This window comes from Trichomonas vaginalis, chromosome II (genome assembly GCF_026262505.1).
Source record: "Trichomonas vaginalis G3 chromosome II, whole genome shotgun sequence".
Taxonomy (NCBI): Eukaryota; Parabasalia; order Trichomonadida; family Trichomonadidae; genus Trichomonas; species Trichomonas vaginalis.
In genome coordinates, this window is record NC_067204.1 from 1,472,281 (window position 1) to 1,539,813 (window position 67,533).

General features: G+C 29.2%; 11 protein-coding genes across 11 annotated transcripts, besides 12 other annotated features; all 11 read right to left on the reverse strand.

The window, feature by feature from the left end:
• Positions 1-1,758: 1,758 nt before the first annotated feature.
• On the reverse strand, positions 1,759-2,415 carry TVAGG3_0466430 (uncharacterized protein; the record flags this gene model as incomplete). The annotated part of the gene is made up of 1 exon (XM_051235290.1): positions 1,759-2,415. The coding sequence occupies one exon, from the start codon at positions 2,413-2,415 to the stop codon at positions 1,759-1,761; it is 657 nt and encodes a 218-aa protein (XP_051093114.1).
• A 414-nt stretch (positions 2,416-2,829) lies between these two features.
• Positions 2,830-4,798: a mobile genetic element.
• Positions 4,799-6,854: 2,056 nt separating this feature from the next.
• TVAGG3_0466450 (uncharacterized protein) lies at positions 6,855-7,511 on the reverse strand (the record flags this gene model as incomplete). The annotated part of the gene is made up of 1 exon (XM_051235291.1): positions 6,855-7,511. The coding sequence occupies one exon, from the start codon at positions 7,509-7,511 to the stop codon at positions 6,855-6,857; it is 657 nt and encodes a 218-aa protein (XP_051093115.1).
• Positions 7,512-7,925: 414 nt separating this feature from the next.
• Positions 7,926-9,898: a mobile genetic element.
• A 2,059-nt stretch (positions 9,899-11,957) lies between these two features.
• TVAGG3_0466470 (uncharacterized protein) lies at positions 11,958-12,614 on the reverse strand (the record flags this gene model as incomplete). The annotated part of the gene is made up of 1 exon (XM_051235292.1): positions 11,958-12,614. One exon carries the CDS (start codon positions 12,612-12,614, stop codon positions 11,958-11,960), a length of 657 nt encoding a protein of 218 aa, XP_051093116.1.
• Positions 12,615-13,028: 414 nt separating this feature from the next.
• Positions 13,029-15,000: a mobile genetic element.
• A 2,056-nt stretch (positions 15,001-17,056) lies between these two features.
• TVAGG3_0466490 (uncharacterized protein) lies at positions 17,057-17,713 on the reverse strand (the record flags this gene model as incomplete). The annotated part of the gene is made up of 1 exon (XM_051235293.1): positions 17,057-17,713. One exon carries the CDS (start codon positions 17,711-17,713, stop codon positions 17,057-17,059), a length of 657 nt encoding a protein of 218 aa, XP_051093117.1.
• Positions 17,714-20,094: 2,381 nt separating this feature from the next.
• On the reverse strand, positions 20,095-20,751 carry TVAGG3_0466500 (uncharacterized protein; the record flags this gene model as incomplete). The annotated part of the gene is made up of 1 exon (XM_051235294.1): positions 20,095-20,751. The coding sequence occupies one exon, from the start codon at positions 20,749-20,751 to the stop codon at positions 20,095-20,097; it is 657 nt and encodes a 218-aa protein (XP_051093118.1).
• Positions 20,752-23,141: 2,390 nt separating this feature from the next.
• TVAGG3_0466510 (uncharacterized protein) lies at positions 23,142-23,798 on the reverse strand (the record flags this gene model as incomplete). The annotated part of the gene is made up of 1 exon (XM_051235295.1): positions 23,142-23,798. One exon carries the CDS (start codon positions 23,796-23,798, stop codon positions 23,142-23,144), a length of 657 nt encoding a protein of 218 aa, XP_051093119.1.
• Positions 23,799-32,243: 8,445 nt separating this feature from the next.
• Positions 32,244-32,900, reverse strand: TVAGG3_0466520 (uncharacterized protein; the record flags this gene model as incomplete). The annotated part of the gene is made up of 1 exon (XM_051235296.1): positions 32,244-32,900. One exon carries the CDS (start codon positions 32,898-32,900, stop codon positions 32,244-32,246), a length of 657 nt encoding a protein of 218 aa, XP_051093120.1.
• Positions 32,901-35,282: 2,382 nt separating this feature from the next.
• Positions 35,283-35,939, reverse strand: TVAGG3_0466530 (uncharacterized protein; the record flags this gene model as incomplete). Its single annotated transcript, XM_051235297.1, has 1 exon — positions 35,283-35,939. The coding sequence occupies one exon, from the start codon at positions 35,937-35,939 to the stop codon at positions 35,283-35,285; it is 657 nt and encodes a 218-aa protein (XP_051093121.1).
• Positions 35,940-38,319: 2,380 nt separating this feature from the next.
• TVAGG3_0466540 (uncharacterized protein) lies at positions 38,320-38,976 on the reverse strand (the record flags this gene model as incomplete). The annotated part of the gene is made up of 1 exon (XM_051235298.1): positions 38,320-38,976. The coding sequence occupies one exon, from the start codon at positions 38,974-38,976 to the stop codon at positions 38,320-38,322; it is 657 nt and encodes a 218-aa protein (XP_051093122.1).
• Positions 38,977-42,427: 3,451 nt separating this feature from the next.
• Positions 42,428-44,397: a mobile genetic element.
• Positions 44,398-46,730: 2,333 nt separating this feature from the next.
• Positions 46,731-46,767: a mobile genetic element.
• A 1,176-nt stretch (positions 46,768-47,943) lies between these two features.
• Positions 47,944-47,981: a mobile genetic element.
• Positions 47,982-48,781: 800 nt separating this feature from the next.
• Positions 48,782-50,754: a mobile genetic element.
• A 2,055-nt stretch (positions 50,755-52,809) lies between these two features.
• TVAGG3_0466590 (uncharacterized protein) lies at positions 52,810-53,466 on the reverse strand (the record flags this gene model as incomplete). Its single annotated transcript, XM_051235299.1, has 1 exon — positions 52,810-53,466. One exon carries the CDS (start codon positions 53,464-53,466, stop codon positions 52,810-52,812), a length of 657 nt encoding a protein of 218 aa, XP_051093123.1.
• A 414-nt stretch (positions 53,467-53,880) lies between these two features.
• Positions 53,881-55,853: a mobile genetic element.
• A 2,332-nt stretch (positions 55,854-58,185) lies between these two features.
• Positions 58,186-58,222: a mobile genetic element.
• A 1,177-nt stretch (positions 58,223-59,399) lies between these two features.
• Positions 59,400-59,437: a mobile genetic element.
• Positions 59,438-60,238: 801 nt separating this feature from the next.
• Positions 60,239-62,211: a mobile genetic element.
• Positions 62,212-64,264: 2,053 nt separating this feature from the next.
• Positions 64,265-64,921, reverse strand: TVAGG3_0466640 (uncharacterized protein; the record flags this gene model as incomplete). The annotated part of the gene is made up of 1 exon (XM_051235300.1): positions 64,265-64,921. The coding sequence occupies one exon, from the start codon at positions 64,919-64,921 to the stop codon at positions 64,265-64,267; it is 657 nt and encodes a 218-aa protein (XP_051093124.1).
• Positions 64,922-65,335: 414 nt separating this feature from the next.
• Positions 65,336-67,308: a mobile genetic element.
• Positions 67,309-67,533: the final 225 nt, after the last annotated feature.

A 67,533-nucleotide genomic window follows, 5' to 3' on the forward strand; every position in this document is an offset into this window, starting at 1 on the left:
AATTGAAAGCTAGATCGTTCGATTCGGATAGAAATTCTATGGAATCGCAGTAATTTGGAAAAGAAACTACACAAAATCTTACTTTATAATTATAATACGTGTTTGTTGATTTAAAATTAAAAGTTGGCTCTGTGATTTTCCATATTTTGCTTGTGCATGATTCATAGTTAATACGCAAGTAATCGCTCATATATGTATCTTGTAGAATAAAATAATAACTAAATGATTTGTTATCTGCAAATGAAAAAGTAATATCTTGACCATATGAACCAATGTCAATTAAATAATCTCCTGTTCTGTTAATTATACCATTGGTGATTGTATAGTAAAACCAGGACATTCACAATGATTTTAATTTGAAAGCGGATCTATTCAGAATGAATTTTGAATATTTTACACAGTCAGATTGTCAAATCATTTTAGTTTATTGGATAATCCTTTTAATGTATATAATTTTAAAAATTAAAAATAAAATATCAGTGGAATATCTTCAAAGAACAAAAATGAATCGTAATTGCCTTATGCATCTAAGCTACTATCCAAAAAAGAGAAATTGGATTAGAAAAGGATTATGAGTGATTGAAATTAATACGTGTGCGAATAACCATGGATTTGTAAAAATTAATGCTTCAGAAATACAACATTTTGCTATTGAGAATTCCTTGTAAAGTCCAAATCTCAAAATACATAATTTTATATTTAGTTTGTTTGATGTTGAAACTATATTACCACCAAGAAGAGACAATATTATCTTAGTAAACATGTTTCAATTAATTTGATGTTCTTGGATATAAACTGCGAGTCAAAAGGCGTACCTACCTTCAACTTTTTGAGAGAAGTCATACAATTAATTATATGAGTTTCTCTCAAAAAGTCGATTTCTGCCAGGTACACCTTTTGGACCGCACAAGCTATTTGCTCTAATTCGATATAACAACAAAGGATCATAAAACAGATATAAATATAGGATGAACTGATACGATTTTTTCGGGTCTAACTTCAAAATTTAAGATTTCGAAATTTAATACAAGCTTCAAACCAGAAATTTAAGCATAAATAGAAGTTGATTTGCTACCTATTGCACGTGAAGCTTATTTGAGCTCTAATATTTAATAATTTTCTCTCGCTCTCAGTGAAGGCACCGTTAGCATTAGAAATGTAAACTATTCAAAAATTGATAGGTCCGCCTTTTGATTCGCAGTTTAAAGCATAAATTTTGTCAATTAAATTTTAATTACAGAATAAAAAGAAAAGTCAATAAAAGCATATGAAAGCTGACACGAATTATTCATAAGGATTATCGAATAATGATTTCGATTTTTGTGAATAATTTGGTATTTCTTTTGTTTCGATTAAATATGGATTTATTTGAACCTCTTCTAAAGGTAATGGTTCGGATTTATTAGATACTTCTTCTAATAGACAACTTCTATTATCAATGAAATGTTCATGAATTATTGATTGTGTTTCCTCTCTTTTTTCTTTTTTTTTAAGACATAAAAGAGGAATTGCAATGCTTGATGGTAATGATAGTCTTATTGTTATCAATTAAAATTATCTCCCATCCTATATAATAAAATTTGATTCAATATTACTAAATACTTTATGTTTCTTAATAATTGAGATGCCTAAAATGTTGATAATGTTGTTATAAACTTATTTTCACACGCTCAATCTTATGGGAGTAATAAGAATTGTAATAAAAAAAACATTATAAATCTTTAAAGATTCGTTCATAAACAATATATAAAAAAATAGTTATTCATAAGGATTCTCGAAATAAGTATTTGATTGTTCTTGCTTTGGATTATATGCTGGTGCTTTATATTCATTAGGATATGGATTGCTGTTCGTTTCTTCTAAAGGTAAATCTTTTTCGGTTTTATCAACAAGGCTTTGATTAATTGGATTTTCAGCTCTGAATTTTCTGTGTCTATAACATAAGTAAGCAGCGACAGCAATGAGACCTGCTCCAACTGCTGCTCCAATAATAATTTCCAAAACAGCACCTTCACTTAGTCCTTCATCACTATCATCATCAGAATAATTATGATCATCTGATTTTTGTTCAACTGGTTCTGATGAATTTATTTCATGATACGAATTATCAAAAATGATAAGAGATCTATGAGTTGAATTATTTCCTTTGATTAAATATGATGTATTATATTTGTCGCCAGCATGATAAAAAAATAAGTAATCGTGTTTAGAATTAGTTATTGTTAGAAAAGGTTTTTCAACAATAATATTAGCTCTATTTATTTTTCCATAGACATCATAAATATCACCATCTTCGAAATGAACTGTTCCATTTGTGAAAGCAGTAACAACACATGTATGAGCTGTGTCCTGAGAAGTGAATTTGTAATTAGACCTTACATTTGTGATAATCGAAGTGCAATCATAATAATTCAAATTAAAAACAACAAAATTACATGGAATAGGTTCGTCACTGGAGGATTCTAATGTAATTGTACCTGTGTGAGCGAAATAAATTGCTGAATATTGTGTATTTCCAAGAATTTCTAAAGATACTTCTGAAGTTCTTGCTTCTCCGGAAATGTTGCGATAATCAGTAAATACTACGTATTGTTCCTTATAAAAATTAAGTTTTGTTTGATTTCTGCCAATTAATAACTTTTGAATTCCGAATATTTTGTATTTTGGCTGGGATCCAAAAGAAATTGATTGGTTGCAAAGATATTCGAGCTTGTCCTTATCATAAGCACTGTATGTATCATAAGAAAAACTTTGTGAAATTTTGATTGTTGCAACTGTATTCGGAGATTTACTTCTGAACAAAATGTATAATGTCGGTGAGAAATAAAGGAAACAATAAGAATTACCGAAAAAGTGACAAAACATCAAAAACAGGGAGGGGGTCTCAATTTTTATTACTTATATTATTTTACAATATTTATATAAATACTCTTTATAATATATTTTACTATAAAATTATACCTCAAATTCAAATATTTATAATATTATTTACATAATTATCTCAAAATTATATTTTTATATATTATTTTTCATATGTATAAATCATATAATCTATATCTATGCAAATCTCATCTAAAATTTTTTGAAGCAAACCGCTACCATTTTATAATGGTCCATCTTAAATTCATCATAAATTCTGGTACATGTTAGTACCAGAGTCTTCAAATCTCAAACACTCTGGTACCAACATGTACCAGACGCGAGTTTCCAATGCCCTCGTACGATTTTCTATTAAGATCTTCTTGAATGAGAAGGTCTTCATAGAAACTCGTACGAGGGCTTCTCTTTTAAATACTCTGGTACCTGCTGGTATCGGAGTCGACTTTACAGCCCTTTCCCCAATTTTGAAGCTGGGGAAAGTTTTCAAGCAATGAAAGGGAAGCTCTCGCTATGAGGTGAAAATCTAGAATTTTTACCTCATAGCGAGTAATCCTTTGTTAATTGCTTGAAAACTTTCTTCAAATTATCAAAATTTCGAGGAAAGTTTCCTTGCTTCAAAGTAGAGATGGAGCCCTTTGAGCCACTGCATATAGGTCAGTGACTCAAAATACTCCATCTCTACTAGAAATCGCCAAAATTTGGGTCGCAATCTTTGAAATGCGACGCAAGTTTGGGCAATTTCGCGAGGGACTTGCTCCATTTGGTGCATAGATTCACACTCTATGCACCAGATGGAACAATTCTTTCGCTGACAGCGGGAAACTTTGTCTGAATAGTTTAACATTCAGACAAAGTTTCCCGCTGTCAGAGAGGGAATGGAAGGGTAAGAGGTATATATTCATAATGTATACCTCTTACTCTTCCATTCCCTCAAGAAAGTTCAAAAACTTGGGTGCAATCAGTTCTGATTGCACCCAAGTTTTTGAACTTTATATAGGGAATTGTTGGCTATGTTGTACTGATCATGAATCAGTACATCATAGCCAACAATTCCTTCGCAAACAGTGGGAAACTTTGTCTGAATAGTTTAACATTCAGACAAAGTTTCCCGCTGTCAGGGAGGGAATTAGAGGTGGAGATATATAGATAGACTATAAATCTCTCACCCTTTAATTCCCTCAAGAAAGTTCAAAAACTTGGGTGCAATCAGAACTGATTGCACCAAAGTTTTTGAATTTTGTATAAGGAATTGTTGGCTATGATGTGGATAGCCGCTGCCAGACCAAATGAATTAACCGTTGTGAATAACGTTTCTGAATCTTTATTTAAAAAGATAAAATATCACGATTTTGGCTGCGTTAAAAATCAAAGAATTGATGTTTTTGTCAAAAATCTTTTAGAAGAAGTTGCACCCAATTACTTTTATCGTATTAAAAACGATTTACTTCAAACAGGTTTTATTCCTTCAATTAGAATTCGCGAGCCTCGATTGACAGATTATAAAACAAAATTGAAAAGAGAAGTTCAATCACGTTTATACCAAGTATTAAATTTTGTTCAGAATCAAGAAGCCAATTTGAATCCATTAAGATTTTTATTGGAAAATGCTGAAGAAAAACTTTCTCAAATAAATGAGAAGATACAAAATTCAATTACATATTTAAGATCGTTTGAAATTCCAAATGAATTGTTAGATACGTATATGTTAGAAATTAATGAATTTTGTTATAATTCTCCAGATTATATTTTAGAACATTTCGAAGAATTTTTGGAGGATTTCAAAGAAAAGAATAATTTAATAGACTAAAAAATTTATTATTTTATTTATTGTGAATTTTAAATTGTCACTTTTTAACTGTTACTCCCTATTGAAAGTGTCACTTTTTGGGTGTCACTTTTCGGAAATTCTTATATACTCTAAGAAAAACTTTGTGAAATTTTGATTGTTGCAACTGTATTCGGAGATTTACTTCTGAACAAAATGTATAATGTCGGTGAGAAATAAAGATGGTCTGTTGTGTAATTTATAACTTTGTATTGAAATGTTGGTTGATAATAAGAATAATTAAAATCGTAATCATCCGAAGATGTGCTTATGTTCAATCTAACATCTGTTGGATCTAAGTAAACTGAGCAGTAATTCTTATTGATTTCATATTTTTTATTTGAATAATTGAAAGCTAGATCGTTCGATTCGGATAGAAATTCTATGGAATCGCAGTAATTTGGAAAAGAAACTACACAAAATCTTACTTTATAATTATAATACGTGTTTGTTGATTTAAAATTAAAAGTTGGCTCTGTGATTTTCCATATTTTGCTTGTGCATGATTCATAGTTAATACGCAAGTAATCGCTCATATATGTATCTTGTAGAATAAAATAATAACTAAATGATTTGTTATCTGCAAATGAAAAAGTAATATCTTGACCATATGAACCAATGTCAATTAAATAATCTCCTGTTCTGTTAATTATACCATTGGTGATTGTATAGTAAAACCAGGACATTCACAATGATTTTAATTTGAAAGCGGATCTATTCAGAATGAATTTTGAATATTTTACACAGTCAGATTGTCAAATCATTTTAGTTTATTGGATAATCCTTTTAATGTATTATTTTTAAAATTTTAAAAATAAAATAAAAGTGGATCCAAAATTTTTGTATCAGAATGGGTCAATATTTCATGAATCAGTCCTCAAGAACAAAAATGAAGAAGGTCGTAATTGCCTTATGCATCTAAGCTACTATCCAAAAAAGAGAAATTGGATTAGAAAAGGATTATGAGTGATTGAAATTAATACGTGTGCGAATAACCATGGATTTGTAAAAATTAATGCTTCAGAAATACAACATTTTGCTATTGAGAATTCCTTGTAAAGTCCAAATCTCAAAATACATAATTTTATATTTAGTTTGTTTGATGTTGAAACTATATTACCACCAAGAAGAGACAATATTATCTTAGTAAACATGTTTCAATTAATTTGATGTTCTTGGATATAAACTGCGAGTCAAAAGGCGTACCTACCTTCAACTTTTTGAGAGAAGTCATACAATTAATTATATGAGTTTCTCTCAAAAAGTCGATTTCTGCCAGGTACACCTTTTGGACCGCACAAGCTATTTGCTCTAATTCGATATAACAACAAAGGATCATAAAACAGATATAAATATAGGATGAACTGATACGATTTTTTCGGGTCTAACTTCAAAATTTAAGATTTCGAAATTTAATACAAGCTTCAAACCAGAAATTTAAGCATAAATAGAAGTTGATTTGCTACCTATTGCACGTGAAGCTTATTTGAGCTCTAATATTTAATAATTTTCTCTCGCTCTCAGTGAAGGCACCGTTAGCATTAGAAATGTAAACTATTCAAAAATTGATAGGTCCGCCTTTTGATTCGCAGTTTAAAGCATAAATTTTGTCAATTAAATTTTAATTACAGAATAAAAAGAAAAGTCAATAAAAGCATATGAAAGCTGACACGAATTATTCATAAGGATTATCGAATAATGATTTCGATTTTTGTGAATAATTTGGTATTTCTTTTGTTTCGATTAAATATGGATTTATTTGAACCTCTTCTAAAGGTAATGGTTCGGATTTATTAGATACTTCTTCTAATAGACAACTTCTATTATCAATGAAATGTTCATGAATTATTGATTGTGTTTCCTCTCTTTTTTCTTTTTTTTTAAGACATAAAAGAGGAATTGCAATGCTTGATGGTAATGATAGTCTTATTGTTATCAATTAAAATTATCTCCCATCCTATATAATAAAATTTGATTCAATATTACTAAATACTTTATGTTTCTTAATAATTGAGATGCCTAAAATGTTGATAATGTTGTTATAAACTTATTTTCACACGCTCAATCTTATGGGAGTAATAAGAATTGTAATAAAAAAAACATTATAAATCTTTAAAGATTCGTTCATAAACAATATATAAAAAAATAGTTATTCATAAGGATTCTCGAAATAAGTATTTGATTGTTCTTGCTTTGGATTATATGCTGGTGCTTTATATTCATTAGGATATGGATTGCTGTTCGTTTCTTCTAAAGGTAAATCTTTTTCGGTTTTATCAACAAGGCTTTGATTAATTGGATTTTCAGCTCTGAATTTTCTGTGTCTATAACATAAGTAAGCAGCGACAGCAATGAGACCTGCTCCAACTGCTGCTCCAATAATAATTTCCAAAACAGCACCTTCACTTAGTCCTTCATCACTATCATCATCAGAATAATTATGATCATCTGATTTTTGTTCAACTGGTTCTGATGAATTTATTTCATGATACGAATTATCAAAAATGATAAGAGATCTATGAGTTGAATTATTTCCTTTGATTAAATATGATGTATTATATTTGTCGCCAGCATGATAAAAAAATAAGTAATCGTGTTTAGAATTAGTTATTGTTAGAAAAGGTTTTTCAACAATAATATTAGCTCTATTTATTTTTCCATAGACATCATAAATATCACCATCTTCGAAATGAACTGTTCCATTTGTGAAAGCAGTAACAACACATGTATGAGCTGTGTCCTGAGAAGTGAATTTGTAATTAGACCTTACATTTGTGATAATCGAAGTGCAATCATAATAATTCAAATTAAAAACAACAAAATTACATGGAATAGGTTCGTCACTGGAGGATTCTAATGTAATTGTACCTGTGTGAGCGAAATAAATTGCTGAATATTGTGTATTTCCAAGAATTTCTAAAGATACTTCTGAAGTTCTTGCTTCTCCGGAAATGTTGCGATAATCAGTAAATACTACGTATTGTTCCTTATAAAAATTAAGTTTTGTTTGATTTCTGCCAATTAATAACTTTTGAATTCCGAATATTTTGTATTTTGGCTGGGATCCAAAAGAAATTGATTGGTTGCAAAGATATTCGAGCTTGTCCTTATCATAAGCACTGTATGTATCATAAGAAAAACTTTGTGAAATTTTGATTGTTGCAACTGTATTCGGAGATTTACTTCTGAACAAAATGTATAATGTCGGTGAGAAATAAAGGAAACAATAAGAATTACCGAAAAAGTGACAAAACATCAAAAACAGGGAGGGGGTCTCAATTTTTATTACTTATATTATTTTACAATATTTATATAAATACTCTTTATAATATATTTTACTATAAAATTATACCTCAAATTCAAATATTTATAATATTATTTACATAATTATCTCAAAATTATATTTTTATATATTATTTTTCATATGTATAAATCATATAATCTATATCTATGCAAATCTCATCTAAAATTTTTTGAAGCAAACCGCTACCATTTTATAATGGTCCATCTTAAATTCATCATAAATTCTGGTACATGTTAGTACCAGAGTCTTCAAATCTCAAACACTCTGGTACCAACATGTACCAGACGCGAGTTTCCAATGCCCTCGTACGATTTTCTATTAAGATCTTCTTGAATGAGAAGGTCTTCATAGAAACTCGTACGAGGGCTTCTCTTTTAAATACTCTGGTACCTGCTGGTATCGGAGTCGACTTTACAGCCCTTTCCCCAATTTTGAAGCTGGGGAAAGTTTTCAAGCAATGAAAGGGAAGCTCTCGCTATGAGGTGAAAATCTAGAATTTTTACCTCATAGCGAGTAATCCTTTGTTAATTGCTTGAAAACTTTCTTCAAATTATCAAAATTTCGAGGAAAGTTTCCTTGCTTCAAAGTAGAGATGGAGCCCTTTGAGCCACTGCATATAGGTCAGTGACTCAAAATACTCCATCTCTACTAGAAATCGCCAAAATTTGGGTCGCAATCTTTGAAATGCGACGCAAGTTTGGGCAATTTCGCGAGGGACTTGCTCCATTTGGTGCATAGATTCACACTCTATGCACCAGATGGAACAATTCTTTCGCTGACAGCGGGAAACTTTGTCTGAATAGTTTAACATTCAGACAAAGTTTCCCGCTGTCAGAGAGGGAATGGAAGGGTAAGAGGTATATATTCATAATGTATACCTCTTACTCTTCCATTCCCTCAAGAAAGTTCAAAAACTTGGGTGCAATCAGTTCTGATTGCACCCAAGTTTTTGAACTTTATATAGGGAATTGTTGGCTATGTTGTACTGATCATGAATCAGTACATCATAGCCAACAATTCCTTCGCAAACAGTGGGAAACTTTGTCTGAATAGTTTAACATTCAGACAAAGTTTCCCGCTGTCAGGGAGGGAATTAGAGGGTGGGAGATATATAGATAGACTATAAATCTCTCACCCTTTAATTCCCTCAAGAAAGTTCAAAAACTTGGGTGCAATCAGAACTGATTGCACCAAAGTTTTTGAATTTTGTATAAGGAATTGTTGGCTATGATGTGGATAGCCGCTGCCAGACCAAATGAATTAACCGTTGTGAATAACGTTTCTGAATCTTTATTTAAAAAGATAAAATATCACGATTTTGGCTGCGTTAAAAATCAAAGAATTGATGTTTTTGTCAAAAATCTTTTAGAAGAAGTTGCACCCAATTACTTTTATCGTATTAAAAACGATTTACTTCAAACAGGTTTTATTCCTTCAATTAGAATTCGCGAGCCTCGATTGACAGATTATAAAACAAAATTGAAAAGAGAAGTTCAATCACGTTTATACCAAGTATTAAATTTTGTTCAGAATCAAGAAGCCAATTTGAATCCATTAAGATTTTTATTGGAAAATGCTGAAGAAAAACTTTCTCAAATAAATGAGAAGATACAAAATTCAATTACATATTTAAGATCGTTTGAAATTCCAAATGAATTGTTAGATACGTATATGTTAGAAATTAATGAATTTTGTTATAATTCTCCAGATTATATTTTAGAACATTTCGAAGAATTTTTGGAGGATTTCAAAGAAAAGAATAATTTAATAGACTAAAAAATTTATTATTTTTATTTATTGTGAATTTTAAATTGTCACTTTTTAACTGTTACTCCCTATTGAAAGTGTCACTTTTTGGGTGTCACTTTTTCGGAAATTCTTATATACTCTAAGAAAAACTTTGTGAAATTTTGATTGTTGCAACTGTATTCGGAGATTTACTTCTGAACAAAATGTATAATGTCGGTGAGAAATAAAGATGGTCTGTTGTGTAATTTATAACTTTGTATTGAAATGTTGGTTGATAATAAGAATAATTAAAATCGTAATCATCCGAAGATGTGCTTATGTTCAATCTAACATCTGTTGGATCTAAGTAAACTGAGCAGTAATTCTTATTGATTTCATATTTTTTATTTGAATAATTGAAAGCTAGATCGTTCGATTCGGATAGAAATTCTATGGAATCGCAGTAATTTGGAAAAGAAACTACACAAAATCTTACTTTATAATTATAATACGTGTTTGTTGATTTAAAATTAAAAGTTGGCTCTGTGATTTTCCATATTTTGCTTGTGCATGATTCATAGTTAATACGCAAGTAATCGCTCATATATGTATCTTGTAGAATAAAATAATAACTAAATGATTTGTTATCTGCAAATGAAAAAGTAATATCTTGACCATATGAACCAATGTCAATTAAATAATCTCCTGTTCTGTTAATTATACCATTGGTGATTGTATAGTAAAACCAGGACATTCACAATGATTTTAATTTGAAAGCGGATCTATTCAGAATGAATTTTGAATATTTTACACAGTCAGATTGTCAAATCATTTTAGTTTATTGGATAATCCTTTTAATGTATTATTTTTAAAATTTTAAAAATAAAATAAAAGTGGATCCAAAATTTTTGTATCAGAATGGGTCAATATTTCATGAATCAGTCCTCAAGAACAAAAATGAAGAAGGTCGTAATTGCCTTATGCATCTAAGCTACTATCCAAAAAAGAGAAATTGGATTAGAAAAGGATTATGAGTGATTGAAATTAATACGTGTGCGAATAACCATGGATTTGTAAAAATTAATGCTTCAGAAATACAACATTTTGCTATTGAGAATTCCTTGTAAAGTCCAAATCTCAAAATACATAATTTTATATTTAGTTTGTTTGATGTTGAAACTATATTACCACCAAGAAGAGACAATATTATCTTAGTAAACATGTTTCAATTAATTTGATGTTCTTGGATATAAACTGCGAGTCAAAAGGCGTACCTACCTTCAACTTTTTGAGAGATAGTCATACAATTAATTATATGAGTTTCTCTCAAAAAGTCGATTTCTGCCAGGTACACCTTTTGGACCGCACAAGCTATTTGCTCTAATTCGATATAACAACAAAGGATCATAAAACAGATATAAATATAGGATGAACTGATACGATTTTTTCGGGTCTAACTTCAAAATTTAAGATTTCGAAATTTAATACAAGCTTCAAACCAGAAATTTAAGCATAAATAGAAGTTGATTTGCTACCTATTGCACGTGAAGCTTATTTGAGCTCTAATATTTAATAATTTTCTCTCTCGCTCTCAGTGAAGGCACCGTTAGCATTAGAAATGTAAACTATTCAAAAATTGATAGGTCCGCCTTTTGATTCGCAGTTTAAAGCATAAATTTTGTCAATTAAATTTTAATTACAGAATAAAAAGAAAAGTCAATAAAAGCATATGAAAGCTGACACGAATTATTCATAAGGATTATCGAATAATGATTTCGATTTTTGTGAATAATTTGGTATTTCTTTTGTTTCGATTAAATATGGATTTATTTGAACCTCTTCTAAAGGTAATGGTTCGGATTTATTAGATACTTCTTCTAATAGACAACTTCTATTATCAATGAAATGTTCATGAATTATTGATTGTGTTTCCTCTCTTTTTTCTTTTTTTTTAAGACATAAAAGAGGAATTGCAATGCTTGATGGTAATGATAGTCTTATTGTTATCAATTAAAATTATCTCCCATCCTATATAATAAAATTTGATTCAATATTACTAAATACTTTATGTTTCTTAATAATTGAGATGCCTAAAATGTTGATAATGTTGTTATAAACTTATTTTCACACGCTCAATCTTATGGGAGTAATAAGAATTGTAATAAAAAAAACATTATAAATCTTTAAAGATTCGTTCATAAACAATATATAAAAAAATAGTTATTCATAAGGATTCTCGAAATAAGTATTTGATTGTTCTTGCTTTGGATTATATGCTGGTGCTTTATATTCATTAGGATATGGATTGCTGTTCGTTTCTTCTAAAGGTAAATCTTTTTCGGTTTTATCAACAAGGCTTTGATTAATTGGATTTTCAGCTCTGAATTTTCTGTGTCTATAACATAAGTAAGCAGCGACAGCAATGAGACCTGCTCCAACTGCTGCTCCAATAATAATTTCCAAAACAGCACCTTCACTTAGTCCTTCATCACTATCATCATCAGAATAATTATGATCATCTGATTTTTGTTCAACTGGTTCTGATGAATTTATTTCATGATACGAATTATCAAAAATGATAAGAGATCTATGAGTTGAATTATTTCCTTTGATTAAATATGATGTATTATATTTGTCGCCAGCATGATAAAAAAATAAGTAATCGTGTTTAGAATTAGTTATTGTTAGAAAAGGTTTTTCAACAATAATATTAGCTCTATTTATTTTTCCATAGACATCATAAATATCACCATCTTCGAAATGAACTGTTCCATTTGTGAAAGCAGTAACAACACATGTATGAGCTGTGTCCTGAGAAGTGAATTTGTAATTAGACCTTACATTTGTGATAATCGAAGTGCAATCATAATAATTCAAATTAAAAACAACAAAATTACATGGAATAGGTTCGTCACTGGAGGATTCTAATGTAATTGTACCTGTGTGAGCGAAATAAATTGCTGAATATTGTGTATTTCCAAGAATTTCTAAAGATACTTCTGAAGTTCTTGCTTCTCCGGAAATGTTGCGATAATCAGTAAATACTACGTATTGTTCCTTATAAAAATTAAGTTTTGTTTGATTTCTGCCAATTAATAACTTTTGAATTCCGAATATTTTGTATTTTGGCTGGGATCCAAAAGAAATTGATTGGTTGCAAAGATATTCGAGCTTGTCCTTATCATAAGCACTGTATGTATCATAAGAAAAACTTTGTGAAATTTTGATTGTTGCAACTGTATTCGGAGATTTACTTCTGAACAAAATGTATAATGTCGGTGAGAAATAAAGGAAACAATAAGAATTACCGAAAAAGTGACAAAACATCAAAAACAGGGAGGGGTCTCAATTTTTATTACTTATATTATTTTACAATATTTATATAAATACTCTTTATAATATATTTTACTATAAAATTATACCTCAAATTCAAATATTTATAATATTATTTACATAATTATCTCAAAATTATATTTTTATATATTATTTTTCATATGTATAAATCATATAATCTATATCTATGCAAATCTCATCTAAAATTTTTTGAAGCAAACCGCTACCATTTTATAATGGTCCATCTTAAATTCATCATAAATTCTGGTACATGTTAGTACCAGAGTCTTCAAATCTCAAACACTCTGGTACCAACATGTACCAGACGCGAGTTTCCAATGCCCTCGTACGATTTTCTATTAAGATCTTCTTGAATGAGAAGGTCTTCATAGAAACTCGTACGAGGGCTTCTCTTTTAAATACTCTGGTACCTGCTGGTATCGGAGTCGACTTTACAGCCCTTTCCCCAATTTTGAAGCTGGGGAAAGTTTTCAAGCAATGAAAGGGAAGCTCTCGCTATGAGGTGAAAATCTAGAATTTTTACCTCATAGCGAGTAATCCTTTGTTAATTGCTTGAAAACTTTCTTCAAATTATCAAAATTTCGAGGAAAGTTTCCTTGCTTCAAAGTAGAGATGGAGCCCTTTGAGCCACTGCATATAGGTCAGTGACTCAAAATACTCCATCTCTACTAGAAATCGCCAAAATTTGGGTCGCAATCTTTGAAATGCGACGCAAGTTTGGGCAATTTCGCGAGGGACTTGCTCCATTTGGTGCATAGATTCACACTCTATGCACCAGATGGAACAATTCTTTCGCTGACAGCGGGAAACTTTGTCTGAATAGTTTAACATTCAGACAAAGTTTCCCGCTGTCAGAGAGGGAATGGAAGGGTAAGAGGTATATATTCATAATGTATACCTCTTACTCTTCCATTCCCTCAAGAAAGTTCAAAAACTTGGGTGCAATCAGTTCTGATTGCACCCAAGTTTTTGAACTTTATATAGGGAATTGTTGGCTATGTTGTACTGATCATGAATCAGTACATCATAGCCAACAATTCCTTCGCAAACAGTGGGAAACTTTGTCTGAATAGTTTAACATTCAGACAAAGTTTCCCGCTGTCAGGGAGGGAATTAGAGGGTGGGAGATATATAGATAGACTATAAATCTCTCACCCTTTAATTCCCTCAAGAAAGTTCAAAAACTTGGGTGCAATCAGAACTGATTGCACCAAAGTTTTTGAATTTTGTATAAGGAATTGTTGGCTATGATGTGGATAGCCGCTGCCAGACCAAATGAATTAACCGTTGTGAATAACGTTTCTGAATCTTTATTTAAAAAGATAAAATATCACGATTTTGGCTGCGTTAAAAATCAAAGAATTGATGTTTTTGTCAAAAATCTTTTAGAAGAAGTTGCACCCAATTACTTTTATCGTATTAAAAACGATTTACTTCAAACAGGTTTTATTCCTTCAATTAGAATTCGCGAGCCTCGATTGACAGATTATAAAACAAAATTGAAAAGAGAAGTTCAATCACGTTTATACCAAGTATTAAATTTTGTTCAGAATCAAGAAGCCAATTTGAATCCATTAAGATTTTTATTGGAAAATGCTGAAGAAAAACTTTCTCAAATAAATGAGAAGATACAAAATTCAATTACATATTTAAGATCGTTTGAAATTCCAAATGAATTGTTAGATACGTATATGTTAGAAATTAATGAATTTTGTTATAATTCTCCAGATTATATTTTAGAACATTTCGAAGAATTTTTGGAGGATTTCAAAGAAAAGAATAATTTAATAGACTAAAAAATTTATTATTTTTATTTATTGTGAATTTTAAATTGTCACTTTTTAACTGTTACTCCCTATTGAAAGTGTCACTTTTTGGGTGTCACTTTTTCGGAAATTCTTATATACTCTAAGAAAAACTTTGTGAAATTTTGATTGTTGCAACTGTATTCGGAGATTTACTTCTGAACAAAATGTATAATGTCGGTGAGAAATAAAGATGGTCTGTTGTGTAATTTATAACTTTGTATTGAAATGTTGGTTGATAATAAGAATAATTAAAATCGTAATCATCCGAAGATGTGCTTATGTTCAATCTAACATCTGTTGGATCTAAGTAAACTGAGCAGTAATTCTTATTGATTTCATATTTTTTATTTGAATAATTGAAAGCTAGATCGTTCGATTCGGATAGAAATTCTATGGAATCGCAGTAATTTGGAAAAGAAACTACACAAAATCTTACTTTATAATTATAATACGTGTTTGTTGATTTAAAATTAAAAGTTGGCTCTGTGATTTTCCATATTTTGCTTGTGCATGATTCATAGTTAATACGCAAGTAATCGCTCATATATGTATCTTGTAGAATAAAATAATAACTAAATGATTTGTTATCTGCAAATGAAAAAGTAATATCTTGACCATATGAACCAATGTCAATTAAATAATCTCCTGTTCTGTTAATTATACCATTGGTGATTGTATAGTAAAACCAGGACATTCACAATGATTTTAATTTGAAAGCGGATCTATTCAGAATGAATTTTGAATATTTTACACAGTCAGATTGTCAAATCATTTTAGTTTATTGGATAATCCTTTTAATGTATTATTTTTAAAATTTTAAAAATAAAATAAAAGTGGATCCAAAATTTTTGTATCAGAATGGGTCAATATTTCATGAATCAGTCCTCAAGAACAAAAATGAAGAAGGTCGTAATTGCCTTATGCATCTAAGCTACTATCCAAAAAAGAGAAATTGGATTAGAAAAGGATTATGAGTGATTGAAATTAATACGTGTGCGAATAACCATGGATTTGTAAAAATTAATGCTTCAGAAATACAACATTTTGCTATTGAGAATTCCTTGTAAAGTCCAAATCTCAAAATACATAATTTTATATTTAGTTTGTTTGATGTTGAAACTATATTACCACCAAGAAGAGACAATATTATCTTAGTAAACATGTTTCAATTAATTTGATGTTCTTGGATATAAACTGCGAGTCAAAAGGCGTACCTACCTTCAACTTTTTGAGAGAAGTCATACAATTAATTATATGAGTTTCTCTCAAAAAGTCGATTTCTGCCAGGTACACCTTTTGGACCGCACAAGCTATTTGCTCTAATTCGATATAACAACAAAGGATCATAAAACAGATATAAATATAGGATGAACTGATACGATTTTTTCGGGTCTAACTTCAAAATTTAAGATTTCGAAATTTAATACAAGCTTCAAACCAGAAATTTAAGCATAAATAGAAGCTGATTTGCTACCTATTGCACGTGAAGCTTATTTGAGCTCTAATATTTAATAATTTTCTCTCGCTCTCAGTGAAGGCACCGTTAGCATTAGAAATGTAAACTATTCAAAAATTGATAGGTCCGCCTTTTGATTCGCAGTTTAAAGCATAAATTTTGTCAATTAAATTTTAATTACAGAATAAAAAGAAAAGTCAATAAAAGCATATGAAAGCTGACACGAATTATTCATAAGGATTATCGAATAATGATTTCGATTTTTGTGAATAATTTGGTATTTCTTTTGTTTCGATTAAATATGGATTTATTTGAACCTCTTCTAAAGGTAATGGTTCGGATTTATTAGATACTTCTTCTAATAGACAACTTCTATTATCAATGAAATGTTCATGAATTATTGATTGTGTTTCCTCTCTTTTTTCTTTTTTTTTAAGACATAAAAGAGGAATTGCAATGCTTGATGGTAATGATAGTCTTATTGTTATCAATTAAAATTATCTCCCATCCTATATAATAAAATTTGATTCAATATTACTAAATACTTTATGTTTCTTAATAATTGAGATGCCTAAAATGTTGATAATGTTGTTATAAACTTATTTTCACACGCTCAATCTTATGGGAGTAATAAGAATTGTAATAAAAAAAACATTATAAATCTTTAAAGATTCGTTCATAAACAATATATAAAAAAATAGTTATTCATAAGGATTCTCGAAATAAGTATTTGATTGTTCTTGCTTTGGATTATATGCTGGTGCTTTATATTCATTAGGATATGGATTGCTGTTCGTTTCTTCTAAAGGTAAATCTTTTTCGGTTTTATCAACAAGGCTTTGATTAATTGGATTTTCAGCTCTGAATTTTCTGTGTCTATAACATAAGTAAGCAGCGACAGCAATGAGACCTGCTCCAACTGCTGCTCCAATAATAATTTCCAAAACAGCACCTTCACTTAGTCCTTCATCACTATCATCATCAGAATAATTATGATCATCTGATTTTTGTTCAACTGGTTCTGATGAATTTATTTCATGATACGAATTATCAAAAATGATAAGAGATCTATGAGTTGAATTATTTCCTTTGATTAAATATGATGTATTATATTTGTCGCCAGCATGATAAAAAAATAAGTAATCGTGTTTAGAATTAGTTATTGTTAGAAAAGGTTTTTCAACAATAATATTAGCTCTATTTATTTTTCCATAGACATCATAAATATCACCATCTTCGAAATGAACTGTTCCATTTGTGAAAGCAGTAACAACACATGTATGAGCTGTGTCCTGAGAAGTGAATTTGTAATTAGACCTTACATTTGTGATAATCGAAGTGCAATCATAATAATTCAAATTAAAAACAACAAAATTACATGGAATAGGTTCGTCACTGGAGGATTCTAATGTAATTGTACCTGTGTGAGCGAAATAAATTGCTGAATATTGTGTATTTCCAAGAATTTCTAAAGATACTTCTGAAGTTCTTGCTTCTCCGGAAATGTTGCGATAATCAGTAAATACTACGTATTGTTCCTTATAAAAATTAAGTTTTGTTTGATTTCTGCCAATTAATAACTTTTGAATTCCGAATATTTTGTATTTTGGCTGGGATCCAAAAGAAATTGATTGGTTGCAAAGATATTCGAGCTTGTCCTTATCATAAGCACTGTATGTATCATAAGAAAAACTTTGTGAAATTTTGATTGTTGCAACTGTATTCGGAGATTTACTTCTGAACAAAATGTATAATGTCGGTGAGAAATAAAGATGGTCTGTTGTGTAATTTATAACTTTGTATTGAAATGTTGGTTGATAATAAGAATAATTAAAATCGTAATCATCCGAAGATGTGCTTATGTTCAATCTAACATCTGTTGGATCTAAGTAAACTGAGCAGTAATTCTTATTGATTTCATATTTTTTATTTGAATAATTGAAAGCTAGATCGTTCGATTCGGATAGAAATTCTATGGAATCGCAGTAATTTGGAAAAGAAACTACACAAAATCTTACTTTATAATTATAATACGTGTTTGTTGATTTAAAATTAAAAGTTGGCTCTGTGATTTTCCATATTTTGCTTGTGCATGATTCATAGTTAATACGCAAGTAATCGCTCATATATGTATCTTGTAGAATAAAATAATAACTAAATGATTTGTTATCTGCAAATGAAAAAGTAATATCTTGACCATATGAACCAATGTCAATTAAATAATCTCCTGTTCTGTTAATTATACCATTGGTGATTGTATAGTAAAACCAGGACATTCACAATGATTTTAATTTGAAAGCGGATCTATTCAGAATGAATTTTGAATATTTTACACAGTCAGATTGTCAAATCATTTTAGTTTATTGGATAATTCTTTTAATGTATTATTTTTAAAATTTTAAAAATAAAATAAAAGTGGATCCAAAATTTTTGTATCAGAATGGGTCAATATTTCATGAATCAGTCCTCAAGAACAAAAATGAAGAAGGTCGTAATTGCCTTATGCATCTAAGCTACTATCCAAAAAAGAGAAATTGGATTAGAAAAGGATTATGAGTGATTGAAATTAATACGTGTGCGAATAACCATGGATTTGTAAAAATTAATGCTTCAGAAATACAACATTTTGCTATTGAGAATTCCTTGTAAAGTCCAAATCTCAAAATACATAATTTTATATTTAGTTTGTTTGATGTTGAAACTATATTACCACCAAGAAGAGACAATATTATCTTAGTAAACATGTTTCAATTAATTTGATGTTCTTGGATATAAACTGCGAGTCAAAAGGCGTACCTACCTTCAACTTTTTGAGAGAAGTCATACAATTAATTATATGAGTTTCTCTCAAAAAGTCGATTTCTGCCAGGTACACCTTTTGGACCGCACAAGCTATTTGCTCTAATTCGATATAACAACAAAGGATCATAAAACAGATATAAATATAGGATGAACTGATACGATTTTTTCGGGTCTAACTTCAAAATTTAAGATTTCGAAATTTAATACAAGCTTCAAACCAGAAATTTAAGCATAAATAGAAGCTGATTTGCTACCTATTGCACGTGAAGCTTATTTGAGCTCTAATATTTAATAATTTTCTCTCGCTCTCAGTGAAGGCACCGTTAGCATTAGAAATGTAAACTATTCAAAAATTGATAGGTCCGCCTTTTGATTCGCAGTTTAAAGCATAAATTTTGTCAATTAAATTTTAATTACAGAATAAAAAGAAAAGTCAATAAAAGCATATGAAAGCTGACACGAATTATTCATAAGGATTATCGAATAATGATTTCGATTTTTGTGAATAATTTGGTATTTCTTTTGTTTCGATTAAATATGGATTTATTTGAACCTCTTCTAAAGGTAATGGTTCGGATTTATTAGATACTTCTTCTAATAGACAACTTCTATTATCAATGAAATGTTCATGAATTATTGATTGTGTTTCCTCTCTTTTTTCTTTTTTTTTAAGACATAAAAGAGGAATTGCAATGCTTGATGGTAATGATAGTCTTATTGTTATCAATTAAAATTATCTCCCATCCTATATAATAAAATTTGATTCAATATTACTAAATACTTTATGTTTCTTAATAATTGAGATGCCTAAAATGTTGATAATGTTGTTATAAACTTATTTTCACACGCTCAATCTTATGGGAGTAATAAGAATTGTAATAAAAAAAACATTATAAATCTTTAAAGATTCGTTCATAAACAATATATAAAAAAATAGTTATTCATAAGGATTCTCGAAATAAGTATTTGATTGTTCTTGCTTTGGATTATATGCTGGTGCTTTATATTCATTAGGATATGGATTGCTGTTCGTTTCTTCTAAAGGTAAATCTTTTTCGGTTTTATCAACAAGGCTTTGATTAATTGGATTTTCAGCTCTGAATTTTCTGTGTCTATAACATAAGTAAGCAGCGACAGCAATGAGACCTGCTCCAACTGCTGCTCCAATAATAATTTCCAAAACAGCACCTTCACTTAGTCCTTCATCACTATCATCATCAGAATAATTATGATCATCTGATTTTTGTTCAACTGGTTCTGATGAATTTATTTCATGATACGAATTATCAAAAATGATAAGAGATCTATGAGTTGAATTATTTCCTTTGATTAAATATGATGTATTATATTTGTCGCCAGCATGATAAAAAAATAAGTAATCGTGTTTAGAATTAGTTATTGTTAGAAAAGGTTTTTCAACAATAATATTAGCTCTATTTATTTTTCCATAGACATCATAAATATCACCATCTTCGAAATGAACTGTTCCATTTGTGAAAGCAGTAACAACACATGTATGAGCTGTGTCCTGAGAAGTGAATTTGTAATTAGACCTTACATTTGTGATAATCGAAGTGCAATCATAATAATTCAAATTAAAAACAACAAAATTACATGGAATAGGTTCGTCACTGGAGGATTCTAATGTAATTGTACCTGTGTGAGCGAAATAAATTGCTGAATATTGTGTATTTCCAAGAATTTCTAAAGATACTTCTGAAGTTCTTGCTTCTCCGGAAATGTTGCGATAATCAGTAAATACTACGTATTGTTCCTTATAAAAATTAAGTTTTGTTTGATTTCTGCCAATTAATAACTTTTGAATTCCGAATATTTTGTATTTTGGCTGGGATCCAAAAGAAATTGATTGGTTGCAAAGATATTCGAGCTTGTCCTTATCATAAGCACTGTATGTATCATAAGAAAAACTTTGTGAAATTTTGATTGTTGCAACTGTATTCGGAGATTTACTTCTGAACAAAATGTATAATGTCGGTGAGAAATAAAGATGGTCTGTTGTGTAATTTATAACTTTGTATTGAAATGTTGGTTGATAATAAGAATAATTAAAATCGTAATCATCCGAAGATGTGCTTATGTTCAATCTAACATCTGTTGGATCTAAGTAAACTGAGCAGTAATTCTTATTGATTTCATATTTTTTATTTGAATAATTGAAAGCTAGATCGTTCGATTCGGATAGAAATTCTATGGAATCGCAGTAATTTGGAAAAGAAACTACACAAAATCTTAATCTTAATTATAATTATATTATAATACGTGTTTGTTGATTTAAAATTAAAAGTTGCTCTGTGATTTTTTCATATTTTGTGTGCATGATTCATAGTTAATACGCAAGTAATCGCATCATATTGTATCTTGTAGAATAAAATAATAACTAAATGATTTGTTATCTGCAAATGAAAAAGTAATATCTTGACCATATGAACCAATGTCAATTAAATAATCTCCTGTTCTGTTAATTATACCATTGGTGATTGTATAGTAAAACCAGGACATTCACAATGATTTTAATTTGAAAGCGGATCTATTCAGAATGAATTTTGAATATTTTACACAGTCAGATTGTCAAATCATTTTAGTTTATTGGATAATTCTTTTAATGTATTATTTTTAAAATTTTAAAAATAAAATAAAAGTGGATCCAAAATTTTTGTATCAGAATGGGTCAATACTTCATGAATCAGTCCTCAAGAACAAAAATGAAGAAGGTCGTAATTGCCTTATGCATCTAAGCTACTATCCAAAAAAGAGAAATTGGATTAGAAAAGGATTATGAGTGATTGAAATTAATACGTGTGCGAATAACCATGGATTTGTAAAAATTAATGCTTCAGAAATACAACATTTTGCTATTGAGAATTCCTTGTAAAGTCCAAATCTCAAAATACATAATTTTATATTTAGTTTGTTTGATGTTGAAACTATATTACCACCAAGAAGAGACAATATTATCTTAGTAAACATGTTTCAATTAATTTGATGTTCATGGATATAAACTGCGAGTCAAAAGGCGTACCTACCTTCAACTTTTTGAGAGAAGTCATACAATTAATTATATGAGTTTCTCTCAAAAAGTCGATTTCTGCCAGGTACACCTTTTGGACCGCACAAGCTATTTGCTCTAATTCGATATAACAACAAAGGATCATAAAACAGATATAAATATAGGATGAACTGATACGATTTTTTCGGGTCTAACTTCAAAATTTAAGATTTCGAAATTTAATACAAGCTTCAAACCAGAAATTTAAGCATAAATAGAAGCTGATTTGCTACCTATTGCACGTGAAGCTTATTTGAGCTCTAATATTTAATAATTTTCTCTCGCTCTCAGTGAAGGCACCGTTAGCATTAGAAATGTAAACTATTCAAAAATTGATAGGTCCGCCTTTTGATTCGCAGTTTAAAGCATAAATTTTGTCAATTAAATTTTAATTACAGAATAAAAAGAAAAGTCAATAAAAGCATATGAAAGCTGACACGAATTATTCATAAGGATTATCGAATAATGATTTCGATTTTTGTGAATAATTTGGTATTTCTTTTGTTTCGATTAAATATGGATTTATTTGAACCTCTTCTAAAGGTAATGGTTCGGATTTATTAGATACTTCTTCTAATAGACAACTTCTATTATCAATGAAATGTTCATGAATTATTGATTGTGTTTCCTCTCTTTTTTCTTTTTTTTTAAGACATAAAAGAGGAATTGCAATGCTTGATGGTAATGATAGTCTTATTGTTATCAATTAAAATTATCTCCCATCCTATATAATAAAATTTGATTCAATATTACTAAATACTTTATGTTTCTTAATAATTGAGATGCCTAAAATGTTGATAATGTTGTTATAAACTTATTTTCACACGCTCAATCTTATGGGAGTAATAAGAATTGTAATAAAAAAAACATTATAAATCTTTAAAGATTCGTTCATAAACAATATATAAAAAAAATAGTTATTCATAAGGATTCTCGAAATAAGTATTTGATTGTTCTTGCTTTGGATTATATGCTGGTGCTTTATATTCATTAGGATATGGATTGCTGTTCGTTTCTTCTAAAGGTAAATCTTTTTCGGTTTTATCAACAAGGCTTTGATTAATTGGATTTTCAGCTCTGAATTTTCTGTGTCTATAACATAAGTAAGCAGCGACAGCAATGAGACCTGCTCCAACTGCTGCTCCAATAATAATTTCCAAAACAGCACCTTCACTTAGTCCTTCATCACTATCATCATCAGAATAATTATGATCATCTGATTTTTGTTCAACTGGTTCTGATGAATTTATTTCATGATACGAATTATCAAAAATGATAAGAGATCTATGAGTTGAATTATTTCCTTTGATTAAATATGATGTATTATATTTGTCGCCAGCATGATAAAAAAATAAGTAATCGTGTTTAGAATTAGTTATTGTTAGAAAAGGTTTTTCAACAATAATATTAGCTCTATTTATTTTTCCATAGACATCATAAATATCACCATCTTCGAAATGAACTGTTCCATTTGTGAAAGCAGTAACAACACATGTATGAGCTGTGTCCTGAGAAGTGAATTTGTAATTAGACCTTACATTTGTGATAATCGAAGTGCAATCATAATAATTCAAATTAAAAACAACAAAATTACATGGAATAGGTTCGTCACTGGAGGATTCTAATGTAATTGTACCTGTGTGAGCGAAATAAATTGCTGAATATTGTGTATTTCCAAGAATTTCTAAAGATACTTCTGAAGTTCTTGCTTCTCCGGAAATGTTGCGATAATCAGTAAATACTACGTATTGTTCCTTATAAAAATTAAGTTTTGTTTGATTTCTGCCAATTAATAACTTTTGAATTCCGAATATTTTGTATTTTGGCTGGGATCCAAAAGAAATTGATTGGTTGCAAAGATATTCGAGCTTGTCCTTATCATAAGCACTGTATGTATCATAAGAAAAACTTTGTGAAATTTTGATTGTTGCAACTGTATTCGGAGATTTACTTCTGAACAAAATGTATAATGTCGGTGAGAAATAAAGATGGTCTGTTGTGTAATTTATAACTTTGTATTGAAATGTTGGTTGATAATAAGAATAATTAAAATCGTAATCATCCGAAGATGTGCTTATGTTCAATCTAACATCTGTTGGATCTAAGTAAACTGAGCAGTAATTCTTATTGATTTCATATTTTTTATTTGAATAATTGAAAGCTAGATCGTTCGATTCGGATAGAAATTCTATGGAATCGCAGTAATTTGGAAAAGAAACTACACAAAATCTTACTTTATAATTATAATACGTGTTTGTTGATTTAAAATTAAAAGTTGGCTCTGTGATTTTCCATATTTTGCTTGTGCATGATTCATAGTTAATACGCAAGTAATCGCTCATATATGTATCTTGTAGAATAAAATAATAACTAAATGATTTGTTATCTGCAAATGAAAAAGTAATATCTTGACCATATGAACCAATGTCAATTAAATAATCTCCTGTTCTGTTAATTATACCATTGGTGATTGTATAGTAAAACCAGGACATTCACAATGATTTTAATTTGAAAGCGGATCTATTCAGAATGAATTTTGAATATTTTACACAGTCAGATTGTCAAATCATTTTAGTTTATTGGATAATTCTTTTAATGTATTATTTTTAAAATTTTAAAAATAAAATAAAAGTGGATCCAAAATTTTTGTATCAGAATGGGTCAATACTTCATGAATCAGTCCTCAAGAACAAAAATGAAGAAGGTCGTAATTGCCTTATGCATCTAAGCTACTATCCAAAAAAGAGAAATTGGATTAGAAAAGGATTATGAGTGATTGAAATTAATACGTGTGCGAATAACCATGGATTTGTAAAAATTAATGCTTCAGAAATACAACATTTTGCTATTGAGAATTCCTTGTAAAGTCCAAATCTCAAAATACATAATTTTATATTTAGTTTGTTTGATGTTGAAACTATATTACCACCAAGAAGAGACAATATTATCTTAGTAAACATGTTTCAATTAATTTGATGTTCATGGATATAAACTGCGAGTCAAAAGGCGTACCTACCTTCAACTTTTTGAGAGAAGTCATACAATTAATTATATGAGTTTCTCTCAAAAAGTCGATTTCTGCCAGGTACACCTTTTGGACCGCACAAGCTATTTGCTCTAATTCGATATAACAACAAAGGATCATAAAACAGATATAAATATAGGATGAACTGATACGATTTTTTCGGGTCTAACTTCAAATTTAAGATTTCGAAATTTAATACAAGCTTCAAACCAGAAATTTAAGCATAAATAGAAGCTGATTTGCTACCTATTGCACGTGAAGCTTATTTGAGCTCTAATATTTAATAATTTTCTCTCGCTCTCAGTGAAGGCACCGTTAGCATTAGAAATGTAAACTATTCAAAATTGATAGGTCCGCCTTTTGATTCGCAGTTTAAAGCATAAATTTTGTCAATTAAATTTTAATTACAGAATAAAAAGAAAAGTCAATAAAAGCATATGAAAGCTGACACGAATTATTCATAAGGATTATCGAATAATGATTTCGATTTTTGTGAATAATTTGGTATTTCTTTTGTTTCGATTAAATATGGATTTATTTGAACCTCTTCTAAAGGTAATGGTTCGGATTTATTAGATACTTCTTCTAATAGACAACTTCTATTATCAATGAAATGTTCATGAATTATTGATTGTGTTTCCTCTCTTTTTTCTTTTTTTTTAAGACATAAAAGAGGAATTGCAATGCTTGATGGTAATGATAGTCTTATTGTTATCAATTAAAATTATCTCCCATCCTATATAAAATTTGATTCAATATTACTAAATACTTTATGTTTCTTAATAATTGAGATGCCTAAAATGTTGATAATGTTGTTATAAACTTATTTTCACACGCTCAATCTTATGGGAGTAATAAGAATTGTAATAAAAAAAACATTATAAATCTTTAAAGATTCGTTCATAAACAATATATAAAAAAAATAGTTATTCATAAGGATTCTCGAAATAAGTATTTGATTGTTCTTGCTTTGGATTATATGCTGGTGCTTTATATTCATTAGGATATGGATTGCTGTTCGTTTCTTCTAAAGGTAAATCTTTTTCGGTTTTATCAACAAGGCTTTGATTAATTGGATTTTCAGCTCTGAATTTTCTGTGTCTATAACATAAGTAAGCAGCGACAGCAATGAGACCTGCTCCAACTGCTGCTCCAATAATAATTTCCAAAACAGCACCTTCACTTAGTCCTTCATCACTATCATCATCAGAATAATTATGATCATCTGATTTTGTTCAACTGGTTCTGATGAATTTATTTCATGATACGAATTATCAAAAATGATAAGAGATCTATGAGTTGAATTATTTCCTTTGATTAAATATGATGTATTATATTTGTCGCCAGCATGATAAAAAAATAAGTAATCGTGTTTAGAATTAGTTATTGTTAGAAAAGGTTTTTCAACAATAATATTAGCTCTATTTATTTTTCCATAGACATCATAAATATCACCATCTTCGAAATGAACTGTTCCATTTGTGAAAGCAGTAACAACACATGTATGAGCTGTGTCCTGAGAAGTGAATTTGTAATTAGACCTTACATTTGTGATAATCGAAGTGCAATCATAATAATTCAAATTAAAAACAACAAAATTACATGGAATAGGTTCGTCACTGGAGGATTCTAATGTAATTGTACCTGTGTGAGCGAAATAAATTGCTGAATATTGTGTATTTCCAAGAATTTCTAAAGATACTTCTGAAGTTCTTGCTTCTCCGGAAATGTTGCGATAATCAGTAAATACTACGTATTGTTCCTTATAAAAATTAAGTTTTGTTGATTTCTGCCAATTAATAACTTTTGAATTCCGAATATTTTGTATTTTGGCTGGGATCCAAAAGAAATTGATTGGTTGCAAAGATATTCGAGCTTGTCCTTATCATAAGCACTGTATGTATCATAAGAAAAACTTTGTGAAATTTTGATTGTTGCAACTGTATTCGGAGATTTACTTCTGAACAAAATGTATAATGTCGGTGAGAAATAAAGATGGTCTGTTGTGTAATTTATAACTTTGTATTGAAATGTTGGTTGATAATAAGAATAATTAAAATCGTAATCATCCGAAGATGTGCTTATGTTCAATCTAACATCTGTTGGATCTAAGTAAACTGAGCAGTAATTCTTATTGATTTCATATTTTTTATTTGAATAATTGAAAGCTAGATCGTTCGATTCGGATAGAAATTCTATGGAATCGCAGTAATTTGGAAAAGAAACTACACAAAATCTTACTTTATAATTATAATACGTGTTTGTTGATTTAAAATTAAAAGTTGGCTCTGTGATTTTCCATATTTTGCTTGTGCATGATTCATAGTTAATACGCAAGTAATCGCTCATATATGTATCTTGTAGAATAAAATAATAACTAAATGATTTGTTATCTGCAAATGAAAAAGTAATATCTTGACCATATGAACCAATGTCAATTAAATAATCTCCTGTTCTGTTAATTATACCATTGGTGATTGTATAGTAAAACCAGGACATTCACAATGATTTTAATTTGAAAGCGGATCTATTCAGAATGAATTTTGAATATTTTACACAGTCAGATTGTCAAATCATTTTAGTTTATTGGATAATCTTTTAATGTATTATTTTTAAAATTTAAAAATAAAATAAAAGTGGATCCAAAATTTTTGTATCAGAATGGGTCAATATTTCATGAATCAGTCCTCAAGAACAAAAATGAAGAAGGTCGTAATTGCCTTATGCATCTAAGCTACTATCCAAAAAAAGAAATTGGATTAGAAAAGGATTATGAGTGATTGAAATTAATACGTGTGCGAATAACCATGGATTTGTAAAAATTAATGCTTCAGAAATACAACATTTTGCTATTGAGAATTCCTTGTAAAGTCCAAATCTCAAAATACATAATTTTATATTTAGTTTGTTTGATGTTGAAACTATATTACCACCAAGAAGAGACAATATTATCTTAGTAAACATGTTTCAATTAATTTGATGTTCTGGATATAAACTGCGAGTCAAAAGGCGTACCTACCTTCAACTTTTTGAGAGAAGTCATACAATTAATTATATGAGTTTCTCTCAAAAAGTCGATTTCTGCCAGGTACACCTTTTGGACCGCACAAGCTATTTGCTCTAATTCGATATAACAACAAAGGATCATAAAACAGATATAAATATAGGATGAACTGATACGATTTTTTCGGGTCTAACTTCAAAATTTAAGATTTCGAAATTTAATACAAGCTTCAAACCAGAAATTTAAGCATAAATAGAAGCTGATTTGCTACCTATTGCACGTGAAGCTTATTTGAGCTCTAATATTTAATAATTTTCTCTCGCTCTCAGTGAAGGCACCGTTAGCATTAGAAATGTAAACTATTCAAAAATTGATAGGTCCGCCTTTTGATTCGCAGTTTAAAGCATAAATTTTGTCAATTAAATTTTAATTACAGAATAAAAAGAAAAGTCAATAAAAGCATATGAAAGCTGACACGAATTATTCATAAGGATTATCGAATAATGATTTCGATTTTTGTGAATAATTTGGTATTTCTTTTGTTTCGATTAAATATGGATTTATTTGAACCTCTTCTAAAGGTAATGGTTCGGATTTATTAGATACTTCTTCTAATAGACAACTTCTATTATCAATGAAATGTTCATGAATTATTGATTGTGTTTCCTCTTTTTTCTTTTTTTTTAAGACATAAAAGAGGAATTGCAATGCTTGATGGTAATGATAGTCTTATTGTTATCAATTAAAATTATCTCCCATCCTATATAATAAAATTTGATTCAATATTACTAAATACTTTATGTTTCTTAATAATTGAGATGCCTAAAATGTTGATAATGTTGTTATAAACTTATTTTCACACGCTCAATCTTATGGGAGTAATAAGAATTGTAATAAAAAAAACATTATAAATCTTTAAAGATTCGTTCATAAACAATATATAAAAAAAATAGTTATTCATAAGGATTCTCGAAATAAGTATTTGATTGTTCTTGCTTTGGATTATATGCTGGTGCTTTATATTCATTAGGATATGGATTGCTGTTCGTTTCTTCTAAAGGTAAATCTTTTTCGGTTTTATCAACAAGGCTTTGATTAATTGGATTTTCAGCTCTGAATTTTCTGTGTCTATAACATAAGTAAGCAGCGACAGCAATGAGACCTGCTCCAACTGCTGCTCCAATAATAATTTCCAAAACAGCACCTTCACTTAGTCCTTCATCACTATCATCATCAGAATAATTATGATCATCTGATTTTTGTTCAACTGGTTCTGATGAATTTATTTCATGATACGAATTATCAAAAATGATAAGAGATCTATGAGTTGAATTATTTCCTTTGATTAAATATGATGTATTATATTTGTCGCCAGCATGATAAAAAAAAAGTAATCGTGTTTAGAATTAGTTATTGTTAGAAAAGGTTTTTCAACAATAATATTAGCTCTATTTATTTTTCCATAGACATCATAAATATCACCATCTTCGAAATGAACTGTTCCATTTGTGAAAGCAGTAACAACACATGTATGAGCTGTGTCCTGAGAAGTGAATTTGTAATTAGACCTTACATTTGTGATAATCGAAGTGCAATCATAATAATTCAAATTAAAAACAACAAAATTACATGGAATAGGTTCGTCACTGGAGGATTCTAATGTAATTGTACCTGTGTGAGCGAAATAAATTGCTGAATATTGTGTATTTCCAAGAATTTCTAAAGATACTTCTGAAGTTCTTGCTTCTCCGGAAATGTTGCGATAATCAGTAAATACTACGTATTGTTCCTTATAAAAATTAAGTTTTGTTTGATTTCTGCCAATTAATAACTTTTGAATTCCGAATATTTTGTATTTTGGCTGGGATCCAAAAGAAATTGATTGGTTGCAAAGATATTCGAGCTTGTCCTTATCATAAGCACTGTATGTATCATAAGAAAAACTTTGTGAAATTTTGATTGTTGCAACTGTATTCGGAGATTTACTTCTGAACAAAATGTATAATGTCGGTGAGAAATAAAGATGGTCTGTTGTGTAATTTATAACTTTGTATTGAAATGTTGGTTGATAATAAGAATAATTAAAATCGTAATCATCCGAAGATGTGCTTATGTTCAATCTAACATCTGTTGGATCTAAGTAAACTGAGCAGTAATTCTTATTGATTTCATATTTTTTATTTGAATAATTGAAAGCTAGATCGTTCGATTCGGATAGAAATTCTATGGAATCGCAGTAATTTGGAAAAGAAACTACACAAAATCTTACTTTATAATTATAATACGTGTTTGTTGATTTAAAATTAAAAGTTGGCTCTGTGATTTTCCATATTTTGCTTGTGCATGATTCATAGTTAATACGCAAGTAATCGCTCATATATGTATCTTGTAGAATAAAATAATAACTAAATGATTTGTTATCTGCAAATGAAAAAGTAATATCTTGACCATATGAACCAATGTCAATTAAATAATCTCCTGTTCTGTTAATTATACCATTGGTGATTGTATAGTAAAACCAGGACATTCACAATGATTTTAATTTGAAAGCGGATCTATTCAGAATGAATTTTGAATATTTTACACAGTCAGATTGTCAAATCATTTTAGTTTATTGGATAATTCTTTTAATGTATTATTTTTAAAATTTTAAAAATAAAATAAAAGTGGATCCAAAATTTTTGTATCAGAATGGGTCAATACTTCATGAATCAGTCCTCAAGAACAAAAATGAAGAAGGTCGTAATTGCCTTATGCATCTAAGCTACTATCCAAAAAGAGAAATTGGATTAGAAAAGGATTATGAGTGATTGAAATTAATACGTGTGCGAATAACCATGGATTTGTAAAAATTAATGCTTCAGAAATACAACATTTTGCTATTGAGAATTCCTTGTAAAGTCCAAATCTCAAAATACATAATTTTATATTTAGTTTGTTTGATGTTGAAACTATATTACCACCAAGAAGAGACAATATTATCTTAGTAAACATGTTTCAATTAATTTGATGTTCATGGATATAAACTGCGAGTCAAAAGGCGTACCTACCTTCAACTTTTTGAGAGAAGTCATACAATTAATTATATGAGTTTCTCTCAAAAAGTCGATTTCTGCCAGGTACACCTTTTGGACCGCACAAGCTATTTGCTCTAATTCGATATAACAACAAAGGATCATAAAACAGATATAAATATAGGATGAACTGATACGATTTTTTCGGGTCTAACTTCAAAATTTAAGATTTCGAAATTTAATACAAGCTTCAAACCAGAAATTTAAGCATAAATAGAAGCTGATTTGCTACCTATTGCACGTGAAGCTTATTTGAGCTCTAATATTTAATAATTTTCTCTCGCTCTCAGTGAAGGCACCGTTAGCATTAGAAATGTAAACTATTCAAAAATTGATAGGTCCGCCTTTTGATTCGCAGTTTAAAGCATAAATTTTGTCAATTAAATTTTAATTACAGAATAAAAAGAAAAGTCAATAAAAGCATATGAAAGCTGACACGAATTATTCATAAGGATTATCGAATAATGATTTCGATTTTTGTGAATAATTTGGTATTTCTTTTGTTTCGATTAAATATGGATTTATTTGAACCTCTTCTAAAGGTAATGGTTCGGATTTATTAGATACTTCTTCTAATAGACAACTTCTATTATCAATGAAATGTTCATGAATTATTGATTGTGTTTCCTCTCTTTTTTCTTTTTTTTTAAGACATAAAAGAGGAATTGCAATGCTTGATGGTAATGATAGTCTTATTGTTATCAATTAAAATTATCTCCCATCCTATATAATAAAATTTGATTCAATATTACTAAATACTTTATGTTTCTTAATAATTGAGATGCCTAAAATGTTGATAATGTTGTTATAAACTTATTTTCACACGCTCAATCTTATGGGAGTAATAAGAATTGTAATAAAAAAAACATTATAAATCTTTAAAGATTCGTTCATAAACAATATATAAAAAAAATAGTTATTCATAAGGATTCTCGAAATAAGTATTTGATTGTTCTTGCTTTGGATTATATGCTGGTGCTTTATATTCATTAGGATATGGATTGCTGTTCGTTTCTTCTAAAGGTAAATCTTTTTCGGTTTTATCAACAAGGCTTTGATTAATTGGATTTTCAGCTCTGAATTTTCTGTGTCTATAACATAAGTAAGCAGCGACAGCAATGAGACCTGCTCCAACTGCTGCTCCAATAATAATTTCCAAAACAGCACCTTCACTTAGTCCTTCATCACTATCATCATCAGAATAATTATGATCATCTGATTTTTGTTCAACTGGTTCTGATGAATTTATTTCATGATACGAATTATCAAAAATGATAAGAGATCTATGAGTTGAATTATTTCCTTTGATTAAATATGATGTATTATATTTGTCGCCAGCATGATAAAAAAATAAGTAATCGTGTTTAGAATTAGTTATTGTTAGAAAAGGTTTTTCAACAATAATATTAGCTCTATTTATTTTTCCATAGACATCATAAATATCACCATCTTCGAAATGAACTGTTCCATTTGTGAAAGCAGTAACAACACATGTATGAGCTGTGTCCTGAGAAGTGAATTTGTAATTAGACCTTACATTTGTGATAATCGAAGTGCAATCATAATAATTCAAATTAAAAACAACAAAATTACATGGAATAGGTTCGTCACTGGAGGATTCTAATGTAATTGTACCTGTGTGAGCGAAATAAATTGCTGAATATTGTGTATTTCCAAGAATTTCTAAAGATACTTCTGAAGTTCTTGCTTCTCCGGAAATGTTGCGATAATCAGTAAATACTACGTATTGTTCCTTATAAAAATTAAGTTTTGTTTGATTTCTGCCAATTAATAACTTTTGAATTCCGAATATTTTGTATTTTGGCTGGGATCCAAAAGAAATTGATTGGTTGCAAAGATATTCGAGCTTGTCCTTATCATAAGCACTGTATGTATCATAAGAAAAACTTTGTGAAATTTTGATTGTTGCAACTGTATTCGGAGATTTACTTCTGAACAAAATGTATAATGTCGGTGAGAAATAAAGATGGTCTGTTGTGTAATTTATAACTTTGTATTGAAATGTTGGTTGATAATAAGAATAATTAAAATCGTAATCATCCGAAGATGTGCTTATGTTCAATCTAACATCTGTTGGATCTAAGTAAACTGAGCAGTAATTCTTATTGATTTCATATTTTTTATTTGAATAATTGAAAGCTAGATCGTTCGATTCGGATAGAAATTCTATGGAATCGCAGTAATTTGGAAAAGAAACTACACAAAATCTTACTTTATAATTATAATACGTGTTTGTTGATTTAAAATTAAAAGTTGGCTCTGTGATTTTCCATATTTTGCTTGTGCATGATTCATAGTTAATACGCAAGTAATCGCTCATATATGTATCTTGTAGAATAAAATAATAACTAAATGATTTGTTATCTGCAAATGAAAAAGTAATATCTTGACCATATGAACCAATGTCAATTAAATAATCTCCTGTTCTGTTAATTATACCATTGGTGATTGTATAGTAAAACCAGGACATTCACAATGATTTTAATTTGAAAGCGGATCTATTCAGAATGAATTTTGAATATTTTACACAGTCAGATTGTCAAATCATTTTAGTTTATTGGATAATTCTTTTAATGTATTATTTTTAAAATTTTAAAAATAAAATAAAAGTGGATCCAAAATTTTTGTATCAGAATGGGTCAATACTTCATGAATCAGTCCTCAAGAACAAAAATGAAGAAGGTCGTAATTGCCTTATGCATCTAAGCTACTATCCAAAAAAGAGAAATTGGATTAGAAAAGGATTATGAGTGATTGAAATTAATACGTGTGCGAATAACCATGGATTTGTAAAAATTAATGCTTCAGAAATACAACATTTTGCTATTGAGAATTCCTTGTAAAGTCCAAATCTCAAAATACATAATTTTATATTTAGTTTGTTTGATGTTGAAACTATATTACCACCAAGAAGAGACAATATTATCTTAGTAAACATGTTTCAATTAATTTGATGTTCATGGATATAAACTGCGAGTCAAAAGGCGTACCTACCTTCAACTTTTTGAGAGAAGTCATACAATTAATTATATGAGTTTCTCTCAAAAAGTCGATTTCTGCCAGGTACACCTTTTGGACCGCACAAGCTATTTGCTCTAATTCGATATAACAACAAAGGATCATAAAACAGATATAAATATAGGATGAACTGATACGATTTTTTCGGGTCTAACTTCAAAATTTAAGATTTCGAAATTTAATACAAGCTTCAAACCAGAAATTTAAGCATAAATAGAAGCTGATTTGCTACCTATTGCACGTGAAGCTTATTTGAGCTCTAATATTTAATAATTTTCTCTCGCTCTCAGTGAAGGCACCGTTAGCATTAGAAATGTAAACTATTCAAAAATTGATAGGTCCGCCTTTTGATTCGCAGTTTAAAGCATAAATTTTGTCAATTAAATTTTAATTACAGAATAAAAAGAAAAGTCAATAAAAGCATATGAAAGCTGACACGAATTATTCATAAGGATTATCGAATAATGATTTCGATTTTTGTGAATAATTTGGTATTTCTTTTGTTTCGATTAAATATGGATTTATTTGAACCTCTTCTAAAGGTAATGGTTCGGATTTATTAGATACTTCTTCTAATAGACAACTTCTATTATCAATGAAATGTTCATGAATTATTGATTGTGTTTCCTCTCTTTTTTCTTTTTTTTTAAGACATAAAAGAGGAATTGCAATGCTTGATGGTAATGATAGTCTTATTGTTATCAATTAAAATTATCTCCCATCCTATATAATAAAATTTGATTCAATATTACTAAATACTTTATGTTTCTTAATAATTGAGATGCCTAAAATGTTGATAATGTTGTTATAAACTTATTTTCACACGCTCAATCTTATGGGAGTAATAAGAATTGTAATAAAAAAAACATTATAAATCTTTAAAGATTCGTTCATAAACAATATATAAAAAAAATAGTTATTCATAAGGATTCTCGAAATAAGTATTTGATTGTTCTTGCTTTGGATTATATGCTGGTGCTTTATATTCATTAGGATATGGATTGCTGTTCGTTTCTTCTAAAGGTAAATCTTTTTCGGTTTTATCAACAAGGCTTTGATTAATTGGATTTTCAGCTCTGAATTTTCTGTGTCTATAACATAAGTAAGCAGCGACAGCAATGAGACCTGCTCCAACTGCTGCTCCAATAATAATTTCCAAAACAGCACCTTCACTTAGTCCTTCATCACTATCATCATCAGAATAATTATGATCATCTGATTTTTGTTCAACTGGTTCTGATGAATTTATTTCATGATACGAATTATCAAAAATGATAAGAGATCTATGAGTTGAATTATTTCCTTTGATTAAATATGATGTATTATATTTGTCGCCAGCATGATAAAAAAATAAGTAATCGTGTTTAGAATTAGTTATTGTTAGAAAAGGTTTTTCAACAATAATATTAGCTCTATTTATTTTTCCATAGACATCATAAATATCACCATCTTCGAAATGAACTGTTCCATTTGTGAAAGCAGTAACAACACATGTATGAGCTGTGTCCTGAGAAGTGAATTTGTAATTAGACCTTACATTTGTGATAATCGAAGTGCAATCATAATAATTCAAATTAAAAACAACAAAATTACATGGAATAGGTTCGTCACTGGAGGATTCTAATGTAATTGTACCTGTGTGAGCGAAATAAATTGCTGAATATTGTGTATTTCCAAGAATTTCTAAAGATACTTCTGAAGTTCTTGCTTCTCCGGAAATGTTGCGATAATCAGTAAATACTACGTATTGTTCCTTATAAAAATTAAGTTTTGTTTGATTTCTGCCAATTAATAACTTTTGAATTCCGAATATTTTGTATTTTGGCTGGGATCCAAAAGAAATTGATTGGTTGCAAAGATATTCGAGCTTGTCCTTATCATAAGCACTGTATGTATCATAAGAAAAACTTTGTGAAATTTTGATTGTTGCAACTGTATTCGGAGATTTACTTCTGAACAAAATGTATAATGTCGGTGAGAAATAAAGATGGTCTGTTGTGTAATTTATAACTTTGTATTGAAATGTTGGTTGATAATAAGAATAATTAAAATCGTAATCATCCGAAGATGTGCTTATGTTCAATCTAACATCTGTTGGATCTAAGTAAACTGAGCAGTAATTCTTATTGATTTCATATTTTTTATTTGAATAATTGAAAGCTAGATCGTTCGATTCGGATAGAAATTCTATGGAATCGCAGTAATTTGGAAAAGAAACTACACAAAATCTTACTTTATAATTATAATACGTGTTTGTTGATTTAAAATTAAAAGTTGGCTCTGTGATTTTCCATATTTTGCTTGTGCATGATTCATAGTTAATACGCAAGTAATCGCTCATATATGTATCTTGTAGAATAAAATAATAACTAAATGATTTGTTATCTGCAAATGAAAAAGTAATATCTTGACCATATGAACCAATGTCAATTAAATAATCTCCTGTTCTGTTAATTATACCATTGGTGATTGTATAGTAAAACCAGGACATTCACAATGATTTTAATTTGAAAGCGGATCTATTCAGAATGAATTTTGAATATTTTACACAGTCAGATTGTCAAATCATTTTAGTTTATTGGATAATTCTTTTAATGTATTATTTTTAAAATTTTAAAAATAAAATAAAAGTGGATCCAAAATTTTTGTATCAGAATGGGTCAATACTTCATGAATCAGTCCTCAAGAACAAAAATGAAGAAGGTCGTAATTGCCTTATGCATCTAAGCTACTATCCAAAAAAGAGAAATTGGATTAGAAAAGGATTATGAGTGATTGAAATTAATACGTGTGCGAATAACCATGGATTTGTAAAAATTAATGCTTCAGAAATACAACATTTTGCTATTGAGAATTCCTTGTAAAGTCCAAATCTCAAAATACATAATTTTATATTTAGTTTGTTTGATGTTGAAACTATATTACCACCAAGAAGAGACAATATTATCTTAGTAAACATGTTTCAATTAATTTGATGTTCATGGATATAAACTGCGAGTCAAAAGGCGTACCTACCTTCAACTTTTTGAGAGAAGTCATACAATTAATTATATGAGTTTCTCTCAAAAAGTCGATTTCTGCCAGGTACACCTTTTGGACCGCACAAGCTATTTGCTCTAATTCGATATAACAACAAAGGATCATAAAACAGATATAAATATAGGATGAACTGATACGATTTTTTCGGGTCTAACTTCAAAATTTAAGATTTCGAAATTTAATACAAGCTTCAAACCAGAAATTTAAGCATAAATAGAAGCTGATTTGCTACCTATTGCACGTGAAGCTTATTTGAGCTCTAATATTTAATAATTTTCTCTCGCTCTCAGTGAAGGCACCGTTAGCATTAGAAATGTAAACTATTCAAAAATTGATAGGTCCGCCTTTTGATTCGCAGTTTAAAGCATAAATTTTGTCAATTAAATTTTAATTACAGAATAAAAAGAAAAGTCAATAAAAGCATATGAAAGCTGACACGAATTATTCATAAGGATTATCGAATAATGATTTCGATTTTTGTGAATAATTTGGTATTTCTTTTGTTTCGATTAAATATGGATTTATTTGAACCTCTTCTAAAGGTAATGGTTCGGATTTATTAGATACTTCTTCTAATAGACAACTTCTATTATCAATGAAATGTTCATGAATTATTGATTGTGTTTCCTCTCTTTTTCTTTTTTTTAAGACATAAAAGAGGAATTGCAATGCTTGATGGTAATGATAGTCTTATTGTTATCAATTAAAATTATCTCCCATCCTATATAATAAAATTTGATTCAATATTACTAAATACTTTATGTTTCTTAATAATTGAGATGCCTAAAATGTTGATAATGTTGTTATAAACTTATTTTCACACGCTCAATCTTATGGGAGTAATAAGAATTGTAATAAAAAAAACATTATAAATCTTTAAAGATTCGTTCATAAACAATATATAAAAAAAATAGTTATTCATAAGGATTCTCGAAATAAGTATTTGATTGTTCTTGCTTTGGATTATATGCTGGTGCTTTATATTCATTAGGATATGGATTGCTGTTCGTTTCTTCTAAAGGTAAATCTTTTTCGGTTTTATCAACAAGGCTTTGATTAATTGGATTTTCAGCTCTGAATTTTCTGTGTCTATAACATAAGTAAGCAGCGACAGCAATGAGACCTGCTCCAACTGCTGCTCCAATAATAATTTCCAAAACAGCACCTTCACTTAGTCCTTCATCACTATCATCATCAGAATAATTATGATCATCTGATTTTTGTTCAACTGGTTCTGATGAATTTATTTCATGATACGAATTATCAAAAATGATAAGAGATCTATGAGTTGAATTATTTCCTTTGATTAAATATGATGTATTATATTTGTCGCCAGCATGATAAAAAAATAAGTAATCGTGTTTAGAATTAGTTATTGTTAGAAAAGGTTTTTCAACAATAATATTAGCTCTATTTATTTTTCCATAGACATCATAAATATCACCATCTTCGAAATGAACTGTTCCATTTGTGAAAGCAGTAACAACACATGTATGAGCTGTGTCCTGAGAAGTGAATTTGTAATTAGACCTTACATTTGTGATAATCGAAGTGCAATCATAATAATTCAAATTAAAAACAACAAAATTACATGGAATAGGTTCGTCACTGGAGGATTCTAATGTAATTGTACCTGTGTGAGCGAAATAAATTGCTGAATATTGTGTATTTCCAAGAATTTCTAAAGATACTTCTGAAGTTCTTGCTTCTCCGGAAATGTTGCGATAATCAGTAAATACTACGTATTGTTCCTTATAAAAATTAAGTTTTGTTTGATTTCTGCCAATTAATAACTTTTGAATTCCGAATATTTTGTATTTTGGCTGGGATCCAAAAGAAATTGATTGGTTGCAAAGATATTCGAGCTTGTCCTTATCATAAGCACTGTATGTATCATAAGAAAAACTTTGTGAAATTTTGATTGTTGCAACTGTATTCGGAGATTTACTTCTGAACAAAATGTATAATGTCGGTGAGAAATAAAGATGGTCTGTTGTGTAATTTATAACTTTGTATTGAAATGTTGGTTGATAATAAGAATAATTAAAATCGTAATCATCCGAAGATGTGCTTATGTTCAATCTAACATCTGTTGGATCTAAGTAAACTGAGCAGTAATTCTTATTGATTTCATATTTTTTATTTGAATAATTGAAAGCTAGATCGTTCGATTCGGATAGAAATTCTATGGAATCGCAGTAATTTGGAAAAGAAACTACACAAAATCTTACTTTATAATTATAATACGTGTTTGTTGATTTAAAATTAAAAGTTGGCTCTGTGATTTTCCATATTTTGCTTGTGCATGATTCATAGTTAATACGCAAGTAATCGCTCATATATGTATCTTGTAGAATAAAATAATAACTAAATGATTTGTTATCTGCAAATGAAAAAGTAATATCTTGACCATATGAACCAATGTCAATTAAATAATCTCCTGTTCTGTTAATTATACCATTGGTGATTGTATAGTAAAACCAGGACATTCACAATGATTTTAATTTGAAAGCGGATCTATTCAGAATGAATTTTGAATATTTTACACAGTCAGATTGTCAAATCATTTTAGTTTATTGGATAATTCTTTTAATGTATTATTTTTAAAATTTTAAAAATAAAATAAAAGTGGATCCAAAATTTTTGTATCAGAATGGGTCAATACTTCATGAATCAGTCCTCAAGAACAAAAATGAAGAAGGTCGTAATTGCCTTATGCATCTAAGCTACTATCCAAAAAAGAGAAATTGGATTAGAAAAGGATTATGAGTGATTGAAATTAATACGTGTGCGAATAACCATGGATTTGTAAAAATTAATGCTTCAGAAATACAACATTTTGCTATTGAGAATTCCTTGTAAAGTCCAAATCTCAAAATACATAATTTTATATTTAGTTTGTTTGATGTTGAAACTATATTACCACCAAGAAGAGACAATATTATCTTAGTAAACATGTTTCAATTAATTTGATGTTCATGGATATAAACTGCGAGTCAAAAGGCGTACCTACCTTCAACTTTTTGAGAGAAGTCATACAATTAATTATATGAGTTTCTCTCAAAAAGTCGATTTCTGCCAGGTACACCTTTTGGACCGCACAAGCTATTTGCTCTAATTCGATATAACAACAAAGGATCATAAAACAGATATAAATATAGGATGAACTGATACGATTTTTTCGGGTCTAACTTCAAAATTTAAGATTTCGAAATTTAATACAAGCTTCAAACCAGAAATTTAAGCATAAATAGAAGCTGATTTGCTACCTATTGCACGTGAAGCTTATTTGAGCTCTAATATTTAATAATTTTCTCTCGCTCTCAGTGAAGGCACCGTTAGCATTAGAAATGTAAACTATTCAAAAATTGATAGGTCCGCCTTTTGATTCGCAGTTTAAAGCATAAATTTTGTCAATTAAATTTTAATTACAGAATAAAAAGAAAAGTCAATAAAAGCATATGAAAGCTGACACGAATTATTCATAAGGATTATCGAATAATGATTTCGATTTTTGTGAATAATTTGGTATTTCTTTTGTTTCGATTAAATATGGATTTATTTGAACCTCTTCTAAAGGTAATGGTTCGGATTTATTAGATACTTCTTCTAATAGACAACTTCTATTATCAATGAAATGTTCATGAATTATTGATTGTGTTTCCTCTCTTTTTTTTTTTTTTAAGACATAAAAGAGGAATTGCAATGCTTGATGGTAATGATAGTCTTATTGTTATCAATTAAAATTATCTCCCATCCTATATAATAAAATTTGATTCAATATTACTAAATACTTTATGTTTCTTAATAATTGAGATGCCTAAAATGTTGATAATGTTGTTATAAACTTATTTTCACACGCTCAATCTTATGGGAGTAATAAGAATTGTAATAAAAAAAACATTATAAATCTTTAAAGATTCGTTCATAAACAATATATAAAAAAAATAGTTATTCATAAGGATTCTCGAAATAAGTATTTGATTGTTCTTGCTTTGGATTATATGCTGGTGCTTTATATTCATTAGGATATGGATTGCTGTTCGTTTCTTCTAAAGGTAAATCTTTTTCGGTTTTATCAACAAGGCTTTGATTAATTGGATTTTCAGCTCTGAATTTTCTGTGTCTATAACATAAGTAAGCAGCGACAGCAATGAGACCTGCTCCAACTGCTGCTCCAATAATAATTTCCAAAACAGCACCTTCACTTAGTCCTTCATCACTATCATCATCAGAATAATTATGATCATCTGATTTTTGTTCAACTGGTTCTGATGAATTTATTTCATGATACGAATTATCAAAATGATAAGAGATCTATGAGTTGAATTATTTCCTTTGATTAAATATGATGTATTATATTTGTCGCCAGCATGATAAAAAAAATAAGTAATCGTGTTTAGAATTAGTTATTGTTAGAAAAGGTTTTTCAACAATAATATTAGCTCTATTTATTTTTCCATAGACATCATAAATATCACCATCTTCGAAATGAACTGTTCCATTTGTGAAAGCAGTAACAACACATGTATGAGCTGTGTCCTGAGAAGTGAATTTGTAATTAGACCTTACATTTGTGATAATCGAAGTGCAATCATAATAATTCAAATTAAAAACAACAAAATTACATGGAATAGGTTCGTCACTGGAGGATTCTAATGTAATTGTACCTGTGTGAGCGAAATAAATTGCTGAATATTGTGTATTTCCAAGAATTTCTAAAGATACTTCTGAAGTTCTTGCTTCTCCGGAAATGTTGCGATAATCAGTAAATACTACGTATTGTTCCTTATAAAAATTAAGTTTTGTTTGATTTCTGCCAATTAATAACTTTTGAATTCCGAATATTTTGTATTTTGGCTGGGATCCAAAAGAAATTGATTGGTTGCAAAGATATTCGAGCTTGTCCTTATCATAAGCACTGTATGTATCATAAGAAAAACTTTGTGAAATTTTGATTGTTGCAACTGTATTCGGAGATTTACTTCTGAACAAAATGTATAATGTCGGTGAGAAATAAAGGAAACAATAAGAATTACCGAAAAAGTGACAAAACATCAAAAACAGGGAGGGGGTCTCAATTTTTATTACTTATATTATTTTACAATATTTATATAAATACTCTTTATAATATATTTTACTATAAAATTATACCTCAAATTCAAATATTTATAATATTATTTACATAATTATCTCAAAATTATATTTTTATATATTATTTTTCATATGTATAAATCATATAATCTATATCTATGCAAATCTCATCTAAAATTTTTTGAAGCAAACCGCTACCATTTTATAATGGTCCATCTTAAATTCATCATAAATTCTGGTACATGTTAGTACCAGAGTCTTCAAATCTCAAACACTCTGGTACCAACATGTACCAGACGCGAGTTTCCAATGCCCTCGTACGATTTTCTATTAAGATCTTCTTGAATGAGAAGGTCTTCATAGAAACTCGTACGAGGGCTTCTCTTTTAAATACTCTGGTACCTGCTGGTATCGGAGTCGACTTTACAGCCCTTTCCCCAATTTTGAAGCTGGGGAAAGTTTTCAAGCAATGAAAGGGAAGCTCTCGCTATGAGGTGAAAATCTAGAATTTTTACCTCATAGCGAGTAATCCTTTGTTAATTGCTTGAAAACTTTCTTCAAATTATCAAAATTTCGAGGAAAGTTTCCTTGCTTCAAAGTAGAGATGGAGCCCTTTGAGCCACTGCATATAGGTCAGTGACTCAAAATACTCCATCTCTACTAGAAATCGCCAAAATTTGGGTCGCAATCTTTGAAATGCGACGCAAGTTTGGGCAATTTCGCGAGGGACTTGCTCCATTTGGTGCATAGATTCACACTCTATGCACCAGATGGAACAATTCTTTCGCTGACAGCGGGAAACTTTGTCTGAATAGTTTAACATTCAGACAAAGTTTCCCGCTGTCAGAGGGAATGGAAGGGTAAGAGGTATATATTCATAATGTATACCTCTTACTCTTCCATTCCCTCAAGAAAGTTCAAAAACTTGGGTGCAATCAGTTCTGATTGCACCCAAGTTTTTGAACTTTATATAGGGAATTGTTGGCTATGTTGTACTGATCATGAATCAGTACATCATAGCCAACAATTCCTTCGCAAACAGTGGGAAACTTTGTCTGAATAGTTTAACATTCAGACAAAGTTTCCCGCTGTCAGGGAGGGAATTAGAGGGTGGGAGATATATAGATAGACTATAAATCTCTCACCCTTTAATTCCCTCAAGAAAGTTCAAAAACTTGGGTGCAATCAGAACTGATTGCACCAAAGTTTTTGAATTTTGATAAGGAATTGTTGGCTATGATGTGGATAGCCGCTGCCAGACCAAATGAATTAACCGTTGTGAATAACGTTTCTGAATCTTTATTTAAAAAGATAAAATATCACGATTTTGGCTGCGTTAAAAATCAAAGAATTGATGTTTTTGTCAAAAATCTTTTAGAAGAAGTTGCACCCAATTACTTTTATCGTATTAAAAACGATTTACTTCAAACAGGTTTTATTCCTTCAATTAGAATTCGCGAGCCTCGATTGACAGATTATAAAACAAAATTGAAAAGAGAAGTTCAATCACGTTTATACCAAGTATTAAATTTTGTTCAGAATCAAGAAGCCAATTTGAATCCATTAAGATTTTTATTGGAAAATGCTGAAGAAAAACTTTCTCAAATAAATGAGAAGATACAAAATTCAATTACATATTTAAGATCGTTTGAAATTCCAAATGAATTGTTAGATACGTATATGTTAGAAATTAATGAATTTTGTTATAATTCTCCAGATTATATTTTAGAACATTTCGAAGAATTTTTGGAGGATTTCAAAGAAAAGAATAATTTAATAGACTAAAAAATTTATTATTTTTATTTATTGTGAATTTTAAATTGTCACTTTTTAACTGTTACTCCCTATTGAAAGTGTCACTTTTTGGGTGTCACTTTTTCGGAAATTCTTATATACTCTAAGAAAAACTTTGTGAAATTTTGATTGTTGCAACTGTATTCGGAGATTTACTTCTGAACAAAATGTATAATGTCGGTGAGAAATAAAGATGGTCTGTTGTGTAATTTATAACTTTGTATTGAAATGTTGGTTGATAATAAGAATAATTAAAATCGTAATCATCCGAAGATGTGCTTATGTTCAATCTAACATCTGTTGGATCTAAGTAAACTGAGCAGTAATTCTTATTGATTTCATATTTTTTATTTGAATAATTGAAAGCTAGATCGTTCGATTCGGATAGAAATTCTATGGAATCGCAGTAATTTGGAAAAGAAACTACACAAAATCTTACTTTATAATTATAATACGTGTTTGTTGATTTAAAATTAAAAGTTGGCTCTGTGATTTTCCATATTTTGCTTGTGCATGATTCATAGTTAATACGCAAGTAATCGCTCATATATGTATCTTGTAGAATAAAATAATAACTAAATGATTTGTTATCTGCAAATGAAAAAGTAATATCTTGACCATATGAACCAATGTCAATTAAATAATCTCCTGTTCTGTTAATTATACCATTGGTGATTGTATAGTAAAACCAGGACATTCACAATGATTTTAATTTGAAAGCGGATCTATTCAGAATGAATTTTGAATATTTTACACAGTCAGATTGTCAAATCATTTTAGTTTATTGGATAATCCTTTTAATGTATTATTTTTAAAATTTTAAAAATAAAATAAAAGTGGATCCAAAATTTTTGTATCAGAATGGGTCAATATTTCATGAATCAGTCCTCAAGAACAAAAATGAAGAAGGTCGTAATTGCCTTATGCATCTAAGCTACTATCCAAAAAAGAGAAATTGGATTAGAAAAGGATTATGAGTGATTGAAATTAATACGTGTGCGAATAACCATGGATTTGTAAAAATTAATGCTTCAGAAATACAACATTTTGCTATTGAGAATTCCTTGTAAAGTCCAAATCTCAAAATACATAATTTTATATTTAGTTTGTTTGATGTTGAAACTATATTACCACCAAGAAGAGACAATATTATCTTAGTAAACATGTTTCAATTAATTTGATGTTCTTGGATATAAACTGCGAGTCAAAAGGCGTACCTACCTTCAACTTTTTGAGAGAAGTCATACAATTAATTATATGAGTTTCTCTCAAAAAGTCGATTTCTGCCAGGTACACCTTTTGGACCGCACAAGCTATTTGCTCTAATTCGATATAACAACAAAGGATCATAAAACAGATATAAATATAGGATGAACTGATACGATTTTTTCGGGTCTAACTTCAAAATTTAAGATTTCGAAATTTAATACAAGCTTCAAACCAGAAATTTAAGCATAAATAGAAGTTGATTTGCTACCTATTGCACGTGAAGCTTATTTGAGCTCTAATATTTAATAATTTTCTCTCGCTCTCAGTGAAGGCACCGTTAGCATTAGAAATGTAAACTATTCAAAAATTGATAGGTCCGCCTTTTGATTCGCAGTTTAAAGCATAAATTTTGTCAATTAAATTTTAATTACAGAATAAAAAGAAAAGTCAATAAAAGCATATGAAAGCTGACACGAATTATTCATAAGGATTATCGAATAATGATTTCGATTTTTGTGAATAATTTGGTATTTCTTTTGTTTCGATTAAATATGGATTTATTTGAACCTCTTCTAAAGGTAATGGTTCGGATTTATTAGATACTTCTTCTAATAGACAACTTCTATTATCAATGAAATGTTCATGAATTATTGATTGTGTTTCCTCTCTTTTTTCTTTTTTTTTAAGACATAAAAGAGGAATTGCAATGCTTGATGGTAATGATAGTCTTATTGTTATCAATTAAAATTATCTCCCATCCTATATAATAAAATTTGATTCAATATTACTAAATACTTTATGTTTCTTAATAATTGAGATGCCTAAAATGTTGATAATGTTGTTATAAACTTATTTTCACACGCTCAATCTTATGGGAGTAATAAGAATTGTAATAAAAAAAACATTATAAATCTTTAAAGATTCGTTCATAAACAATATATAAAAAAATAGTTATTCATAAGGATTCTCGAAATAAGTATTTGATTGTTCTTGCTTTGGATTATATGCTGGTGCTTTATATTCATTAGGATATGGATTGCTGTTCGTTTCTTCTAAAGGTAAATCTTTTTCGGTTTTATCAACAAGGCTTTGATTAATTGGATTTTCAGCTCTGAATTTTCTGTGTCTATAACATAAGTAAGCAGCGACAGCAATGAGACCTGCTCCAACTGCTGCTCCAATAATAATTTCCAAAACAGCACCTTCACTTAGTCCTTCATCACTATTGTAATAAACAGAAATTCATCAAAAGTGACAGCTCTCAATTTTTTGACATTTGTAAATTCTAAATTGAATGAGAAAAATGAAATAATACTAAGCATAATACAATATTCTAGATTTAATTATAATTAGGAAAAAGTTAGTTTTGAGAGTACTTTTCATAGGCATATAGAATGAAATCTTCTGAAAAATAATATCACATAAACTCATATATTTTCTAATATATAACTATTTTATATAAAAATCAAATTCAATGATCTTAAAAGCGAAGGATAAACCTCAAAATTTACGAATATAATGAGTGGGAATATAATGCTTATCTATCATAAAACCATATGAAATATCAATTTTTGCTTTACGCCTAATTTTTGACGACAATTAGCAAAAATGTTAAATGTTAACACTCAGTCCATTTGAATATGAAAAATAAAATTGACTTTGATTAAATGTTTTTATTTATCATGCAATTCTTCTTGCGACCAAAGATTTGAATAAAATTTCAAAAAATAAGATAGCTGAAAAAATAATATACGGTAGTGTTTACTAATAGATGAATAGTATATAAATTCTATTAAAATGGATTTCATCCAAAAAAATATATAAAATTTGATCATAAATAAAATCGTTTTAAATTACTTCTTCATTTAAATTATAACAATTATTTTTGGTTTTATATTTTTTTGGATCAAATCCATTTTAATAGAATTTATATACTATTCATCTATTAGTAAACACTACCGTATATTATTTTTTCAGCTATCTTATTTTTTGAAATTTTATTCAAATCTTTGGTCGCAAGAAGAATTGCATGATAAATAAAAACATTTAATCAAAGTCAATTTTATTTTTCATATTCAAATGGACTGAGTGTTAACATTTAACATTTTTTGCTAATTGTCGTCAAAAATTAGGCGTAAAGCAAAAATTGATATTTCATATGGTTTTATGATAGATAAGCATTATATTCCCACTCATTATATTCGTAAATTTTGAGGTTTATCCTTCGCTTTTAAGATCATTGAATTTGATTTTTATATAAAATAGTTATATATTAGAAAATAATATGAGTTTATGTGATATTATTTTTCAGAAGATTTTGTGTTCTTCTTCAAAATTTTATTTTTTTATTAAAAAGAATCTTTACAAAATATACATTTACTTTAATTAATATTTAAAAACGTGCTCTATCAAAAGTTCCAAAAATTCAATATTTTAGCTTTTCTGAGGTGTCACTTTTGATGAATTTCTGTTTACAACACTATCATCATCAGAATAATTATGATCATCTGATTTTTGTTCAACTGGTTCTGATGAATTTATTTCATGATACGAATTATCAAAAATGATAAGAGATCTATGAGTTGAATTATTTCCTTTGATTAAATATGATGTATTATATTTGTCGCCAGCATGATAAAAAAATAAGTAATCGTGTTTAGAATTAGTTATTGTTAGAAAAGGTTTTTCAACAATAATATTAGCTCTATTTATTTTTCCATAGACATCATAAATATCACCATCTTCGAAATGAACTGTTCCATTTGTGAAAGCAGTAACAACACATGTATGAGCTGTGTCCTGAGAAGTGAATTTGTAATTAGACCTTACATTTGTGATAATCGAAGTGCAATCATAATAATTCAAATTAAAAACAACAAAATTACATGGAATAGGTTCGTCACTGGAGGATTCTAATGTAATTGTACCTGTGTGAGCGAAATAAATTGCTGAATATTGTGTATTTCCAAGAATTTCTAAAGATACTTCTGAAGTTCTTGCTTCTCCGGAAATGTTGCGATAATCAGTAAATACTACGTATTGTTCCTTATAAAAATTAAGTTTTGTTTGATTTCTGCCAATTAATAACTTTTGAATTCCGAATATTTTGTATTTTGGCTGGGATCCAAAAGAAATTGATTGGTTGCAAAGATATTCGAGCTTGTCCTTATCATAAGCACTGTATGTATCATAAGAAAAACTTTGTGAAATTTTGATTGTTGCAACTGTATTCGGAGATTTACTTCTGAACAAAATGTATAATGTCGGTGAGAAATAAAGGAAACAATAAGAATTACCGAAAAAGTGACAAAACATCAAAAACAGGGAGGGGGTCTCAATTTTTATTACTTATATTATTTTACAATATTTATATAAATACTCTTTATAATATATTTTACTATAAAATTATACCTCAAATTCAAATATTTATAATATTATTTACATAATTATCTCAAAATTATATTTTTATATATTATTTTTCATATGTATAAATCATATAATCTATATCTATGCAAATCTCATCTAAAATTTTTTGAAGCAAACCGCTACCATTTTATAATGGTCCATCTTAAATTCATCATAAATTCTGGTACATGTTAGTACCAGAGTCTTCAAATCTCAAACACTCTGGTACCAACATGTACCAGACGCGAGTTTCCAATGCCCTCGTACGATTTTCTATTAAGATCTTCTTGAATGAGAAGGTCTTCATAGAAACTCGTACGAGGGCTTCTCTTTTAAATACTCTGGTACCTGCTGGTATCGGAGTCGACTTTACAGCCCTTTCCCCAATTTTGAAGCTGGGGAAAGTTTTCAAGCAATGAAAGGGAAGCTCTCGCTATGAGGTGAAAATCTAGAATTTTTACCTCATAGCGAGTAATCCTTTGTTAATTGCTTGAAAACTTTCTTCAAATTATCAAAATTTCGAGGAAAGTTTCCTTGCTTCAAAGTAGAGATGGAGCCCTTTGAGCCACTGCATATAGGTCAGTGACTCAAAATACTCCATCTCTACTAGAAATCGCCAAAATTTGGGTCGCAATCTTTGAAATGCGACGCAAGTTTGGGCAATTTCGCGAGGGACTTGCTCCATTTGGTGCATAGATTCACACTCTATGCACCAGATGGAACAATTCTTTCGCTGACAGCGGGAAACTTTGTCTGAATAGTTTAACATTCAGACAAAGTTTCCCGCTGTCAGAGAGGGAATGGAAGGGTAAGAGGTATATATTCATAATGTATACCTCTTACTCTTCCATTCCCTCAAGAAAGTTCAAAAACTTGGGTGCAATCAGTTCTGATTGCACCCAAGTTTTTGAACTTTATATAGGGAATTGTTGGCTATGTTGTACTGATCATGAATCAGTACATCATAGCCAACAATTCCTTCGCAAACAGTGGGAAACTTTGTCTGAATAGTTTAACATTCAGACAAAGTTTCCCGCTGTCAGGGAGGGAATTAGAGGGTGGGAGATATATAGATAGACTATAAATCTCTCACCCTTTAATTCCCTCAAGAAAGTTCAAAAACTTGGGTGCAATCAGAACTGATTGCACCAAAGTTTTTGAATTTTGTATAAGGAATTGTTGGCTATGATGTGGATAGCCGCTGCCAGACCAAATGAATTAACCGTTGTGAATAACGTTTCTGAATCTTTATTTAAAAAGATAAAATATCACGATTTTGGCTGCGTTAAAAATCAAAGAATTGATGTTTTTGTCAAAAATCTTTTAGAAGAAGTTGCACCCAATTACTTTTATCGTATTAAAAACGATTTACTTCAAACAGGTTTTATTCCTTCAATTAGAATTCGCGAGCCTCGATTGACAGATTATAAAACAAAATTGAAAAGAGAAGTTCAATCACGTTTATACCAAGTATTAAATTTTGTTCAGAATCAAGAAGCCAATTTGAATCCATTAAGATTTTTATTGGAAAATGCTGAAGAAAAACTTTCTCAAATAAATGAGAAGATACAAAATTCAATTACATATTTAAGATCGTTTGAAATTCCAAATGAATTGTTAGATACGTATATGTTAGAAATTAATGAATTTTGTTATAATTCTCCAGATTATATTTTAGAACATTTCGAAGAATTTTTGGAGGATTTCAAAGAAAAGAATAATTTAATAGACTAAAAAATTTATTATTTTTATTTATTGTGAATTTTAAATTGTCACTTTTTAACTGTTACTCCCTATTGAAAGTGTCACTTTTTGGGTGTCACTTTTTCGGAAATTCTTATATACTCTAAGAAAAACTTTGTGAAATTTTGATTGTTGCAACTGTATTCGGAGATTTACTTCTGAACAAAATGTATAATGTCGGTGAGAAATAAAGATGGTCTGTTGTGTAATTTATAACTTTGTATTGAAATGTTGGTTGATAATAAGAATAATTAAAATCGTAATCATCCGAAGATGTGCTTATGTTCAATCTAACATCTGTTGGATCTAAGTAAACTGAGCAGTAATTCTTATTGATTTCATATTTTTTATTTGAATAATTGAAAGCTAGATCGTTCGATTCGGATAGAAATTCTATGGAATCGCAGTAATTTGGAAAAGAAACTACACAAAATCTTACTTTATAATTATAATACGTGTTTGTTGATTTAAAATTAAAAGTTGGCTCTGTGATTTTCCATATTTTGCTTGTGCATGATTCATAGTTAATACGCAAGTAATCGCTCATATATGTATCTTGTAGAATAAAATAATAACTAAATGATTTGTTATCTGCAAATGAAAAAGTAATATCTTGACCATATGAACCAATGTCAATTAAATAATCTCCTGTTCTGTTAATTATACCATTGGTGATTGTATAGTAAAACCAGGACATTCACAATGATTTTAATTTGAAAGCGGATCTATTCAGAATGAATTTTGAATATTTTACACAGTCAGATTGTCAAATCATTTTAGTTTATTGGATAATCCTTTTAATGTATTATTTTTAAAATTTTAAAAATAAAATAAAAGTGGATCCAAAATTTTTGTATCAGAATGGGTCAATATTTCATGAATCAGTCCTCAAGAACAAAAATGAAGAAGGTCGTAATTGCCTTATGCATCTAAGCTACTATCCAAAAAAGAGAAATTGGATTAGAAAAGGATTATGAGTGATTGAAATTAATACGTGTGCGAATAACCATGGATTTGTAAAAATTAATGCTTCAGAAATACAACATTTTGCTATTGAGAATTCCTTGTAAAGTCCAAATCTCAAAATACATAATTTTATATTTAGTTTGTTTGATGTTGAAACTATATTACCACCAAGAAGAGACAATATTATCTTAGTAAACATGTTTCAATTAATTTGATGTTCTTGGATATAAACTGCGAGTCAAAAGGCGTACCTACCTTCAACTTTTTGAGAGAAGTCATACAATTAATTATATGAGTTTCTCTCAAAAAGTCGATTTCTGCCAGGTACACCTTTTGGACCGCACAAGCTATTTGCTCTAATTCGATATAACAACAAAGGATCATAAAACAGATATAAATATAGGATGAACTGATACGATTTTTTCGGGTCTAACTTCAAAATTTAAGATTTCGAAATTTAATACAAGCTTCAAACCAGAAATTTAAGCATAAATAGAAGTTGATTTGCTACCTATTGCACGTGAAGCTTATTTGAGCTCTAATATTTAATAATTTTCTCTCGCTCTCAGTGAAGGCACCGTTAGCATTAGAAATGTAAACTATTCAAAAATTGATAGGTCCGCCTTTTGATTCGCAGTTTAAAGCATAAATTTTGTCAATTAAATTTTAATTACAGAATAAAAAGAAAAGTCAATAAAAGCATATGAAAGCTGACACGAATTATTCATAAGGATTATCGAATAATGATTTCGATTTTTGTGAATAATTTGGTATTTCTTTTGTTTCGATTAAATATGGATTTATTTGAACCTCTTCTAAAGGTAATGGTTCGGATTTATTAGATACTTCTTCTAATAGACAACTTCTATTATCAATGAAATGTTCATGAATTATTGATTGTGTTTCCTCTCTTTTTTCTTTTTTTTAAGACATAAAAGAGGAATTGCAATGCTTGATGGTAATGATAGTCTTATTGTTATCAATTAAAATTATCTCCCATCCTATATAATAAAATTTGATTCAATATTACTAAATACTTTATGTTTCTTAATAATTGAGATGCCTAAAATGTTGATAATGTTGTTATAAACTTATTTTCACACGCTCAATCTTATGGGAGTAATAAGAATTGTAATAAAAAAAACATTATAAATCTTTAAAGATTCGTTCATAAACAATATATAAAAAAATAGTTATTCATAAGGATTCTCGAAATAAGTATTTGATTGTTCTTGCTTTGGATTATATGCTGGTGCTTTATATTCATTAGGATATGGATTGCTGTTCGTTTCTTCTAAAGGTAAATCTTTTTCGGTTTTATCAACAAGGCTTTGATTAATTGGATTTTCAGCTCTGAATTTTCTGTGTCTATAACATAAGTAAGCAGCGACAGCAATGAGACCTGCTCCAACTGCTGCTCCAATAATAATTTCCAAAACAGCACCTTCACTTAGTCCTTCATCACTATCATCATCAGAATAATTATGATCATCTGATTTTTGTTCAACTGGTTCTGATGAATTTATTTCATGATACGAATTATCAAAAATGATAAGAGATCTATGAGTTGAATTATTTCCTTTGATTAAATATGATGTATTATATTTGTCGCCAGCATGATAAAAAAATAAGTAATCGTGTTTAGAATTAGTTATTGTTAGAAAAGGTTTTTCAACAATAATATTAGCTCTATTTATTTTTCCATAGACATCATAAATATCACCATCTTCGAAATGAACTGTTCCATTTGTGAAAGCAGTAACAACACATGTATGAGCTGTGTCCTGAGAAGTGAATTTGTAATTAGACCTTACATTTGTGATAATCGAAGTGCAATCATAATAATTCAAATTAAAAACAACAAAATTACATGGAATAGGTTCGTCACTGGAGGATTCTAATGTAATTGTACCTGTGTGAGCGAAATAAATTGCTGAATATTGTGTATTTCCAAGAATTTCTAAAGATACTTCTGAAGTTCTTGCTTCTCCGGAAATGTTGCGATAATCAGTAAATACTACGTATTGTTCCTTATAAAAATTAAGTTTTGTTTGATTTCTGCCAATTAATAACTTTTGAATTCCGAATATTTTGTATTTTGGCTGGGATCCAAAAGAAATTGATTGGTTGCAAAGATATTCGAGCTTGTCCTTATCATAAGCACTGTATGTATCATAAGAAAAACTTTGTGAAATTTTGATTGTTGCAACTGTATTCGGAGATTTACTTCTGAACAAAATGTATAATGTCGGTGAGAAATAAAGGAAACAATAAGAATTACCGAAAAAGTGACAAAACATCAAAAACAGGGAGGGGGTCTCAATTTTTATTACTTATATTATTTTACAATATTTATATAAATACTCTTTATAATATATTTTACTATAAAATTATACCTCAAATTCAAATATTTATAATATTATTTACATAATTATCTCAAAATTATATTTTTATATATTATTTTTCATATGTATAAATCATATAATCTATATCTATGCAAATCTCATCTAAAATTTTTTGAAGCAAACCGCTACCATTTTATAATGGTCCATCTTAAATTCATCATAAATTCTGGTACATGTTAGTACCAGAGTCTTCAAATCTCAAACACTCTGGTACCAACATGTACCAGACGCGAGTTTCCAATGCCCTCGTACGATTTTCTATTAAGATCTTCTTGAATGAGAAGGTCTTCATAGAAACTCGTACGAGGGCTTCTCTTTTAAATACTCTGGTACCTGCTGGTATCGGAGTCGACTTTACAGCCCTTTCCCCAATTTTGAAGCTGGGGAAAGTTTTCAAGCAATGAAAGGGAAGCTCTCGCTATGAGGTGAAAATCTAGAATTTTTACCTCATAGCGAGTAATCCTTTGTTAATTGCTTGAAAACTTTCTTCAAATTATCAAAATTTCGAGGAAAGTTTCCTTGCTTCAAAGTAGAGATGGAGCCCTTTGAGCCACTGCATATAGGTCAGTGACTCAAAATACTCCATCTCTACTAGAAATCGCCAAAATTTGGGTCGCAATCTTTGAAATGCGACGCAAGTTTGGGCAATTTCGCGAGGGACTTGCTCCATTTGGTGCATAGATTCACACTCTATGCACCAGATGGAACAATTCTTTCGCTGACAGCGGGAAACTTTGTCTGAATAGTTTAACATTCAGACAAAGTTTCCCGCTGTCAGAGAGGGAATGGAAGGGTAAGAGGTATATATTCATAATGTATACCTCTTACTCTTCCATTCCCTCAAGAAAGTTCAAAAACTTGGGTGCAATCAGTTCTGATTGCACCCAAGTTTTTGAACTTTATATAGGGAATTGTTGGCTATGTTGTACTGATCATGAATCAGTACATCATAGCCAACAATTCCTTCGCAAACAGTGGGAAACTTTGTCTGAATAGTTTAACATTCAGACAAAGTTTCCCGCTGTCAGGGAGGGAATTAGAGGGTGGGAGATATATAGATAGACTATAAATCTCTCACCCTTTAATTCCCTCAAGAAAGTTCAAAAACTTGGGTGCAATCAGAACTGATTGCACCAAAGTTTTTGAATTTTGTATAAGGAATTGTTGGCTATGATGTGGATAGCCGCTGCCAGACCAAATGAATTAACCGTTGTGAATAACGTTTCTGAATCTTTATTTAAAAAGATAAAATATCACGATTTTGGCTGCGTTAAAAATCAAAGAATTGATGTTTTTGTCAAAAATCTTTTAGAAGAAGTTGCACCCAATTACTTTTATCGTATTAAAAACGATTTACTTCAAACAGGTTTTATTCCTTCAATTAGAATTCGCGAGCCTCGATTGACAGATTATAAAACAAAATTGAAAAGAGAAGTTCAATCACGTTTATACCAAGTATTAAATTTTGTTCAGAATCAAGAAGCCAATTTGAATCCATTAAGATTTTTATTGGAAAATGCTGAAGAAAAACTTTCTCAAATAAATGAGAAGATACAAAATTCAATTACATATTTAAGATCGTTTGAAATTCCAAATGAATTGTTAGATACGTATATGTTAGAAATTAATGAATTTTGTTATAATTCTCCAGATTATATTTTAGAACATTTCGAAGAATTTTTGGAGGATTTCAAAGAAAAGAATAATTTAATAGACTAAAAAATTTATTATTTTTATTTATTGTGAATTTTAAATTGTCACTTTTTAACTGTTACTCCCTATTGAAAGTGTCACTTTTTGGGTGTCACTTTTTCGGAAATTCTTATATACTCTAAGAAAAACTTTGTGAAATTTTGATTGTTGCAACTGTATTCGGAGATTTACTTCTGAACAAAATGTATAATGTCGGTGAGAAATAAAGATGGTCTGTTGTGTAATTTATAACTTTGTATTGAAATGTTGGTTGATAATAAGAATAATTAAAATCGTAATCATCCGAAGATGTGCTTATGTTCAATCTAACATCTGTTGGATCTAAGTAAACTGAGCAGTAATTCTTATTGATTTCATATTTTTTATTTGAATAATTGAAAGCTAGATCGTTCGATTCGGATAGAAATTCTATGGAATCGCAGTAATTTGGAAAAGAAACTACACAAAATCTTACTTTATAATTATAATACGTGTTTGTTGATTTAAAATTAAAAGTTGGCTCTGTGATTTTCCATATTTTGCTTGTGCATGATTCATAGTTAATACGCAAGTAATCGCTCATATATGTATCTTGTAGAATAAAATAATAACTAAATGATTTGTTATCTGCAAATGAAAAAGTAATATCTTGACCATATGAACCAATGTCAATTAAATAATCTCCTGTTCTGTTAATTATACCATTGGTGATTGTATAGTAAAACCAGGACATTCACAATGATTTTAATTTGAAAGCGGATCTATTCAGAATGAATTTTGAATATTTTACACAGTCAGATTGTCAAATCATTTTAGTTTATTGGATAATCCTTTTAATGTATTATTTTTAAAATTTTAAAAATAAAATAAAAGTGGATCCAAAATTTTTGTATCAGAATGGGTCAATATTTCATGAATCAGTCCTCAAGAACAAAAATGAAGAAGGTCGTAATTGCCTTATGCATCTAAGCTACTATCCAAAAAAGAGAAATTGGATTAGAAAAGGATTATGAGTGATTGAAATTAATACGTGTGCGAATAACCATGGATTTGTAAAAATTAATGCTTCAGAAATACAACATTTTGCTATTGAGAATTCCTTGTAAAGTCCAAATCTCAAAATACATAATTTTATATTTAGTTTGTTTGATGTTGAAACTATATTACCACCAAGAAGAGACAATATTATCTTAGTAAACATGTTTCAATTAATTTGATGTTCTTGGATATAAACTGCGAGTCAAAAGGCGTACCTACCTTCAACTTTTTGAGAGAAGTCATACAATTAATTATATGAGTTTCTCTCAAAAAGTCGATTTCTGCCAGGTACACCTTTTGGACCGCACAAGCTATTTGCTCTAATTCGATATAACAACAAAGGATCATAAAACAGATATAAATATAGGATGAACTGATACGATTTTTTCGGGTCTAACTTCAAAATTTAAGATTTCGAAATTTAATACAAGCTTCAAACCAGAAATTTAAGCATAAATAGAAGTTGATTTGCTACCTATTGCACGTGAAGCTTATTTGAGCTCTAATATTTAATAATTTTCTCTCGCTCTCAGTGAAGGCACCGTTAGCATTAGAAATGTAAACTATTCAAAAATTGATAGGTCCGCCTTTTGATTCGCAGTTTAAAGCATAAATTTTGTCAATTAAATTTTAATTACAGAATAAAAAGAAAAGTCAATAAAAGCATATGAAAGCTGACACGAATTATTCATAAGGATTATCGAATAATGATTTCGATTTTTGTGAATAATTTGGTATTTCTTTTGTTTCGATTAAATATGGATTTATTTGAACCTCTTCTAAAGGTAATGGTTCGGATTTATTAGATACTTCTTCTAATAGACAACTTCTATTATCAATGAAATGTTCATGAATTATTGATTGTGTTTCCTCTCTTTTTTCTTTTTTTTAAGACATAAAAGAGGAATTGCAATGCTTGATGGTAATGATAGTCTTATTGTTATCAATTAAAATTATCTCCCATCCTATATAATAAAATTTGATTCAATATTACTAAATACTTTATGTTTCTTAATAATTGAGATGCCTAAAATGTTGATAATGTTGTTATAAACTTATTTTCACACGCTCAATCTTATGGGAGTAATAAGAATTGTAATAAAAAAAACATTATAAATCTTTAAAGATTCGTTCATAAACAATATATAAAAAAATAGTTATTCATAAGGATTCTCGAAATAAGTATTTGATTGTTCTTGCTTTGGATTATATGCTGGTGCTTTATATTCATTAGGATATGGATTGCTGTTCGTTTCTTCTAAAGGTAAATCTTTTTCGGTTTTATCAACAAGGCTTTGATTAATTGGATTTTCAGCTCTGAATTTTCTGTGTCTATAACATAAGTAAGCAGCGACAGCAATGAGACCTGCTCCAACTGCTGCTCCAATAATAATTTCCAAAACAGCACCTTCACTTAGTCCTTCATCACTATTGTAATAAACAGAAATTCATCAAAAGTGACAGCTCTCAATTTTTTGACATTTGTAAATTCTAAATTGAATGAGAAAAATGAAATAATACTAAGCATAATACAATATTCTAGATTTAATTATAATTAGGAAAAAGTTAGTTTTGAGAGTACTTTTCATAGGCATATAGAATGAAATCTTCTGAAAAATAATATCACATAAACTCATATTATTTTCTAATATATAACTATTTTATATAAAAATCAAATTCAATGATCTTAAAAGCGAAGGATAAACCTCAAAATTTACGAATATAATGAGTGGGAATATAATGCTTATCTATCATAAAACCATATGAAATATCAATTTTTGCTTTACGCCTAATTTTTGACGACAATTAGCAAAAAATGTTAAATGTTAACACTCAGTCCATTTGAATATGAAAAATAAAATTGACTTTGATTAAATGTTTTTATTTATCATGCAATTCTTCTTGCGACCAAAGATTTGAATAAAATTTCAAAAAATAAGATAGCTGAAAAAATAATATACGGTAGTGTTTACTAATAGATGAATAGTATATAAATTCTATTAAAATGGATTTCATCCAAAAAAATATATAAAATTTGATCATAAATAAAATCGTTTTAAATTACTTCTTCATTTAAATTATAACAATTATTTTTGGTTTTATATTTTTTTGGATCAAATCCATTTTAATAGAATTTATATACTATTCATCTATTAGTAAACACTACCGTATATTATTTTTTCAGCTATCTTATTTTTTGAAATTTTATTCAAATCTTTGGTCGCAAGAAGAATTGCATGATAAATAAAAACATTTAATCAAAGTCAATTTTATTTTTCATATTCAAATGGACTGAGTGTTAACATTTAACATTTTTTGCTAATTGTCGTCAAAAATTAGGCGTAAAGCAAAAATTGATATTTCATATGGTTTTATGATAGATAAGCATTATATTCCCACTCATTATATTCGTAAATTTTGAGGTTTATCCTTCGCTTTTAAGATCATTGAATTTGATTTTTATATAAAATAGTTATATATTAGAAAATAATATGAGTTTATGTGATATTATTTTCAGAAGATTTTGTGTTCTTCTTCAAAATTTTATTTTTTTATTAAAAAGAATCTTTACAAAATATACATTTACTTTAATTAATATTTAAAAACGTGCTCTATCAAAAGTTCCAAAAATTCAATATTTTAGCTTTTCTGAGGTGTCACTTTTGATGAATTTCTGTTTACAACACTATCATCATCAGAATAATTATGATCATCTGATTTTTGTTCAACTGGTTCTGATGAATTTATTTCATGATACGAATTATCAAAAATGATAAGAGATCTATGAGTTGAATTATTTCCTTTGATTAAATATGATGTATTATATTTGTCGCCAGCATGATAAAAAAATAAGTAATCGTGTTTAGAATTAGTTATTGTTAGAAAAGGTTTTTCAACAATAATATTAGCTCTATTTATTTTTCCATAGACATCATAAATATCACCATCTTCGAAATGAACTGTTCCATTTGTGAAAGCAGTAACAACACATGTATGAGCTGTGTCCTGAGAAGTGAATTTGTAATTAGACCTTACATTTGTGATAATCGAAGTGCAATCATAATAATTCAAATTAAAAAACAACAAAATTACATGGAATAGGTTCGTCACTGGAGGATTCTAATGTAATTGTACCTGTGTGAGCGAAATAAATTGCTGAATATTGTGTATTTCCAAGAATTTCTAAAGATACTTCTGAAGTTCTTGCTTCTCCGGAAATGTTGCGATAATCAGTAAATACTACGTATTGTTCCTTATAAAAATTAAGTTTTGTTTGATTTCTGCCAATTAATAACTTTTGAATTCCGAATATTTTGTATTTTGGCTGGGATCCAAAAGAAATTGATTGGTTGCAAAGATATTCGAGCTTGTCCTTATCATAAGCACTGTATGTATCATAAGAAAAACTTTGTGAAATTTTGATTGTTGCAACTGTATTCGGAGATTTACTTCTGAACAAAATGTATAATGTCGGTGAGAAATAAAGGAAACAATAAGAATTACCGAAAAAGTGACAAAACATCAAAAACAGGGAGGGGGTCTCAATTTTTATTACTTATATTATTTTACAATATTTATATAAATACTCTTTATAATATATTTTACTATAAAATTATACCTCAAATTCAAATATTTATAATATTATTTACATAATTATCTCAAAATTATATTTTTATATATTATTTTTCATATGTATAAATCATATAATCTATATCTATGCAAATCTCATCTAAAATTTTTTGAAGCAAACCGCTACCATTTTATAATGGTCCATCTTAAATTCATCATAAATTCTGGTACATGTTAGTACCAGAGTCTTCAAATCTCAAACACTCTGGTACCAACATGTACCAGACGCGAGTTTCCAATGCCCTCGTACGATTTTCTATTAAGATCTTCTTGAATGAGAAGGTCTTCATAGAAACTCGTACGAGGGCTTCTCTTTTAAATACTCTGGTACCTGCTGGTATCGGAGTCGACTTTACAGCCCTTTCCCCAATTTTGAAGCTGGGGAAAGTTTTCAAGCAATGAAAGGGAAGCTCTCGCTATGAGGTGAAAATCTAGAATTTTTACCTCATAGCGAGTAATCCTTTGTTAATTGCTTGAAAACTTTCTTCAAATTATCAAAATTTCGAGGAAAGTTTCCTTGCTTCAAAGTAGAGATGGAGCCCTTTGAGCCACTGCATATAGGTCAGTGACTCAAAATACTCCATCTCTACTAGAAATCGCCAAAATTTGGGTCGCAATCTTTGAAATGCGACGCAAGTTTGGGCAATTTCGCGAGGGACTTGCTCCATTTGGTGCATAGATTCACACTCTATGCACCAGATGGAACAATTCTTTCGCTGACAGCGGGAAACTTTGTCTGAATAGTTTAACATTCAGACAAAGTTTCCCGCTGTCAGAGAGGGAATGGAAGGGTAAGAGGTATATATTCATAATGTATACCTCTTACTCTTCCATTCCCTCAAGAAAGTTCAAAAACTTGGGTGCAATCAGTTCTGATTGCACCCAAGTTTTTGAACTTTATATAGGGAATTGTTGGCTATGTTGTACTGATCATGAATCAGTACATCATAGCCAACAATTCCTTCGCAAACAGTGGGAAACTTTGTCTGAATAGTTTAACATTCAGACAAAGTTTCCCGCTGTCAGGGAGGGAATTAGAGGGTGGGAGATATATAGATAGACTATAAATCTCTCACCCTTTAATTCCCTCAAGAAAGTTCAAAAACTTGGGTGCAATCAGAACTGATTGCACCAAAGTTTTTGAATTTTGTATAAGGAATTGTTGGCTATGATGTGGATAGCCGCTGCCAGACCAAATGAATTAACCGTTGTGAATAACGTTTCTGAATCTTTATTTAAAAAGATAAAATATCACGATTTTGGCTGCGTTAAAAATCAAAGAATTGATGTTTTTGTCAAAAATCTTTTAGAAGAAGTTGCACCCAATTACTTTTATCGTATTAAAAACGATTTACTTCAAACAGGTTTTATTCCTTCAATTAGAATTCGCGAGCCTCGATTGACAGATTATAAAACAAAATTGAAAAGAGAAGTTCAATCACGTTTATACCAAGTATTAAATTTTGTTCAGAATCAAGAAGCCAATTTGAATCCATTAAGATTTTTATTGGAAAATGCTGAAGAAAAACTTTCTCAAATAAATGAGAAGATACAAAATTCAATTACATATTTAAGATCGTTTGAAATTCCAAATGAATTGTTAGATACGTATATGTTAGAAATTAATGAATTTTGTTATAATTCTCCAGATTATATTTTAGAACATTTCGAAGAATTTTTGGAGGATTTCAAAGAAAAGAATAATTTAATAGACTAAAAAATTTATTATTTTTATTTATTGTGAATTTTAAATTGTCACTTTTTAACTGTTACTCCCTATTGAAAGTGTCACTTTTTGGGTGTCACTTTTTCGGAAATTCTTATATACTCTAAGAAAAACTTTGTGAAATTTTGATTGTTGCAACTGTATTCGGAGATTTACTTCTGAACAAAATGTATAATGTCGGTGAGAAATAAAGATGGTCTGTTGTGTAATTTATAACTTTGTATTGAAATGTTGGTTGATAATAAGAATAATTAAAATCGTAATCATCCGAAGATGTGCTTATGTTCAATCTAACATCTGTTGGATCTAAGTAAACTGAGCAGTAATTCTTATTGATTTCATATTTTTATTTGAATAATTGAAAGCTAGATCGTTCGATTCGGATAGAAATTCTATGGAATCGCAGTAATTTGGAAAAGAAACTACACAAAATCTTACTTTATAATTATAATACGTGTTTGTTGATTTAAAATTAAAAGTTGGCTCTGTGATTTTCCATATTTTGCTTGTGCATGATTCATAGTTAATACGCAAGTAATCGCTCATATATGTATCTTGTAGAATAAAATAATAACTAAATGATTTGTTATCTGCAAATGAAAAAGTAATATCTTGACCATATGAACCAATGTCAATTAAATAATCTCCTGTTCTGTTAATTATACCATTGGTGATTGTATAGTAAAACCAGGACATTCACAATGATTTTAATTTGAAAGCGGATCTATTCAGAATGAATTTTGAATATTTTACACAGTCAGATTGTCAAATCATTTTAGTTTATTGGATAATCCTTTTAATGTATTATTTTTAAAATTTTAAAAATAAAATAAAAGTGGATCCAAAATTTTTGTATCAGAATGGGTCAATATTTCATGAATCAGTCCTCAAGAACAAAAATGAAGAAGGTCGTAATTGCCTTATGCATCTAAGCTACTATCCAAAAAAGAGAAATTGGATTAGAAAAGGATTATGAGTGATTGAAATTAATACGTGTGCGAATAACCATGGATTTGTAAAAATTAATGCTTCAGAAATACAACATTTTGCTATTGAGAATTCCTTGTAAAGTCCAAATCTCAAAATACATAATTTTATATAGTTTGTTTGATGTTGAAACTATATTACCACCAAGAAGAGACAATATTATCTTAGTAAACATGTTTCAATTAATTTGATGTTCTTGGATATAAACTGCGAGTCAAAAGGCGTACCTACCTTCAACTTTTTGAGAGAAGTCATACAATTAATTATATGAGTTTCTCTCAAAAAGTCGATTTCTGCCAGGTACACCTTTTGGACCGCACAAGCTATTTGCTCTAATTCGATATAACAACAAAGGATCATAAAACAGATATAAATATAGGATGAACTGATACGATTTTTTCGGGTCTAACTTCAAAATTTAAGATTTCGAAATTTAATACAAGCTTCAAACCAGAAATTTAAGCATAAATAGAAGTTGATTTGCTACCTATTGCACGTGAAGCTTATTTGAGCTCTAATATTTAATAATTTTCTCTCGCTCTCAGTGAAGGCACCGTTAGCATTAGAAATGTAAACTATTCAAAAATTGATAGGTCCGCCTTTTGATTCGCAGTTTAAAGCATAAATTTTGTCAATTAAATTTTAATTACAGAATAAAAAGAAAAGTCAATAAAAGCATATGAAAGCTGACACGAATTATTCATAAGGATTATCGAATAATGATTTCGATTTTTGTGAATAATTTGGTATTTCTTTTGTTTCGATTAAATATGGATTTATTTGAACCTCTTCTAAAGGTAATGGTTCGGATTTATTAGATACTTCTTCTAATAGACAACTTCTATTATCAATGAAATGTTCATGAATTATTGATTGTGTTTCCTCTCTTTTTTCTTTTTTTTTAAGACATAAAAGAGGAATTGCAATGCTTGATGGTAATGATAGTCTTATTGTTATCAATTAAAATTATCTCCCATCCTATATAATAAAATTTGATTCAATATTACTAAATACTTTATGTTTCTTAATAATTGAGATGCCTAAAATGTTGATAATGTTGTTATAAACTTATTTTCACACGCTCAATCTTATGGGAGTAATAAGAATTGTAATAAAAAAAACATTATAAATCTTTAAAGATTCGTTCATAAACAATATATAAAAAAATAGTTATTCATAAGGATTCTCGAAATAAGTATTTGATTGTTCTTGCTTTGGATTATATGCTGGTGCTTTATATTCATTAGGATATGGATTGCTGTTCGTTTCTTCTAAAGGTAAATCTTTTTCGGTTTTATCAACAAGGCTTTGATTAATTGGATTTTCAGCTCTGAATTTTCTGTGTCTATAACATAAGTAAGCAGCGACAGCAATGAGACCTGCTCCAACTGCTGCTCCAATAATAATTTCCAAAACAGCACCTTCACTTAGTCCTTCATCACTATCATCATCAGAATAATTATGATCATCTGATTTTTGTTCAACTGGTTCTGATGAATTTATTTCATGATACGAATTATCAAAAATGATAAGAGATCTATGAGTTGAATTATTTCCTTTGATTAAATATGATGTATTATATTTGTCGCCAGCATGATAAAAAAATAAGTAATCGTGTTTAGAATTAGTTATTGTTAGAAAAGGTTTTTCAACAATAATATTAGCTCTATTTATTTTTCCATAGACATCATAAATATCACCATCTTCGAAATGAACTGTTCCATTTGTGAAAGCAGTAACAACACATGTATGAGCTGTGTCCTGAGAAGTGAATTTGTAATTAGACCTTACATTTGTGATAATCGAAGTGCAATCATAATAATTCAAATTAAAAACAACAAAATTACATGGAATAGGTTCGTCACTGGAGGATTCTAATGTAATTGTACCTGTGTGAGCGAAATAAATTGCTGAATATTGTGTATTTCCAAGAATTTCTAAAGATACTTCTGAAGTTCTTGCTTCTCCGGAAATGTTGCGATAATCAGTAAATACTACGTATTGTTCCTTATAAAAATTAAGTTTTGTTTGATTTCTGCCAATTAATAACTTTTGAATTCCGAATATTTTGTATTTTGGCTGGGATCCAAAAGAAATTGATTGGTTGCAAAGATATTCGAGCTTGTCCTTATCATAAGCACTGTATGTATCATAAGAAAAACTTTGTGAAATTTTGATTGTTGCAACTGTATTCGGAGATTTACTTCTGAACAAAATGTATAATGTCGGTGAGAAATAAAGGAAACAATAAGAATTACCGAAAAAGTGACAAAACATCAAAAACAGGGAGGGGGTCTCAATTTTTATTACTTATATTATTTTACAATATTTATATAAATACTCTTTATAATATATTTTACTATAAAATTATACCTCAAATTCAAATATTTATAATATTATTTACATAATTATCTCAAAATTATATTTTTATATATTATTTTTCATATGTATAAATCATATAATCTATATCTATGCAAATCTCATCTAAAATTTTTTGAAGCAAACCGCTACCATTTTATAATGGTCCATCTTAAATTCATCATAAATTCTGGTACATGTTAGTACCAGAGTCTTCAAATCTCAAACACTCTGGTACCAACATGTACCAGACGCGAGTTTCCAATGCCCTCGTACGATTTTCTATTAAGATCTTCTTGAATGAGAAGGTCTTCATAGAAACTCGTACGAGGGCTTCTCTTTTAAATACTCTGGTACCTGCTGGTATCGGAGTCGACTTTACAGCCCTTTCCCCAATTTTGAAGCTGGGGAAAGTTTTCAAGCAATGAAAGGGAAGCTCTCGCTATGAGGTGAAAATCTAGAATTTTTACCTCATAGCGAGTAATCCTTTGTTAATTGCTTGAAAACTTTCTTCAAATTATCAAAATTTCGAGGAAAGTTTCCTTGCTTCAAAGTAGAGATGGAGCCCTTTGAGCCACTGCATATAGGTCAGTGACTCAAAATACTCCATCTCTACTAGAAATCGCCAAAATTTGGGTCGCAATCTTTGAAATGCGACGCAAGTTTGGGCAATTTCGCGAGGGACTTGCTCCATTTGGTGCATAGATTCACACTCTATGCACCAGATGGAACAATTCTTTCGCTGACAGCGGGAAACTTTGTCTGAATAGTTTAACATTCAGACAAAGTTTCCCGCTGTCAGAGAGGGAATGGAAGGGTAAGAGGTATATATTCATAATGTATACCTCTTACTCTTCCATTCCCTCAAGAAAGTTCAAAAACTTGGGTGCAATCAGTTCTGATTGCACCCAAGTTTTTGAACTTTATATAGGGAATTGTTGGCTATGTTGTACTGATCATGAATCAGTACATCATAGCCAACAATTCCTTCGCAAACAGTGGGAAACTTTGTCTGAATAGTTTAACATTCAGACAAAGTTTCCCGCTGTCAGGGAGGGAATTAGAGGGTGGGAGATATATAGATAGACTATAAATCTCTCACCCTTTAATTCCCTCAAGAAAGTTCAAAAACTTGGGTGCAATCAGAACTGATTGCACCAAAGTTTTTGAATTTTGTATAAGGAATTGTTGGCTATGATGTGGATAGCCGCTGCCAGACCAAATGAATTAACCGTTGTGAATAACGTTTCTGAATCTTTATTTAAAAAGATAAAATATCACGATTTTGGCTGCGTTAAAAATCAAAGAATTGATGTTTTTGTCAAAAATCTTTTAGAAGAAGTTGCACCCAATTACTTTTATCGTATTAAAAACGATTTACTTCAAACAGGTTTTATTCCTTCAATTAGAATTCGCGAGCCTCGATTGACAGATTATAAAACAAAATTGAAAAGAGAAGTTCAATCACGTTTATACCAAGTATTAAATTTTGTTCAGAATCAAGAAGCCAATTTGAATCCATTAAGATTTTTATTGGAAAATGCTGAAGAAAAACTTTCTCAAATAAATGAGAAGATACAAAATTCAATTACATATTTAAGATCGTTTGAAATTCCAAATGAATTGTTAGATACGTATATGTTAGAAATTAATGAATTTTGTTATAATTCTCCAGATTATATTTTAGAACATTTCGAAGAATTTTTGGAGGATTTCAAAGAAAAGAATAATTTAATAGACTAAAAAATTTATTATTTTTATTTATTGTGAATTTTAAATTGTCACTTTTTAACTGTTACTCCCTATTGAAAGTGTCACTTTTTGGGTGTCACTTTTTCGGAAATTCTTATATACTCTAAGAAAAACTTTGTGAAATTTTGATTGTTGCAACTGTATTCGGAGATTTACTTCTGAACAAAATGTATAATGTCGGTGAGAAATAAAGATGGTCTGTTGTGTAATTTATAACTTTGTATTGAAATGTTGGTTGATAATAAGAATAATTAAAATCGTAATCATCCGAAGATGTGCTTATGTTCAATCTAACATCTGTTGGATCTAAGTAAGTAAACTGAGCAGTA